The sequence below is a fragment of the Diospyros lotus genome, chromosome 12 (genome assembly GCF_014633365.1).
Source record: "Diospyros lotus cultivar Yz01 chromosome 12, ASM1463336v1, whole genome shotgun sequence".
Classification (NCBI taxonomy): domain Eukaryota; kingdom Viridiplantae; phylum Streptophyta; class Magnoliopsida; order Ericales; family Ebenaceae; genus Diospyros; species Diospyros lotus.
In genome coordinates this window covers 2,225,755-2,277,973 of record NC_068349.1, presented here as the reverse complement: position 1 = coordinate 2,277,973, position 52,219 = coordinate 2,225,755, and the positions used below count along the sequence as shown (strand labels likewise).

At 37.5% G+C, this 52,219-nt stretch overlaps 2 protein-coding genes across 4 annotated transcripts; one reads left to right on the top strand and one right to left on the bottom strand.

The window, feature by feature from the left end:
• The first annotated feature begins 365 nt into the window (after nucleotides 1-365).
• Nucleotides 366-4,641, top strand: LOC127814176 (uncharacterized). The gene is made up of 8 exons (XM_052355485.1): nucleotides 366-1,154; nucleotides 1,565-1,777; nucleotides 1,867-2,067; nucleotides 2,690-2,797; nucleotides 2,938-3,075; nucleotides 3,172-3,423; nucleotides 3,787-4,107; nucleotides 4,202-4,641. The coding sequence occupies exons 1-8, from the start codon at nucleotides 510-512 to the stop codon at nucleotides 4,367-4,369; spliced, it is 2,046 nt and encodes a 681-aa protein (XP_052211445.1). The 5' UTR covers nucleotides 366-509; the 3' UTR covers nucleotides 4,370-4,641.
• Nucleotides 4,642-4,735: 94 nt separating this feature from the next.
• On the bottom strand, nucleotides 4,736-47,813 carry LOC127814175 (uncharacterized). 3 transcript variants are annotated; one of them, XM_052355482.1, is made up of 19 exons: nucleotides 47,654-47,813; nucleotides 46,612-47,457; nucleotides 45,242-45,442; nucleotides 44,653-44,736; nucleotides 33,611-33,670; nucleotides 31,771-31,815; nucleotides 20,815-21,014; nucleotides 20,192-20,692; nucleotides 19,792-19,888; nucleotides 19,503-19,697; nucleotides 19,324-19,413; nucleotides 16,531-16,593; nucleotides 16,296-16,370; nucleotides 15,045-15,095; nucleotides 13,381-13,458; nucleotides 12,025-12,159; nucleotides 8,040-8,147; nucleotides 7,877-7,942; nucleotides 4,736-5,333 (listed from the first exon to the last, which is right to left on the bottom strand). In XM_052355482.1, exons 2-19 carry the CDS (start codon nucleotides 46,954-46,956, stop codon nucleotides 5,262-5,264), a joined length of 2,466 nt encoding a protein of 821 aa, XP_052211442.1. In that variant the 5' UTR covers nucleotides 46,957-47,457; nucleotides 47,654-47,813; the 3' UTR covers nucleotides 4,736-5,261. The 3 variants fall into 3 exon arrangements, with proteins under 3 accessions (XP_052211442.1, XP_052211443.1, XP_052211444.1); XM_052355483.1 differs by having other exon boundaries at nucleotides 4,736-5,296; nucleotides 46,612-47,793; XM_052355484.1 differs by lacking the exon at nucleotides 12,025-12,159 and having other exon boundaries at nucleotides 46,612-47,795.
• Nucleotides 47,814-52,219: the final 4,406 nt, after the last annotated feature.

The following is a 52,219-nucleotide window of genomic DNA, read 5'->3' as shown; positions in this document are numbered from 1 at the left end:
AAATACTATTTCAATTTTTAGTCTAAAAAATAACAACTTTTGATGGAGATGGACGAAAAATCAAGCATATGAATCGTAGTTGCAACACGCCTAGTTTTATGAGTAAAGCAACGAGTTGGACATGATCAATGTGATTTTTCTTAAATTCGGAATTACCCTTTTAAGAAGGAAAAATAAAATTCATATTGTGTTATTATTTTAAATTTTATAATGATGTGTATGTATAGCATAGTGTTATATATGTGTGGATCAGATTTGGGCTTCATTCTGTTATTTGGAAGCCCAATGCTTCGGCCCAAACCCAAATGAAAGATCCGAAACCCAGCTACGAAAGGCTCAATGGGCCCATTTGGCTCCTTCTTCGTTCCCGATCCGATACGACTACGAGTGCATTGCAGTGGCGGCGAATCAAGCGTATAAAAAGCCGGCGAATCAAAATCGGAGCAATTCAATCGGTGTTCGCTGGGAAATCGTAAGTCTCTGTTCAAATTCATTGACGGATTAATCAAATGGAGGACGAAGCTGAGATATACGATGGTATCAGAGCTCAGTTCCCTCTAAGTTTCGGAAAGCAGTCGAAGCCCGTGACGCCTCTCGAAGCCATCCACAACGCTACCCGCCGGGCCACGGCCACAGCCACCACTGACGGCGTCGCCTCATCTAATAGTACCGATAGCAACAAAGACTTCCCGTCTCTGTCCTCGTCCTCCAAAGTCTGGCTAGACTCCCTGAAGAATTCTAACCCTACCTCGCGCGGTCGCGGTAACCCTAACCCTAGAGTTAGTAGCTCGAGTGATATCGTTAGGGGGAAGAGCGTCCGGGATGATGACGCGATGGTTGGGCCGCCCCGGCCACCGTTGGATTCTGATTCGGTTAGTGGAGGAGAGGACGATGGACTGATGATTGGTCCTCCTCGGCCGCTGCATATAGATGATGATGATGATGAGGAGGAGGATCGTATGATTGGACCGCCGCGGCTCGCGGCTGTTAATGAAGAGGATGACGATGATGATGACCAGATGATTGGGCCGCCTCCGCCTCCACCGGATTCGAGATCAGATGATTCTGATGCGGAGGAGGGTTCGGACGGGGAAGAAGGTGGTCGATATCGGATACCTCTCAGCAATGAGATTGTCTTGAAGGGTCACACTAAGGTATGGGATTTCACTTATTCATAAGTCGTTGAAGTTATATCCCATGCAATTACAAATCTCGTTTTCAAATTTGCTCTTCGCAAATACCAAATATATAGGGAATGCTAGATTTTCGTCTGTTTTCAGTGCGAGGAGGATTATAAGAACGCATCCCAAAATGTCATGTATATATACAAACACTGCAAGATTTCTTCAATTTTCACTCATAAGAAATAGGAAATCTGAATATGTGCGTTATTATCTTGAGAAAAGAAAATTATCTTGGAAGAAATCAATGCTACATGCACAGCGTAGTTGTATAAATATGTGCTCTTAGGGTATTCCTTTTGGTTATTTGGGATAGATTTAGGCTGTGAAGCCCGTGGTTTATGGTTTACTTCCAAGAGGCTCTTAATAATTTTTTTTGGCAGGTTGTCTCAGCACTTGCTGTTGATCATTCAGGATCTAGAGTTCTCTCAGGAAGTTATGACTATTCAGTGCACATGTATGACTTTCAAGGGATGAATACTCGCTTGCAGTCTTTCAGACAGCTTGAACCATTTGAAGGTCACCAGGTTCGCAATCTCAGCTGGAGCCCAACATCAGACCGATTTTTGTGTGTGACTGGCTCAGCCCAAGCTAAGGTAATCTATACTACGGATTTAATGCAATGGTCTGCTTCAAGTGAATTGAACTTTGTGATCTTATTCAAGTTTGTATGTATGAATTTCAGATTTATGACCGGGATGGGCTTACCCTTGGCGAGTTTGTAAAGGGGGACATGTATATCCGTGACCTTAAGAATACCAAGGGCCACATATCAGGATTAACCTGTGGGGAGTGGCACCCAAAAACAAAGGAGACAATTTTGACCTCATCAGAGGATGGTTCTCTACGGATATGGGATGTAAATGACTTTAAAAGTCAAAAGCAGGTATTTTCACATTTGCTTGGCACTTCTTCTGGACTATATATGCCACGCCATATGACTGCACCTATCATCATCAATTTCAACCTGTTTTCCTGCTTGCAAGGACAACAATAACATTCTATCTCTTTCTGTAGCTTTTAAAACAAAAGAATCTTGAGGTTACGGGGGATCCTTTAATAGTTGCTGAAGTTGTAGATATAGAGTGCAACTGCAAAACCGGAGTTCAATTTCTTTTATTCTCATTGCCATTGCCATTGTTAACCTGAAACTGATTACTTGGTATCAAAAAGTTATAGAATGATGATAGAAGGAGAAAAGAAACTGATGACCTTAATTTTATGCTGAGTTAGAATCTTGTGATTTTCAAGTCCATGGTTGATCTTTATGCATTTATATCCAGAATCTTCTATGGAAAATTCATGCATTACCTATGCTTTTTGGAAGAGCTTCAGGTCATGTTGGACATGTTCTATACTTTGTTTTTTAGTAGAAGCTTAACATGAAAGACTGCAGACCGGTGCATTACAACATGGATTTTGATGCCATTATTTTTAGAAGGGGGGGGGGGGGGGGGGGGGGAGAGGTGATCACTTTAAGCTGATTGAGACAATAATATACTTAATAGGTGATCAAACCAAAACTTGCAAGGCCTGGAAGAGTTCCTGTTACCACATGTGCTTGGGATCGTGAAGGGAAAAGCATAGCAGGTGGCATTGGGGATGGTTCTATACAGGTATTTTCTCATTGTAATTGTATCTTGATTCTACTGACGGACTAGGTTGTGGTTGAAAGTCAAACAAGTTTGTGTTTTTCCAAATTTTATTCCAGTTTAGATGGTTTCTTGTTATAACTTCTATAATGTTGATCTTACAGATATGGAACCTTAAGCCTGGCTGGGGAAGTAGGCCAGACATACATGTTGAAAAAGGTCACTCAGATGATATAACTGGACTTAAGTTCTCTAGTGATGGGCAGATTCTACTATCGAGAGGCTTTGATGATTTACTAAAGGTACTAATAAAGTTTATAAGCCCTGCAGTTTTCTCTTCTTTATTTATTTATATTTGCACCTTTCACCTCACTTTCTCTTACGAGATGTACTTTCAGGTTTGGGATCTGCGCAAAGTGAAAGAGCCACTTCGTGTGTTTGAGGATCTTCCTAATCATTATGCTCAAACTAATATCGCGTTCAGTCCAGATGAGCAACTCTTCTTGACTGGAACCTCTGTTGAAAGGGATAGCACAATTGGTGGTTTGTTGTGCTTTTTTGATCGAGCAAAGCTTGAACTTGTGTCTCGGGTTGGGATTTCACCAACTTTTAGCGTTGTTCAGTGTGCATGGCACCCAAAACTAAATCAGGTAACCAATATCATTTTCTTTTTCCTAAGATACCTATCTTATCTAGTTAGCTGACCCACCTATCCGGTGGGATTAAAGCTCGGTATGTTGTTGTTTTATCCATCTTATCTAGTAAGCATTACAAGAATATAAACCAACATAAATGTATCTCTTTTAGTATTTCTATTGTCATCTTGCAATTCTATAGCTAAATCTGAAAAATTAAATTTATTGAAGTTCTTTCCTTGTTTCCCTTTACGTTTCTCCTCTCTCTATGGTCAGGGAAAAAAAAAAAAAAAAAAGAGTCAAATCAAGAAGTTGAACACATGCACATGAATTTAATGCCACAGATAGCAGCACTGAACTTGTGTCTTTATTTGCAAGGTCTTTGCAACCACTGGCGATAAAAGACAAGGAGGAACTCACATACTGTATGATCCGACACTCAGTGAGAGAGGAGCACTTGCTTGTGTTGCACGTGCTCCTAGGAAAAAGTCTGTTCATGATTATGAGGCGAAACCTGTGATTCACAACCCTCATGCACTCCCCTTATTTAGAGATCAGCCAAACCGGAAGCGCCAAAGGGAGAAAATATTGAAAGACCCAATGAAGTCCCACAAGCCTGAACTTCCTATAACGGGGCCTGGTCATGGGGGAAGAGTTGGTACAACCAAGGGAAGCTTGTTAACTCAGTACCTTATGAAGGTAACACTTACATATATTCATAGGGGTGTTTGATGCAACTAAAGCTGGTAGTGGTGGGATACGCTAATAACATTCTTGAGTGTTGTTATTGCAGCAAGGAGGCATGATCAAGGAGACATGGATGGAGGAAGATCCTAGAGAAGCTATTCTGAAATATGCCGATGTTGCAGCCAAAGACCCAAAATTCATTGCTCCTGCGTATGCACAAACACAGCCTGAACCAGTTTTCGCAAAGTCTGATTCCGAGGATGAAGAGAAGTAATCTTAACATGTTCTTGCCACCAATGTTGCCCATTCTGCAGTAACTCGTGCCACTCTTCTTTTTTATCCCCCTCTGGTGTTATTCGATGTTTTTCTATACGACTAGTTGTGGCAGATTCTTTCTTCCACTGTCTCCCCATTTGGCGGACTGCAATGGCGTTTTGGTGACTGCCTTGTGCCGCCATCGTCGTATTGTTGTAACCGAGCTGTTGATAATAGCTTCTTTTTTTTTCTACGTTTATGTATCGTTTTTATAAAGAGATTATTATCACATCTTGAGTTCTTGACTTCTTTCCGGCTATAAAAGAATAATTTAAGACTTGCATATTAAAAGAATACTTGGGGGGGAAATGAAATGGGACTGGAATAAATAATCAGAATACATGATAGCAATACACTAATAAACAGCACCCTCCAAAGTGGAAATACATTTTTACGGTAAAGGAATGGAATGCTTACAAAGGCTGCTCGCTGGTTATTCTTTCACATTGTTGTTAAATAGAGTGGTGGTATCAATCAAACCCACTAAAAGGCTGGGTTGATGATCTTTTTGTGTTGAGGGAGGTAGTAGTACAACATTGATAAATTGCTCTTTCGTGGTCGTCGTCGTCGTGGTGTTGGCAATTATATCATTATTATGTCCACTATACTACAAAATTTCATCTTTGCTGCCTCTAAGCAAAGCTGCATGCCTAGTGTCAGTGGCTGCTGCAATCGCATTGGCACGGGCGCCCAGAAACAACTTGGGCATAGTACCTGTTTTTCAACAAACTGGTACAGTGGTGAGCGATTCTTCCTTCCATCTCTGTCATTTGCGTCCAGCGAGTATCTTTCATGGCATCCCAGAGTCTCAACTCAACTCTTTGTATTGCACTTACAATGGACTTAATAGATCAGTACTCATTCTCAAAGCTTGATAGCCGGAAGTCTGACAAAACGGTGAACATCTGCGTGTCAACAAACGACTGCAAGATCCACAAAGCATGAGTGCTCTATGAGAAGAACATAACAGCCCACTTTAAAAATTAAGAAGTAACCAAAACATCATCATATCATGCTGTGTCTATTCTTCAAATAGAAGTTCCCAATTCCAAATAAAACGTTCATGCAGCAGATGCACAGTGATTTTAATATCAAGGATGCGATTCTCAGATCAGAGCTTAAAATAAGAGTTAGATAAACTGGGTGCATTATACTGTATTAATTCCTCCACATTCAGTCCCAGAGTTCTCAGGTCTGCAGCACACCCGCAATGATGTACCAAGTTTCTACTTCACTGTTGCTATTCGGACTTTCCTTGAAAAGCCGTGTTTTCACATGAGTACCCCTCCCAAAGTTTCCTTCTCAACCGCCCTTGATGCCATTTTGACTATCTACAATCTCAATCTGAGAAAGCATATGCAGGTGGTGTTGGGTTGGTGCCTTTTAGGAGCAGTAACGAGTAAGTAGACCGTATTCTTCTACATTGGCCAGTGAGGTGGGAGGTTTGGAGCTTTTTGTTTTCTGGTTTAAGCTTACATTTGGTTATGCTACCCAAAGACCTGGAGAGTTTGGTTCTGTCTACACAGGATAGCATTATTTCTACTTACTAATCTTGGTCGAGGATGCACACCCCCTTAAGGCAAATCCTATTCTGCATACTATTTGCTCATTGAAAGAACTTAGATGGATTCAAAAAAGCACAGATTATTATTAAGACCGTATCATCACTCAAAAAACTCAGGTCTCAGTCCTCTGCACTTTATGGTCACCACTGTCTCAGCATGAAATATTTTGAAAATAGAAGGATGAGGCTTAAGCTGAATAAGCCATATCATGGAACCCAATCAGCTACTGTTCTCTTCACATATCAACGTCTTAAAGAGCTAGCAAGCCCAAAACCAGTGCGTGAAATCACATATTTGAATACCCAAACAAAGTGTCAAATATTCAACTCACAGCACCTGTCAGGGTAGAGCAACCAGCATACTCTAATGATATTTTTGATCTAGGACTTCTGAAGAAAGGAAAAGGAGAGGTATTAAAAATTACTAAGTAGATCTTTTAAAATTACTTAGTAGATCTTTTATAGAAAACCAAACCAAAAAATATCCTTGATAAACTATATATTGTTTCTAACCCATCCTAAGAAATAAATAAAATCAGCTTTAATCCTTTATTTTATTTTCCTATTCTTTTACCTTCTATAAAGATGATTACAAATTGTCACTGGGAAAGAATCTCAATGGAGGCATGCCCCGCTAACAGCTATGCCAAACTTTGATTGAAGTGTTCCTTTGTGTCAGCTCCTTGATATCCAAATATATGATATCTATTAGTAGCACCCAGTCAAATCTGACCAGATTCTACAAATTGTAACATTTTGTTTAGCTCAGAAAGACAATACTGTGAATTTTTCAACAATTCAAGCGGCATTAAGCAAACAGAGAAAATATGAGACACCAAATACTCATTTTCCCTACGTCCCTCTCCTATTTCTACATCTAATACTCTTTAGCAAAAGCACAGCATTTTAGCATTATCTTGAACAAGCATCAAACCATTACCTTTTAAGGTTGTCCCATGTAAGCATCACCAACTGGCTGCCACCATCCATCATGGACACCTATCCTATGGAGTAGGGCAAATTAAATGGATTGTAGATATGTACTATACATACTTGTCTTCTTTCTCAAGTCCAGTTTGACTTTTCTCTGGTCCTTTGGATAAATTAAAACCCAGTTATAATGTAAATCTATTGCATAGTGTCCATTTCATGTTAATTATCTTGCTAATTGCCTTCACTAAATTAATGTTGTATGCAACAGCTTGTTAGTATAATATCATAATAGTGAAACCAATACATGAACCAAGCCAAATCCACTAAAATTTTACTGCATCTACCTGTATTTGTGATTCCTGGAGTCATTTTTTTCAGTACCTTTTTTACATTTTTCAAAAAGGTCTGGAAATCAAGAATATTGGAATGGAATACCCATCTAAACTTTCAAATGAACCTTTGAAAAGATTTAACTCTCTGACAAGTTGCTTTAGCGGTCAATTTAGGTTTAATGACCTTTAGTATAGATAAAGTTCATGTATGACACATTCTGCTTGTGGTATTATTTTGATTCATCAGTTCTAGACAGTCTATTTTGGAAGTAAAATAGCATATAAGCCTAAATGAAATGCACCAACCTATACGGGTTCAGATTTTTCTGGTAGACCTCTAAAGGATATTGCAATAACTTTATACACCAAAGTCTTGGCGTCTATAGCTTCACTGAAGGCAAGTTAAATATACCCATTAAATTCTAGCAGAAAAAAAAAAAAAAGATCTTTATATCATCATATCCCATTTCAATCAGGTGGAGCAGCTTTGATGTGCAGGAGAAAATAATACTTATGCTAGTCCAGGCATCAGGAGGATGGTAATAATGAAGAATAGAAATGAAGAAACCATTAAGAGAACATCAAACTTAGTGGCCTGCATAGAAGTTATAGAAAGAACAATAGAAATGCAGATTACCTTAACAAAGGGCTGATCTTTACTAGGAAAAGAATCAATAAAGGTATCCTTAAGGAGTAGAGAAACCTGTAAAGATACAAGGAGTAATTAATTTTGCAGGAAATGATAGCATCTGCAGTCTCAGATAATGGAGGAATTTAAAGTGTGACTTAGTTTGTCCAACCCTGTCATTGTTTGATTGTACACTAGTGATTGTATGCGACCTCAAATCTGAACAAAGTGACTCCAAGTAGTGCCTCATGACTGCTAAGAATTGTGCAGCAGCTTCAGCCTGCATTTTCAAGTTGATATATATTATTGTATGAGTTAAGGCTGATGGAAATATCAATCTGTAGTAAAGAATGAGATACTGAACATGTAAGGAAACAGAACTCCTGTATGTCAAATCAATAAAATTTTGATAACTTGTGATAAGAAGGTTAGAAAATTGAGATCAATTATATACAGCTAACTAAGATCAAATATTTCAGTAGATCAAGACAATACTTTCCTTCACATGCTTGAACTGAACTTTTTAAGTGTCATGAAAGACACAACTCAGATGCAAAGTTGAGAATCAGGCTAAAAGAAATTAGAATTTAGAAGCCCTATCTTTAAGGTCTTGTACTTGCCCTATTTTTCAGCCCTATTTAGAAAGTTCAGAATCTTGTACTAGTACTAACTGTCTTGTAATTTTAAGGTCTTGATTTAAGGTCTTGTACTTGTACTCAATTATTTCCGTAGAAGCCATAATTTCGTATGGCACATCAGTCAGATCTATTGGAGCTTTATGAACCCAAATACATAAAAAATATTAAATCAAAAAGTAATCAGAAATTTGCTTACTGATATTTGATTTTGATGAAAAGGATAACATAAATAAAAAATTTAAGCAAGAAATTCAAGTATTTGGAGAATTATGGATTCAAAGATGAATATTCAAGGCCTGTTTTGTAAGGCTTTCAATGATGCGGTCACTAACATTCAAGACCCAATCCAAGGCCGACCCGGCCCAAACTGGAACAGTAATTGGTTGAAACAGTAACGCTACAGGAGAACTCTATAAGTTTTTAAGATTTAGATTTTTAGGATTTTTACTTCTATTCTACTTCATATGTTTTAGGATTTTAATTTTATTTCATATTTGATTAGAATTTTATTTTTATTAGAATTCTAGTTGGATTTTATTTATAAATATTAGATGGATTTGGATTAACCAAATACTATAAATATGCCTAGAACTTAGAGTTTGTAATCAGTTTTTTCTCAATACAAATTCCGACAATTTATTTGGATTTTCTTAGCAAAATAGTCTTATTTTTGCGTCTTCTTGAAAGCCAAGATTCGGCCATTGAAATTTGTTCTTTCAAGATTTATTTTTGTGTGTTTTTTTTACACATGCACTACACGCTACTTCAGGTGGTATCAGAGTGGTTAACTAACTAATTAGATGGCCAATTTTGAAAGTATCGATAGCAACTAGCCTTGTGATGATGATCGGGAGCTGCCTGTGGTTTGGAGAGCAATCGAAGAACAACAGGAAATAACTCGTACAATGCAACAACAATTGGAGCAAATCCGCAACCAATTGGGAGTTTTACAACGAGTTAATGATAACCGGAATCGGACTAATGGCGTGAATCAAGACGACTACGTTAAACTAGGAAGACCAACCATTAATCATGTCCTTGTTAATCCTAGAAGACCAATGATGGATGATAGCGATGATGAGGATGATCTTGGTCATATGATAGCCAACCCTAGTGGTAGAGGGGTTAGGAGGAATGCGTAGCAACACAACCATTGGGGAAACGATGAGTATAAACTAAAGAATGGCTTTTCGATGAGTTTGGAGCTTGATCTTGAACATTATGTTGTCCCAGCAACCTCAACGTTTGTAAACTCAGGCCTGGTTTATGCTGCTAACATGATAGAAATTCCAAGGTTGTTGACTCATACTGGGGTATTTTCTAGTCCTGAGGGCTTAGGCATTGCTTCGCAATCCAAGGATGGTGATGTTTCTTTTGATTGGCTTGTGAATGTAAAGGGGATGGAGGCCATGGTAGCAGATCTTTCTACAGTTATTCAGGCTCTGGCATAGTTGAATCGAAGGCAATAGGAACATATTCACATTTGCGATTGCAAAAACAAGATGGTCACAGGGGTCTCTTTGTGGATAGGGGTGTTGGATCTCCCAAGCTAGTTAACTTGGGTAGTGAAATTGCTTTCGATATTAATCTGAAATTAGATTCCGAAACTAAGAATGTTGTAGCAGCTGTTGCTATAGCTGATTAAGTGTTTGAACCAAAGGAGGATTCAAGCATCAATATTTTAAGTGATGGAGAGACCGCTAGTAGTTATGGAATAAGCCTCTATTCGAAACAGTTGCAAAAGAATGCTTCTCCAGACAAGAAAAATCTACGGATGAATTGAGAAGCTGTTGATGAGTCAAAATCAAGAAAGCTGATGAGAGGAGAATGACCCGTGATAAGATTTATCAGATTAGAGAAGCGCTCAAGATGGAATGTTCAACATCCTTAATCTAACAATAATAATACAGTGGAGGCAGAGGGCAACAAACATGGCGATGGTTGGACCCATGCCAACGAAGATAGGGCTAAGAGGGGGAGGAATGTCTTTGCTCATGTTCCCTCAGCAGAAAAGTTCAAGGGTTCTGAACCAGGGACTGTTCCAGTTGTTCATGTTGTGGGTGGCCTTCGTGATACTATGCAACCTTTGATCCTTATAATGAGTCAGGGTTTGGGTATTTCCAAACATTCAATGTGGCTACTCTCTATTTGTACTTGCTAGACGTGGAGTTGTCCTACTCAGATCAAAATTCAAGGTCGAATTTTTTCTCAAGTGGAGGTGAATGATGCAATCACTAATATTCAAGACCCGATCCAAGACCGACCCGACCCAAACTGAAACAGTAACCAGTAGGAACAATAGCGCTATAGTAGAACTACATAAGTTTTTAGGATTTAGATTTTTACTTCTATTCTACTTCATATGTTTTAGGATTTTAATTCTATTTCATATTTGATTAGAGTTTTATTTTTATTAGCATTCTAGTTGGATTTTCTTTACAAATATTAGATGGATTTGGATTAGTCAAACACTATAAATATGCCTAAAACCTAGAGTTTGTAATCAATTTTTTCTCAATACAAATTTCGACAACTTATTTGGGTTTTCTTAACAAAACAGTCTTATTTTTACGTTTTCTTGAAAGTTAAACTTCGGCCATTGAAGTTTGTTCTTTCAAGGGTTTATTTTGGTGTGTTTTTTTCACACACACGTTACACGCTGCGTCATTCAATTTCAGTTTTTATTATTTTTAAAACCAAAACAGAAAATTGCATTTGGATACTCATTTTTGTTTTAAAATTTTTTTAAACAAAAAAAAAAAAGTGTTCTCACAATTTTCATTTTCTTCCCTCCCCCACCCCCCTCACTAATGACCGAAACCCCCAGCAACTGCTGGCAGCTGGCAATCACCACTGAAGGGGCTGCCGGCAACCACTACTCACTGGAGGAGTTTCCAGCATCCTTTGTGACCTCCAGTTGCTGCCTGTCGAAGGGGTGGGGGAGAAAAGAATACAAAAAATTTACGAAGAATCAAACACAAAACAGCACAAAACAAAGTTAAAATTTTCACTTTAAATGAAAATGAAAACTAAACACAAAAAATTGAAAATGAAAAATGAAAACAGAAAACCAGAAGCTCTTTCAAATGGGGCCCTTAGGTTCAAGATTTATACATCCACCAATTCATAAATGATCTTGATGACTCAAAAAGGATTTAAAAAGGATCTAATAGCTAGCATTCAGGTTTGACATATATTTAGTAGCAAACATCACTATCAAATGACATAGAACTATGTGAAGATGCCCATCAATATACATCTTCCTCTCCTCATTCTATAATTTTCTGCGAGTGTCAGATGTTTCATATAGAATTCCCTCTCCTGTGTTTATGAGGAAACATATAAATGTATATGGGATTTCTGCAATCTCCAGGGAAGATAGAACATCTAAGTGATTGAAATCAAGATTGTTGACTATGGCACTACCTTTTCATGTTTCTATTAAAATTAAACCTGTTTGCTTTCAATAAACAGATATGTGTCCAGACTTCCTGTGGTGTTAATTGGGAAGAAGAATACCTGCACTTCATTGCATCTATATACAGGATGCCTGGTAGCAACAGGGTTTTCAGAGGACAGCCTAGTATGAATTGGTCGTAGTTTGGAGATGAGCTCTTTACGCCGAGGAAGTGCAGGTAAGTGACATGTTTTTACCTACAGAAAGAGAAAGGGATATAATTACTTTTGGAAGGCATAGCAAGCTGGGTATATATTAAGAGTCTTGACATACCCGTGCCATTTTCTGTTATGCTTAAGTAAGGCAGCTTTTACAAAACAATACCCAAAAGAGGGTTGAGATTCACTCTAAGTACACTTCAATAAATTGAAATTCAGCTCCTATACCAGTTTCAACAGAGCCATGTTTCTACATGCACAAAAATTAAGGCCTCGGAAATTGCATGCATCTTTCTCATGTTTAAAGATGCCAGAGAGTAGAGTTAATGATCTAATGTAGTTCTTTAGGTTGTACAACAGGATGATGATTTTGGACAGATAGACACATTTAGACAAATGAGTTAGAACCAAATCACAGATCAAGAATACACTAAATTTCATCAACTTCGCAAAATAGTGTAACATACTGTGGTAGCACTGAGGTAGAGAAATATATACAGTAATGGTATTTTAAGCAATCATCACATGATGACAAGGGACAAGATCTCTTAGCTTATTAAAGCTAAAAAAAAAAAAATGGATATATCACTATTTCTTATGCTCTGTATCCAGGTAAGAGGAAACATATAATATCCAACTCAAACACACTGCAATAACATGATAATGATAAACAACACGAAAAAGATCATACCATTAGTTGATAAAATGAATCCTGATGTTGCATGCACTCAAAAATCAAAGCTTTACACTATTGAGATGAGACAATTGGGAAATAAATTTATAAAATTGTAGCGTTTCGTTCAAAAACAACAATAGAAAAGAGTGAGCAGATAAATCTTGAACTACAAGTAAATCACAACCCTGCACAAAGTTCCATATTGAGAATATCAGGAATTGTTAAGTATCCTGGTGCTCAAACATTCAAGGAAATAAAGTTGACCTCCATGAGAGACTAATAGCTAAATACTCTATGAACACAAAGCGAACTGAGTAGTTGATTGCCTAGCAAAATATTAGGAAAGCCTATTCAAGATGCATCTAATTGAGAACAGGATTTTGTCATCTGGCTCTATCGAACATTAATTTCATAGGACATAATATCCCTTCATGTTTTTTTGGGAGGAACTCTTTATTTTCAGCCAAAAGACAAAAAGCAAATAAATAAGACAATTATGCAGCTAAAAGCCAAATGCTTCTCCACAAAGGCCACTATAACAGAAAATGAGATTACCCAAGATGGGAGAAAAAATCCTAACAAACCTGGTTTTTAACCAAATTAACTTGAACAAAGTTAGAAGTTTTTATCTTCCAATCAGCTGGTTTATGCTGTATGCCAACCTGAAAAACAAAAATAAAACAGCCATGGTAAAAAAAAAAATTGTTGTGTTTTCAGAAGGATATTAAAAAGTGAAACAATGAATCTTGCAAATCAAAGAATTTTATCGATATACTTGTGTTTGTAGAAGACGATTAGGAGGTCATATGACTCATGTTAGTAGATGACAATTAGGATAAGTTTCTTTAAATTTGGAGCATCCACTAAAGTGGACTTTCTCGCTGCAACTGATGCTCGTGCAAGTATGCCACAGATGCTGAATATCCTTCAACACTAAGTGATATTATGGACTTCTTAGCTTTGACCTTAACCATATTTACAATGTAATGGATTTCCTCATCAGGCAGCAAAGCCATTGCAAAGCCTGGTGGAGAGCTATAACTGGAGGCAGACAGTGTGGCTTCTCCTTCATCAAGTTTCAATTCAATTATAAAGCTTAATCAACCCAAGAGTGTAGTGAAGTTAAGGATTTAGGTTAAGAGTCACCATAAATAATATTGTAACCCTACAAGGACCCCCTTTTCAAGACAACCATGTGCCACGCCAATGAGCTTTTGACCACATCATATAGTGTCTCTGTGGGAACCCTTACCGACTCACCTGTACACACAACTCACCCTTAATGGGGGCCCCGTACTTATTGAGGGGGAACAATCCTACACTACTATAATTTAAGGGTGAGTTGTGTTATATAAGCAAAGGGCTACTCGACTTCCCCATGAAGACCCCTTTCAAGACAAAATTATGCAGCAACACCCATGGGTTTTTAAGCCAAAGCAAACAATACCCCATGTCGGAGCAGCTATAATTTGACCACATCAACTAGATTCTGGTTAGATGGTTGGTGTGGTCATAGACCCTTGTATGAGATCTTTATAGACATTTTTTTGTCTCGGAGAATAATTTGATGCCATCTTTTTCAGAATATTTCATAAGCATTCTTTGTCAAACAAATCTGAGGACAACTTGGTCTAGAGGAATTCATAGGGTAGATGCCTCTTGGTTCGTTAAGTCTATGGTATTCTTAGTGATTAAGGCATGACTTTTCTTTGGGAAATCATCTAGAGATTGAGAGCTCTCACGAGTTTGTTTTTCTCATGTAGTTTTCTTCTTTCAATGCCATCCTTACAGTGGATAATCTTAGAAGGTGAGGTTAGGTGTAATCTAGTGGTGTTCTTTGTGCAAAAAAGGCAAAGATTCAACAGATCATCTACTTCTCACTCTCCTGTGGCTAAATAAATTTGGAACTTCTTTTTGTCATTTACTTGGCAATTGACATCTAGGGTTATGCAAGTTTCAATGAGAGATTTTCTATTCGTTTAGGGTTGGAGTTCTCCAAGGCTTAGACACACTTTAGACCTTCTCAATCCTCAATTTGTGATGCAGCACATTTGTGTTAGGAAGGAATAATGTTTTTTTTTGTGTGTGTGTGTGTGCGCGCGTGCATGGGGGGGGGGGGGGTGGAGCAATTCATTTCCATAAAGGTTTTATCACTGTTTCAATTGCACACAGGTCAGCCCCTTTTTTGGAAGTTCTTTTTGGTATAACATTCTTGATTTATTAAAAAAGAAAAAAGATCAAAACTTACTATGAAAGGAACAGGAGCCTCAAGAAAATCAAGCATCTTCCCTGGCAAAACCTGCAAAAAGATGTAGAAAGCTTAGTATGAAGCTATAAATATGGCCGATCGGACTGAACTATTGATAATTGATACCTCACAACAAGATCATCTGGTGAACATGTTAAACTTTGAACAGTAGAGAAATTACACAACCAAGGAACAATTATTTTCCACTAGTAAACTATGTAAAACAAAAGGAACCACCTAGCATAGGGTGAACCATTTATAAAATAGATCAACCAATCAAAACAAGTTTAACCAAATATTTGCAAACAAACTGCACAATGGTACCAGGGCTATGAGGGAATCATCTCTCAACAATGATGCCCTTTAATTATAAAAAGCTCTCAGTTCTTTTAATGTAAAATGCACCAAAATACGGAGTAGAAATTTGTGATAGGACTTGTGGAGGAGATATTGAGGTTTTCCTAACTACAATCAGATTACATCAAGGATTTATACTGAGCCCTTACCTCTTTACTCTACTAAAGGATAAATTTATTAAATACATTTAATAAGAGGTCTTTTGGTGTCTATTAGTGGAAGATAGCATTACCCTGATAGATAAGACAAAATAAGACATAAATACTACGTTCAAGTTATAGAGGAACACATATAACCCAAAGGTTTCAAGTTGAGAAGGTTAAAAACTGAATATAGAAAAATGTAACTTTAGTAAAAATATAAGTGTAGAAGATGTTGTTGCAACACTTGAAAACAAGCTATTCTATGAAAATATTGGCTCAGATGTCTTAAATTAAGCATTTAAAAAGATGGATAGATTATTAAGGATGTCTTAAACTTAGTGGTAATAAGGTTTGAGTGGCATTTATTTAAGATAAAATGTGCAAGCCACATTTAAATAGTTTAAACACGTAAGACACGGACCAATAAAAAAAAATTTGTGGCAAAAGAGGTATAGGGAGACCAAAGAAAACTTGGTGGAGAACTATTAGACATGACGCGGGATATAGTGGCCTTTCAAAAGTTTTGATCATAAACAGAAATGATTGGTGAGTGAGAATTCAAGTAACTGAAACAACCTATTGAAATTTAAGGTTTGGTATTGTTTTTGTTATTTACTATGTAATATTGTAGAAAGGTGTTAAAGTATGATGATTTATCTATAGCAAATAAGAGCAATGGCAAGGTTGAAGCACATTAATGCATCAAAGTTTTAAGACAGATGAAGTAGCAGCTGGATATTACATAACTTACTGGAAGAAATAAACTCTGCCATTCAAATGGACGAATCATAGGAATAAAAGACAAGACAACAGCTGATAGAACACCCTGCAAAAGTGAAATTTCATGATCCAAATCAAAAAACAGTTGAAGAAGGTTCTTAGTTATTTACTGTGTTTAAGAAATAGAAAATGAATAAGCATATAAGTACTCGAGAAGAGGCTAATAATGTTAAGATTGACAAAATGACTTCTGAAAATAATATTACTAGATTTGGGCACAATACTGCAACTTGTTTTTCCAGCAATACCCCAGCAATCAATAAAAGAACCTGAGTGGGAGAAATATTAATAGAGACATGGATCAGTAAAGTGCAAAATCATATTTGCAGAAATATCAACTTCATGCTGGGATTCAAGTTTTCACTCACATACGTCAACCAGTTTGTTAAGTAGGAGCATGGTGTTAAGTAACAAAGAGGAGCTGAGGCAATTTTGTTACAGAGTATTGAAGATGCACAATTCACATAACCTTAGCACAAGACCATTCACAAGGAAGTAACATCATTCAGTTAGAGCTTCAACCAGCAGTAGTTCAATTAGCCTCCTTGATAATATTTCCTTTTAGATTGTATGTTTCAAGTCTTACAAAAAAAATTTAAGAGGCTTTGAGGAGTGCAGTATATGTTTGGTTTTCCTTGGTGTCTGTAGTAATGGTCTGTTTCAGCATCTAGTAAAGGTTTGTTTTAGCATCCCACTAGATGTTTCTATTATTTTGCTCTAGTAAGTGTCCACTTGGATATTAAATGAACATGATGCAAATGCATCAATTGGCACACAGATGATGTCACCCTAACTATTTCTTGCCAAGAGAAGTAGTAAGAGATAAAAAAAAAAAAAAAAAAGTTACTTGCCAGATGACAGATGATCTCATCGACAGAGCAAAAATTAAAAGCCTATTATATATTTATTCAAGAAGGAAAGCAAATCCATCTGGATGATGGAGAAGATATACATGGGAGAAGAAAAAAAATGAGGTAATTAAACGGTATAGTTGAGTAGATTGGCATCCCCAATCAGTTTAGAAGGAACCACTTAATGCAACCATATACATGCACAAGTGATTGCTTCGGCATTCTGTTTTAATACACAATAGATTGTTAGACTATCAACAGGTATTTAGTGACTGTCCCGAGGACGTAGATTTAGTTATCATGATACCTTCCATGATAAAACTAACTATAAAGAGCAAATTATGTAACTTAGTGGCATGTACTAGCAAGATAAGAGGGAAATACTGTAATTAGAATATACTAGAGGAGGAGAGTAGTATATTAGAAAGTATGCAGTAAAGGGCTGTACTTAGTTTGTTGCTGCATTGAGCAGCTTGTACATTCCCAGAACATGTAAGCGGTTACCGCACCGGGGGGGGGGGGGAGGAGAGGGGTTAGAATCAGCTATAAATAAGAGCTGATTACACCCCACGGCATATATGAAAAATCTCTGGAAATTCCGGTTGTCCTCTCCCTCTTTCTCTCCTTCTCTCTCTGTTGTATCTTCTCTTCTCCCTAAACCTCTCTGATCTCTCTCTAATTCTCTCTTGATCCTTCTATTGATCGGGAAATTCCAGTCAGATCCTCCAGGAGCTGACACTTAGTTCTCAAAAGAATTTCAAGTGTGTAATGGGCAAACAAGCTAAAGAGTAGAGACAAGGAAGAGGCAAATAGAGAACAAAGGAGATGCCACTACATTGCATGTCTCGAGCCTTTCATTCACAAAAGAGAAGGAGAAAGAGACGGAGGAGTGAACAAAATGAAGAAAAAATAAATATAATATAAGACTTATAAAAGAGATGTACTAGACAAGAAAATGACATTGATAGGAAAAAGAAGATCAATCTTTACAAACTGTGCTTGCACCTCATTCATCTTTACTTAACATCAACGTGAATAAAAAACCTATTTAGAGGCCTTAGAAACACTGTAAACTATTAGAGACTCAAAACTGATCCTACCTGCATAATAATAGGACTGCAATTTAATCATGAAAATTTTTAAGAATATTCAAGAAATAAAACACATCTACTAAATTCCTTAACAAAATTAATGTTTTAAATCTTATCCTATTTGGGAAGACTTATAACATAAAACACGGTAGAGACAGAAGCCACAGAGTTACAGGGTCAGTTAAGCAACCTGACACAAGTCACAAGTACCAAGTGCAAGATTTATCACGAGCCAAATGCCTAGTGTGCCCACTTGGAATGAGATTATCACAGAATGAAGCTTGGGGACCTAGTGAATCATAAAAGCTAATACCCGAGCCCACTTTTCTTCCAAGGAGTTCAAAGTTGGACTAACTGTAGGAGTAGCATGCAAGGTAACCAGAGAAAAAATGACACTATTCCCCCTGGGGGTAGGGAGAATATGTCAAACAAGTTGGTGTGTAAAGAAAAATAAAACCAAGTGAAATAAAATTATACTTCAAAAACTCCATTCATGAATGAGTTTCATGCTTCCTTGATTTCTTGATAATATGCATGCTATCACTTAAGAGGGAGAATAATTTTTTTTATTTTCTTGCTTCACAATGATATCTAATGCAGGTAACTTCTCTTTTTATAAACTCAGCCAAAGCCTAGAGCCCAAGTACAAAGACAATCATAAATCTGAGAAGATCGAATTTCAGGTAGATATTGGTATTTCATGGTTTAATTTGACCCAAGACAAAAATAATATGGTTGCAGGAAGATTTCATTTACTAGTCTCATCTTGATTTTTTTTTCCTAATTACAAGATCTCAAACTAGCAAAAAGGTTGAATTCTCTAAAATCAAGCTGTTCTTATGTAGATTTTTAAAATTGAGTTGTTTTAAATGATTATTGATGTCATTCATCAATCTTCCCAAGCATCAGAGAAAGATATGCCGAACACAAATTAATCACAAGATAGGAGGTAAGACCAAACCATGTGTTACTACAGAGATCGTTCTAAAAGCAGACATTTAAACATCTTGGCTAATATGCATTCTGTGCATCTACTTTTTCAGGAAAGGAAAATTACTGTTTCAAGGGAGAGAACTCGACAAATTGTTGCAGTTGTCCATATTGAGAGAGCCAGAGCTTCCTCAGCACCAGCTAACTTCAGATTAACCTTGAAAAAGTTAACCACATCCAGGACAGATTAAAAATAAATTTACAAGAAACAAATTCTGGCAACTAATCAGAAACAAAATATTATACCTCAGCAGCTCCCGGTGACAACTGAAACTTTTGCTCTAGAAATTTTTCACTTAATCCAAGAGCAGATAGTTGAGGCCTCCCATATTCAATAGCCTGTAGGTGCTCAAGGGGCTGAAAAACTATTTCACTTCCCCAGGCAGGAATAGGCATAGCATGATAACCACAAACTATCTGCAGCATATCATTTTTATTATCCTGCCAAGGAGATCACAAAATAGAATGACTATGGTAATCAAAATAGCACAACTATTATATAAACTTGCAACCAGAGGAAGCCAAGTAAACCAACCCTAGCCCATTCCATTATTATCTCATCCCCTGCCTCTTTTTCACGGCTTAAAATGATTTCATCATCTTCATCCTCTGAACCAATGCTTCTCACTGGACTGCCAAGGTCAGAAAATATGTTTCTAAAATGCCAGTCAATATAATGAACATGGTGGAGAAGAACAACTTAAAATTGTCAATGTAATGAGTTTATTGGAGAAGAACAAATTAGCAAGCAATAAAAAGGATAACTCTGTAAGTTAAAAAGTCAACAGCATGGAAAGCAGGAAGAAACTTCAAAAGAATCAGAAGATTAAGTAAAGAAATGCACCCAATATTAGTGAAATAAACAATGTTAACTTGTGTTGACCTTACCAGCAACACAGCAGAGTAGGTTGTAAGGATATATTTAAACGCAATACCTGAATAATGACTCAGGACTTTCCAGATGATCCAACGTCCTACTTCGGCGCCGGGTATAAGGCCCGAGCTCCATAGGAGTTTGGCCATTATCATAGCTTCCATTTGTTCTATCTAAACCATCAGACCTATTTTCTGAGGCCTCAGAGGCAGAGTCATCAAAGTAATGCAGATTTTTTCTTCCATCCTTCCCTACTTCCCTTGTTTGGAAGTGATCTGGAGTCTCACTGCCGCTACCACTTTCAGGAGAGAGAGATTCCCACCTACTAGAAGATGAAGGGACTTCATCATCTAATATAATGCCTGCTGCGGCTGCAGTATGAGCTAACACGTTACCAATTGGTATTGCAGAACCCATCCAATCAGTGGAAGAGATGTCATATGGGGAGTCAATATTCCCATTCATTGGATTAAGAACCTTTTCTCCTGATGGAACATAATCAATCAGAGACATTTCACTGACAACCTGTGTTATACGATTCAAACGATCCTGTGCAATGATACTGCATCCAAGTAAATAAAATACCCACAACTGTATAAGTAAACATTGGATTTCCTATGTCCAGGAAGACTCAGAAGCAAGAGCATCATGTAATAACAGATGACACTAAAAAATTAAACTAACCTGTTCAGCATTTCATAATGCAGTTCAAAGAATGGAACTCTTGTTAGAACACAATAACAGCGAGGAGCAGCAACCAGAAAGCGACTAAACCCTCTAGATGATTGGGGAATGGGTGATGCAGCACCAAAAATAGTAGGTGCCCTCTGAACAATTTCTTGCACATGTAAACAAACACCATAGAGTGTTGCATTGCCTGCCACCTGCCCATGCATGAACATAGAATATCTTAAGCAACTTCATCACATTTCAGGCAAAAGAATATGGCTACAAACTACAACCATAATTAATGGAAATTAAAGTTCTGAAAGGGAGACTGAATTGAACAAAGTAAAACTTAGTTTTAGAGATTAACATTCTTAAGGAAATCAGGGTGAATCCGGAACAATTGAATTTCACACCCTCAAAGATACAAATTACAAACTTAAATAGAAGAAAAAAGATACAAATTACAAACTTAAATAGAAGAAAAACTCCTAAAATCTAGGAATTTAAAACACAAATACAACAACAGATAAGTAGTGATAAATTTCCTAAACTTTCTCCTATTCTTTCGGATAAGAAGAGGCTTCATCTTCTTCTAATTTTTAGGAACTGATAGCCGCATCTTTATCTGCTCTTCTTTCTTCTTTTTCGACCCCTTATCTTCTTTAATTTGTGATTATATTCTCAACACTCCCCCTCAAGTTGGCGAATAGATATCTATCATTCTCAGCTTGCCTCTAATTAGATCAGAACCTTGTTTATTCATGGCTTTAGTTAGAATATCTGCTTCTTGGATACCTGTAGGTATATATACCAAATTTACATCACCTTCTTCGATCATTTGCTTAATGAAATGTATAATATCCCAAGAGCCCAGAGAAGAGTAGTAATATCGAGAATAAGTAAAAAATGAAATAATACCAGCTGAATACCTTTTGGGCTGAATGTAGGCAAGGAACTCCCAAGTTAAGCGTGTTTGAGCTGGGGAAGCTCAAGGATGGATGACCCCCTAGGAAGTTTGCGTAGGCCTATCAGGGTAAATTATTTTGGTCCTTCTTATCGCTCGATGCAGAATGTTACAGGTGGTATCAAAGTCGACCCTTGGTGAAGGCGATCCGATGAGGGCGGGGAGTGGCGCCGGGGCTCGAGGGCCTGTACAAGGAGCGGCTTCTGGCAGGCTTCTAGGATGGCAGCCCCCAAAGGGGAGAAGATATGAGACTAGTTGTAAGGTCGCATGATGAGGACGTCATGTGTTTAAGGGGGGGGAAGGGGGAGAATGTGATACCCCAAGAGCCTAGAGAAGGGTAGTATATATCGAGAATAAGTAAAAAAGGAAATAACACCAACTGGATACCTTTTGGGCTGAATGTAGGCAAAGAACTCCCAAGTTAAGTGTACTTGAACTGGGGAAGCTCAAGAATGGGTGACCCCTAGGAAGTTTGCGTAAGCCCATCAGGGTAAGTTGTTCCAGTCCTTCCTATCGTTCGATGCGAGATGCTACAAAATGTCTATCTATCCTCGCATGTTTCATCCGATCATGCTGAACCGGATTATTTACTATACTTATAGAAGACTTGCTATCACATTATAACTTGTTATGTTCCAGCAATGCTTAGAAAGGTGATTACATAAATGTAGAATGCAAGTGGAGGAGAGAATAAAACAGAAGTTAGTTAGGCATGTGCTCTGGTTGAGCGGGAATGGTTGTAAGCGGTGTGAGGGTATAAAATCTACGCCCGCCCGCATTTTGAAGTATCTGAATATTGAATTGAAATTCATTCTTACAATATCCCTCTTAATTCTTTACTTCTCTGTCTCTTGGAATCTCTCCCGTGTCTCTATTCTTCTCCTTCCCCCTCGATATTTCTCTTATTCTATAGAATTCTACCCAGAATTCTAGGAATAACTCGATCAGATCTCTTAAGATCTGTCATAACTTTGTAGGAGTAGAATTTTCAATTTTCAGATCTTCCATCAATTTTTCCAGCCACATGATCTCACATATACCTTATGCGATGGCTCTATATTCAGGCTCAACACTACTTCTAGCCACTACGTTTTGCTTCTTGCTTCTCCATGTCACCAAGTTTCCCCATACCTTGGTACAAAAACCTGAAGTAGATTTACTATCTTCCAACGATCCTGCCCAATCAGCATCTACAAAGCATTGAATTCCTTGATCTTCATTCTTCTTGAATAAGATTCCCTTACGAGGGCTTCCTTTCAAATATCTTAGGATACGATGGACAGCATTAAGGTGTTTATTAGTGGGTGCATGCATAAATTGACTTACTACACTTACCGCATAGGTGATATCCGATCGTGTGAGAGTTAAGTAGATCAATTTTCTCACTAACCTCTGAAATCTTCCCTTATCCACAGTAGAGTTTGCTTTATTTTCCTTAGATTTCCAGTTAGGTTTCAGGGGAGTGCTAGCTGGTTTGCAGCCCAACTTACCTGTTTCCTTCAGTAAATCAAGTATATACTTCCTTTGTGAGATATAGATACCTTCCTTACTCCTTGCTATCTCCATCCCTAGGAAGTACTTCAGCTTTCCAAGATCTTTGACTTCAAATGACTGCTACAATTGGCCCTTAAGAATATTTATTTCCTGCTAATTGTCACCTGTGATAATAATATCATCAACATACATGATTATGATAGTTTTGAGCCATTTGTAGCATGTTTAGTGAATAACGTGTGATCCGAATGCCCTTGCTTATATCCTAGTAGGTTCAAGATTGAGCTAAACCTTCTAAACCATGCTCTAGGGGACTATTTTTTCCCATACAATGATATCTTCAACCTGCACACCTTTCCATTTTCTTCAAAACTAGGAGGTGCCTTCATGTACATCTCCTCCTCAAGGTCTCCATTGAGGAAGGCATTCTTTATGTCTAATTGATGCAATTCCCAATCTAAATTTGTTGCAATTGACAGTAACACACGGATATAATTAAGCTTTGCAACTAGTGCGAAAGTTTCATCATAATCAATACCGTGAGTTTAGGTAAATCCTAGGGCCACTAACCTAGCCTTATGTCTAGCAATACTTCCATTAGAATTATATTTAATTGTAAAAACCCACTTGCTACCTACCACACTTTTATTTTGAGGTAAACTCACCAATTCCCATATACCATTCTTTGCAAGAGCTTCCATCTCTTCCATCACTACATGTTTCTAAGGAGGGCTTTGAAGAGCTTCATTAATGTTTCTAGGAATCTGGACTTCATCGATTTTTGTTGTAAACATCCTGTAACTTGGAGATAATCGTGAATAGACCAAGTGATTAGAGATTGGGTGCTTAGTACATGATCTTACCCCCTTCCTCCAAGCAATAGGAACATCCAAATTCTGTAATTTTGGCTCCAAATTATCTATTTCATGTGCACCCTCTACTGTAACAGCATTTGGTAGTGACTTGTCATCCTGTTTTGGTTCAATTTCGGAATCCTCCACCGGGGTTGATGATTGGTTTTGCTGTTGCAGGGTCTTCCTGCGTGAATACACCTGAAGAGGAGGCTTAGGCAGGTGCATTTGCAAGTTTGAGGATGGTTGTTCTCCCCCTTGATTAGGTACATGATTAAGAGTACTATTTTGGATTGTCTCAGGCAAGAAAAAACCAGCACCGACACTACTACTCTCACCTTGCTTTGCACTTGGAGGCTCCCCCTGCAGTGAAGGGTGAGAGTAGTAGAATTGATTCTCGAAAAATGAGACCTCACATGACACACAAAATTTCTTAGTGCTAGGACAATAGCACTTGTAACCCTTTTGTGTGGGAAAATAACCAACGAAGACACATTTCAATGATTTTGGGTGTAATTTGGAGTGGTAATGATGTACAAAGACAGTGCAGCCAAATACTCGAGGACGCAAGGGATTGAGCATTCGAGTAAGGAGTGGATAGAAAGAAATTAGAGTACTCAACGGGGTTTTGAAGCCAAGTACCTGAGTGGGAAGTCGGTTAATTGGGTAGGAGGCAGTGAGGATGGCCTCTCCCCAATAGGAAGAGAGAACTTGGCTAGTGAGCATAAGGGTTCTAGCAGTCTCAAGCAAGTGACGATTCTTTCTCTTGGCCACCCTGTTTTGTTTAGGGGTATAGGAACATGTACTTTGATGTATGATGCCATTCTCACTTAGATAATTATCAAATTTGGCTGAAAAATATTCCCTACCATTATCCGAACGAAGGATGTGGATAGAAGTTTGAAAAATATTGAGAATCATCCGATTTTTCTTTTAACAAGAAGACCCAACACACTCAGGTATAGTCATCTATAAAAGTGAAAAACCATCGAGTGTTAGTAAGATTTGGGATTTTGGTTGGTCTCCACACATCACTATGCACAAGATAGAATCGTTTTGTTGGTTTATAGGAATGTATAGGATGAGGGGTTCTTGTTTGCTTTGATAAAATGCACTGCTCACACTGAAAAAAATCATCCCTCTTATTGACAATAAATGGGGATACAAGAGTTTCAAATATCTAAAGCTTGGATGGGCCTAATTGGTTATGCCATAACCTAATACTAGAATCTGAGACAGTGGATGAAAACAAAGAATTATGTAACCTAATCAAGGTAGAACTGCCAGCAGCCTCTTTCATGTAGTATAAACCCTCTTGTTCTTCAACATTGCCAATCATCTTCCCCGAGGTGAGATCCTAAAATATATAAGAAATCGGAATAAATATCACCTTACAGTTCTGATCCCTCGTAAGTTTACTGATTGATATGAGATTACATCTCAAGTTGGGCACAAAAAGTACTGATTTTAATCATAAACCATTTAGATAAACCGAGCCTTCTCCTTTAGCATGTGAAATTGTATCTTCTGCCATTATCACCTTGACATCTTTATCACATTGTACTGTTTATAGTCAATCAGCTTTTGTAATACTCCGGTTATGTGATTTGAGGCCCCAATATCCACAATCCAATCATCATCTACCAATTTAGATACAAAGCATTTCTGAAGATTACCTAGTTTAGAGATAGTGGTTCTCAGATTGGTCCTTTCTTCCAAATCTGAGGTTTTTGAAACCTTTGTTTGGTGGAATAACTGCCGCAATATCTCCACTTGGTCTAGGGTCAAACAAAGGACTTACCTTCTCCTTCTTCTGTATCTGTAGTATAAGCAGTCTGCTACTTCTTTTGAGTCTTTCCTCTCCAATTAACAGGCTTGCCATGCAGTTTCCAACATGTTTCTCGGGTATGGTAGGGCTTTCGGCAATGATTGCACCATTGCTTCTCCATAGAAGGATCTCCACGATTTGCTCCTTGTTTTGGTTTGGTGACAACCAAGGTTGAACCCCCCTGGATAGGAGCATCAGATGATGCTGAGATCATCTCCTAACTTCTGCAAATGCCTCCTTGATAGAGGGAAAAGGTTTTGAGCCTAAGAGTCTCCCACTAACCTCATCTAAATTAGGATTTAGTCCATAGAGGAAATCAAAGACCCGTTCTTTCTCTATCATCTTGGAATAAGTTACACCATCCCTAGTGCATTCCCAACGAACCTCATAGAATAATTCCATCTCCTACCACAAACCAGAAAGAAAATTGTAGTATTCGGTAACTGAAAGACTACCTTGGCGAGTTGTGCATATGGCCAATCTAACTTCAAAGCACTGGATCGTGTTTTCCATGTCCGAATAGAGGTTTTTTACTGCTTCCCAAACCTCATTGGTTGTCTTATAAAATAGATAGGTTCTTGCTAGCTTTGGCTCCACTGAATTAATGAGCCAAGACAGGGCAATGGAATTTTCCACATCCCATGCATTATAAGTTGCATCCTTTGGATCTGGTTGTAGGACTTCTTCGGTAAGGTATCCCACCTTTCCTCTGCCCTTCATAACTAATAAAACTAATTGCGACCATTCCTGGTAATTCATCCCATTGAGGTGATGTTGGGTGATTTGAAGGGTATGTTGATCGGAAGCCATCGATGTAATGAATGACGGCATAATCTGAGAGGTTGTAGGACAATGGGATGAACTTTTGCTAGAGTTTGAAGAACCAGTCATCGAGCTGCGGGTTTGTTGTGGAAAGAGAAGGAAAAAAAAAACGAAAAAGGAATCAATCACCAGACCAGCGACTCTGATACCATGAACAAAGTAAAACTTAAGAGTTTTAGAGATTAACACTCTAAGGAAATCAGGGTGAATCCGGAACAATTGAATTTCACACCCTCAAAAGATATAAATTACAAACTTAAATAGAAGAAAAACTCCTAAAATCTAGGAATTTAAAATACAAATACAACAACAGATAGGTAGTGATAAATTTCCTAAACTTTCTCCTATTCTTTCGGATAAGAAGAGGCTTCATCTTCTAATTTTTAGGAACTGATAGCCGCATCTTTATCTGCTCTTCTATCTTCTTTTTCGACCCTTTATCTTCTTTAATTTGTGATTATATCCTCAACATGAATTAATTTTATTCCAATACACCATGACACAAATGTAATAGATAATCATTAGCCACCTAAGAAAGGAAAATAAAACAAGAACTTCGAACAAGTAACCCTAAGTATTAGTATATATGATCTATTCTTTATAGCCTATATCTAACGAGGATTGCCAACTACTCCACCCCCTAAGACTGCAAACCATGAACAGAATGACACTGCTGGTTAAAGAACCCAACAAGTATTAGCAGAAATATTATTATTGTCACCAAGGAAATAATCCACAGAACAATTATAGAATCTTAATTTGACAAAAAAAAAATGGTAGACAACCCAAAGTTCGTTCATAATTCTCTTTACCTATTTATCTTGGCCCTCCCAATTACTAGCAATAAATATCCCCATTCATCTTAAGTTACTCAGTTTTCCTGCATCATTTTCTCCCTCCAAATTGGAACATTTCTTTATACTTTATTCTTAAATAATCTCATAAATTCCCATATACAGGGAAATTAGAGTTAGTTCCTTATACTTTTCAACTAAGACAGGGACCTGTCTGCAATACCACAGAAGAAAGCCAAGTCTCAGATCTTTTGTGCATGTATCCTGAGGATTTACTCAAATGCTAGAGATATTTCCACCAAACTAGGATTTTTTTTTTTTTAACCAACCTTCATACCGTTTGTAGACATTTGTACATATTCTGTATGCCTCAAAGTAAACCTCATATTTCAACAAGAAATGAGTATCCAGAAACAAGAAGAGAACAGTTCAAAATTTGCCTGCATTACAAAGAAAACTGACAGCTCATTTGTAACCAATTCCAGTGGAATCGGAATTCCAATGCCATAGTTTTAGTCATTCCAACATAATCAGAATTCTAACTATTTCATGTTTGGAATCGAGATGGAAATACAATGAATAAGTAATCTGACCATATTACCTTTAATAACCCAATTAACAAAAAATTAATATACAACATTAAACAATTGATTTTAATTTTTAAATGTTCTCTACAAGGTTACATACGCTTGTAGCATAGAAAAAAAAGAAGATATTAAGTATTAAAAATAAATACATAGTCATCATGTACATAACCATGATACTTTATCATTAAAAATGTTATAACTAAAATAAGATGTTACCAAAAATATTATAAATACAATTTCAACAAGTATTTGTTCACAACTTCCAACTAAGATAAGAATATTTAATATCAAAAAGATTGAGAAAGAGAACAAGAGGGAGAAGAGAAGATAAGAAATGCTATAAATATTACAAATAGAATGGAAAAGGGTATTTGTGGAAATAAAGTAAATAAATAAGTGAGACCTAATAATTCCAATTCTTTATTTGACAATTCTGACCAACTTTGATTGGAATTGTAATTCCAGATTTCAATGAATTCTTGTGTTTGGAATACAAGAAGTATAGGAATTGGAAATAAAGTAAATAAATAAGTGAGACCTAATAATTCCAATTCTTTATTTGACAATTCTGACCAACTTTGATTGGAATTGTAATTACAGATTTCAATGAATTCTTGTGTTTGGAATACGAGAAGTATAGGAATTGGAAATAAAGTAAATAAATAAGTGGGACCTAATAATTCCATTTCTTTATTTGACAATTTTGGCCAACTTTGATCAGAATTGTAATTCCAGAGTTTTGAGGATAAAATGAAATTCCAATTCCTATACTTCTTGCATTCCAAACACAAGAATTCATTGAAACTATGGGATTGGAAACCCAATTCCAGAGTTTTTGAGGTTTCCAAACAGGCTGTCATAGTTAATTCACTGCATGAATCTTCTTTCACCAACTTGTTAGCAGTAAGAACATTTCTAACTCCAACAAAAATAAAGCCAATATTGGGAGTTACAGAAAGCTAGACTGCTTTCCAGCACTCTATTGCATGACCATGCCTGAGCAACACCAGCTCTCCAAGCCCCTAAATCTAAAGAATCTTCTGCACTTTCACGCAAACAATATCCATTCACTGCAAGATGGCAAAGAACTATAACATGATCTTAACCCTCAAAAATCCGCCAAAAACAATTGTCTACACCACCCGTCACTCTTGAGCAACCGTGAGATAGGTTGGTTCAAGAGCCTCATACTCACTTCTGTTGGGAAACATTCTATAAAGTAGACTTTAATGGACCATCTCCACTGACAGAAAAAATTTCGTGTCTCCCACAGCATATTCCACCTACTTAAAAGGTCTCTTAATAAGAGCAAGTTTATCCCTTGTTCAATTAGTATTTCTATTCAATAATGAAGCTTTGTATATTCCACATCAACATAGCTAACCTTGATGTATCTGCTAATAGGTACACAATAGAAACACACTCCATCTCAGGCTAACAATTGCCAATTTTCTTTCTCCTTTTTGACCTCTACATATTTTATTGTATCTAATTTCTCTTTCTATATTTGAAAGGTTTTGCTAATATTTCAGATCAAAAATCATATAAATAACCCAAAATCAGAATCTTTTGACAGCTGAAATCATATAAATAACCCAAAAATCAGAGGTGATACCTTTATGGTGAGAGAAAAGAGAAGAAATGAATAAGCCAACACTATCAAGAGCATAAATAAGCCTTCTTAATGTCTTTTGGTAGGCCAGTTTCTTTTAAGTCTGAGAGAATGCCTGACCACTCAACATACACTTGTGGTCATTGCCATCCATATCAAAAAAATGGAAAAGAAAAAATGATTCAGAATGAAGCACAAGAATCAGATGGCAGGATTTAAAAGGTAAAAACAAGCTATTTTCAAAGAAAAAGTGTGAGGCGAAAGAGATTTGACATTAGGAGAGAAATGGATAGAAATGGCTATTCCCATTCGAAACATGACGTGAAAGGTTCTAGGAGAGTAAATGGAAAAAGTCCGAAATCAAAAAGAGTCTTGCTCGTGGAATAAAGAGGTATGAGAAGAAATCAAAACTAAGAAATCTTGCTGCAAGACTATATAAATGCCATAATGAAGAAAGCCTTAAGAGATAAATACGAATGCAATATAATGTAAAGATACAGAATTAAAAATCACTATCTAGAAGTGAAGTGGCAAAATCAGAGGTAACAATGATATCAAAAACTTGCAACTGAAGAGAGCACACATTAAATAAAAGACTTTGTTACAATTGGGAGCACTGATAGTCTATTAATTCACCTAAGAAGCCAACAAATATAACACTCTTTACACTCTCACTCACCGGCACAATCACACAATATAAACAAAAAGTAAAGAATTGTGAATAATAGAGTTAGAACAATCAAACCACATGAAAAGCACCGAGAATTTATCCTGGTTTGAACTAATAGAATCAGTCCTATATCCAGCAGTACCGAGAGCAATCCAATATGAATGAAATCAGATACAAAAGTTCCCACACTTCCTCTCACACACGAGTACACTATTCTCTCTTGAGATTACAAAGAACTTTTCTTGACACAAAGCCTTTCCTTTCAACACACAGCACTCTACTCGTTTACAACAGAGAGCTTTCTAAAAAAAAAATGAATGATATCCTAAGCGCTAACTCTAGCCCCCTATATATAGGCAATAGGACGGTTACATCAAGGGAATTAAAAATATAACAATACCTAAAATACCCTCAACTAACAGTCACCATTAAAAGCACTAAATGGTCACTACGCAAGGGATCCAACCGAGATCTCTCTATCTCTGTAAATGTAAGAACATAAAACTGAACAACAGAAAAGAAAATAACTGAATTTAAAAGATCAAACCAAACAGCATTAGGCACAGATTTATCCTGGTTCGGAATGCCTTTGGCAATCCTACATCCAGCCTTCAAACACCCACCAAGAGCAGCCTTTTATTAGGATGAAACTGATCAGTACAAAGCCCAAGCCCTCTCTCAACCCTATTGCTCAAGTACAACCCTTGTTCACTCCAAGAAAACTCAAGAACACAATACACATGCCTCACTTTCTCTAGAACAAAGAATACTCACAATAGAAACAGAGAACTTGACAAGAGAGAGAAGTAATTAGACTGCTGCCTTGCCCTCTTATTTATAGAGGAGGCAGACACACTTAGGCAACTAACTAACTTAGGGAAATTACATATTAACCCCAACAAAATGTACTAATTACACTTAACCCCTAGCTACCTAATTTCTTCAGCCAAAACTACTCTTTTATACTCCTTCCGGTTCTGCTATCTTCTAGGACAAAACTCGAGGCAAACTTCAACAATCTCTTCCTTCTAGATCCTTAATACTCGATGCAAAACATCACAGACTTCCAGAACTGTGTGAAAGCAATATCAACAAACAAGAATAACAGTAATTTCAAAAGCATGAAAAAACAGCTAATATGTGATAAGCAAATGACTGTGTCACCATCTAAATACATAACATCATTGAATAGGTAAACACATAAAGTGAAAATTAAAACCAAAAAGAAGTGTTCACAATAAAACATAATTAAAATATGATTCTCAATAGAGAAAACGCCAGATTAGTATCTAGCAAGCCAGCAGGCAGTGAGCACAATAAACAAATAAGAAAGCTTAAACAGGACTCACCTTGAGTGAAAAGATGAATGATAAATCATCTCTACTTAAGTGTTCCTGATAACAGAAGTATAAAAAAAAAAAGTTAAGATCTTGTATGGAGGAGCAAACAGTTTAAAGGATCAAAGGAAAGCTTTAAGTTTCAGTTTATCCTTATATGTTTCACCACATCAACGTAAGGAAATCACATGGGGATGATAACTAATGCAAAAGTTATCTTTGATCCCACACATTGCATTTGTTAGCAGAAACCACATCCGATCAGCCCTTACCAGCATCCAATGGAATTGATATCATATGGGATATCTGCTTCCAGCACATCCACAAGACTATAGACGAACAGAGACAATCAACTGTAAGGACCAGAGCTTGAATTGTGCCTAGACCAAGTAATGCCTACTATATGGTTGGGCGAGGAGAAAAATTGAAAGAAACTAAGGAAACCAGGGAGGAAAACCTCATTGAGGAGCCAGAAAGCAAACCCAAGCACCTCACCAACTAGAAGAGACCTTGGACAAAGGACTAGAATATCCCTAATTTTCCAGCCCCAATGGAAACAAAAACCCACCAAGGTCTTGTTGACATGAGTGGCCGTGGTTACAATACATTTCTTTGGAGGGCACAGCCAAGGCAGGCCAGGGTAGGCCTGATACTAAATATATATCTGATTACTGAGACCCAGTGCTGGGCAAAGGATGCCGGGACCCCATGTCTCAAGTCGATTCCATAGGCCTAATTGGCTGCAAAAATGCTACATTTCCTAGGAGCCAAGCACAGCCAGGGCACTACAATATACATCACTTTGTTAAGGTATTTCACCAACTTGCTGTGGAATCTAGAGTGGCTGCTCTAGTAGGGCTCTGTTTGGACCCTAGTTTTAGGTCAGATTCAATGGGGTTTAGTAGTCCAGAAAAAGGGTCCAGGTCCAAACCTTTACCTAGCATTGCATGCAGCCAAGGCAACAGAAAACGAGAAAAAATGGACAGAAATGATACAGCTGATTTAAACAGTACTGGCTCCTTAAGATATAGTTAATATCTGCTAGATCTCCACCCAAAAATCCAACAGCAAAGGGAATTTGATCAACCAATTCAATATTGGGAATCAATCTAAAGCACAGTTCCAACAAATAACCCAAGACTCCTTTACAATTTACACAGGCATGAATGTACTAATAAATACCAGATAGAGAGAGAGAGAGAGAGTTAAATAACATCCTGATAATGCTTATTTAATCCCAGCTGGAGTTAGACAGGGCACTGTAACCGTTTTGAAATCAACCAAACAGAAAAGGTAATATTGTGGGCTGGAGCTGGCCTAGACTTTTCTCTCTGAATCAAATTCTTAGCAAGTTTGAGTTCCCTGTATATATAGAGTGCAATGTATTTATTTGAAGTAGTCAAAGCATATGCTTTTTCAGCCAATCTAACAATGAAGGGGTGTGCCTGTTCCTTAGGTATCATCACTTATGCTTCCATCTTCTATTTTTTCTTACTCTTTCCTTTTTGCTAACCTTCAATTTCTCAAATTCTGAACTATCTTAAGCATACAAAGGGTAACAAGCAAACCATACAAAAAAAAATGTAACTTGCCTTAGGAACCCAAAAAATTGGAATTAGGAACTATGAGTTTAACTTTAACAGCATAAAGTAACTTTTTTCTGAAATCATGCAAAGATTTGTAGAACTCATCCATATGGTATGAAATGGTTTATCATCATAAGAATTTTCAACCATCATAAGCTTAAACTGAAAACAAAAAATTATAGCTATACACAAGCACAAATAAAGAATCAGGACCATACTACAATTATCCCAAATAAAAAAGGACTGGTTATGGATAGCTGTCATACTTGTCCATAAACAAGTTCATTTAGATCACTTAGTGATGGCGACTTCTCCAGCACTCGTGCCTGCATCAAGGTAGACACAATTTAGGGCAAACAGTATCAAAGTATAAATGCATGCCTTGTCTAACATAGATGTCTATCAGCATAACAAAACACAATAAGTTTTACTAAAGTTAGGACTTAGAAATACAAATTTAAGAGGATTGCCAAAAACAGGAAGCAAAAAATGTTCACATCTTTTTAGTTTCTATATCTTCTTTTAGTTGGGTCCAACTATTTAATATGCATCATGGAATACAACAGGCAAAATGAATATTATGAGAAAATTTGGTGAATTTTCTTACAAGCATGCTCATAAGCATGAAAGCTGTAACACAAACTCAGGTAATTGGGATGAGGATGCCAGCCACCCTTATATTTTGATTTGGAGAGGGGTGATATTCCAACATAATATGCTGGATTTGGAATACCCCTCCCCACAATCATGCTCATAAGCACAATGCTCACACAAGTCCAAGTACTTGAGGATGAGGATGACAGCCTTATGCTTTGTTATGGAGAAAGGTGGAACAGGAAAGGTGATCAATATATTTTGCACTCTTATTTAGTGGTTCAATCTTAGCATTTAAGTATTCAATGAACATGATTGCTACTCATTTTGGGCTCAATATTGTTAATATAGGTACACATCACATGCAAAGTGAATATGGAACAAAAAGAAATGATTTTGGTGCATGATAGGAGTGGAAATAAAACTTTGAAGGCATGTTCAGCTATCAACTTGAAATGAGATGGAGAAAGTGAAAGTGGAACAAGAGTGAAAAGTGAAAAACGAAGAAGAAAGAGGCCAAGGAAGAAATATAGTGGCCTACAGCGGAATGCATACCGTTGTAGGACCGCTGTAAGAATTAGTTTCTGGAGCTCACGGTCTTACAATAGAATGCATACCGCTGTAAGACCGCTTCAGAAATTGCTATCTGAAGCTCACGGGTCTGTCGCAACAAGTATACCGCGGTAGGGTTCAAAGCTTCGTGAAAAGGCCGTTTTAAGCCCGTTTCAATCCAGATCAAAGAATGATAGACTCCTTCAAGGTGCATGACTTTGATAACCTAAAGAGGACTATATAAAGACTTATTCTTAGGAGATTTGAGGAGTTTTGGATGGAAGAGAAGCGGAAGGAAGATTAAAGACTATACTCTTGGGTTGTATTTTTCTTTTCTTTCTCAAATCTTTGCTATGGATTCCAACTCTTTTCTTTTTCTTTTGATTGCAAGAATGCATTGCTAAGTGTTTATACCTAGGGTGAATGATGAAATTTCGACTTCTAATGGTTTGATTTAAAGTTACTCGGTTTGCTATTTTCTTATTCATTTGGGGTTGATTGCTTGTTATGTTCATAATGCCGTTTTGATGCTTGATCACTATTGAAACGTATTTGTGATTTGTATTGCTTTCAAGAGATTCAATATGGATTAGATATGGTAGCAAACAACATAGGGTCCTATAATAGGTAGAGATACCGTTATGCCCTATGAAATCATTTTGTGATGATCTCCGTGATTGAATGCATGTTTATATGTTCGAAGGTTGACTAGAGATAGTTAGTCTCATATATATACATAGAACTGAATGACTATCGAGAGAGGCTTTTGGTTGTAATTGGATCACGATTTTCAACCTAAGATAAGGAATAGCAAGATCCAAGTAATGACTAAATGAATCATAGAAGGCCGACGGTGGATTCACAAACCTTAGTACCTTATCCTTGTGAGTTTTTGAATCAAATAAATTGTTCTAGTTGCATTTTTTATTCGTAAATTAGGTTTCATTACAGTTGAAGTCATTATTAATGTGTGTTAGGTTAAGGTTAAATCAGTTAGAGTAAACGTCAAAAGTTAGTTCTCGTGGGTACGACACTCTATTAATCACTATATTACTTGTCACGATCCATCCATTTGTGGGATAGAATTAGGCGGTCAAAAGGTTAAGGAACATAATGACAAAGAACTGGAAGGAGAAGAGAAGTAATGGAAAGGTTGTTACTCTCCCTTCATGTGGGAGAAGAGAAGGGAGGGAGGGTAATGTAACCTCTCTTTGTTCAAATAGAGAATGGAAAGGGATGGAATGAAAAAATAATAAAAATAAAATAACAATTTCACATATGTGAATAAATACAACAATAAATTTGTAAGGACAAAAAAATTAAGAATTTAGGCTTTGTTTTGTTCGAGTGTAAAAAAATTTTGGAGACAATATTTTCCAATTTTTTGGTGTCCGATTGACAAAAAAAGATAGGAAAATATTTTACACCAAATGATGTAAAATAACTTACCAATTCAAAATCCTTAAGTTTGTTTTCCTATTTACACCAAAGCGAAGAAACTAAATTTTTCTTTCGTCAAAACATCTTTTCGTATATGTACATCTATAAATAAATACATATATACACAATATGTATACATATATACATACATGCATACACTTACATACATAATTACATACATACACATATATACATACACATGCACACAGATACAGACACATACACATGCACAAACATATACACACTTATAAATGCATCATGCATGCACATGCAAACACAAATATATATATATATACATACATACATGAATACATGCACACACAGATATGCATACATATATACACACACATATAAATATGCACGTGCACATGCATAAACATATATACATACATACATACACATACATATATTGTTATTAATGAAGCATCAAACGATGCCGTATTATGCTAAGGATTTGGAGGGCCTTGATCGGCAACCTCGGGCTGCCTATAGGCAGCCCAATGGAAGGCCACGTGGCAACCATCCAGGCATTACAGATGGCGCCTGATTATTCTCTTTCGTGTTGAGAAATATCATGCTGCACAATTTAATCTTAGCCTTCCATCTTACTTTTGCGAAGCCTTATCCCAGTCGTCCAAAGCTGCTATTTATCATGCCATCGAGATTTGGAGCGTCGGATCAATACCCCCGACAACGACGAAGAAGAGGTAAGGTTGAGGATCAGAGAGGAAAGGATGAGGAAAGGTCGAGTGGTTCGAGAGTCTTTTCTCGAGGGTGCCTTGTGGCTTCCCTCATTTTGATCTGTAAGCTCTGTACATGTTCTGTATGTATTTTCTAGTTTGAAAGTTTATGCCCTAATCTGTATTAGTGATTCTTGGGCGATTTTGGTTATCAAATCAGTGTTGTACAGAGTGGTTTTTGTGCGAGCCTTTTTTTGAGTGTAATTTCTATTTCTCGTATAGTGCAGTGAGCTCTTCTCACCAGAGCTCAACGTGGACGTAACCCTTTCGGGTGAACCACGATAAATCTCTCATGTTATTTTTCTTTCCATCGTTTTTGTTTGTGTTAGGTGGTTGTGCTTTGCTTTTCCGATTTTGTCTCTGTTGTTTGGTTTAAAGGCTTTCAATGATTCCAAAGTATGCGTATGTGTATGTTTTGATCTCCGTTTGCGCAACATATACATTCCTAATTCATACATATATATACATATATGTTTATATATACATATAACTAATTTTTGAAAAATATTTTACAATGCAAACAAACACCAGAAAATAAGATAAAAAATAATTTTGTGCAAAATTTCTTACATCCAAACAAACGGAGCCTTAATTACAATACCATATGGTTTATTACCAAGTCATAAAAAATAGATTTAATGCCTTGGTCATTTAAACATACATTAGGCATTTTAAAAAAATGTTAACTAAGCATGTAAACATACTATGCAACAATCGAAGGCCTAAAAAAAGCTATGATCTCCACATTTCATACACAAATAAGTCTATGAGATATCCCAAATATAGTGCTTGGAAAGATATCATCTTTGTAGAAGGATTACCCTCTCTATACCCCAAAGCGGGATGGAAAAGATATAGACCATGGAGGGGGTTACGGAGGTGCTTTCCTTCATCAATAAATTGATCACCCAAACGAGGGCTTAACCTCCTTCACCTTTCTTACTCCCATCCAAACATGGAGCAATGGTCTTCCAAACCCCTTAAAGTTACCGTCTACATGGAGGTTTCAATTCAAATATAAACAAAATTAGAAAGAAAAAAAAAAGTTGGGTAATGCTTAAGATAGCATGTTTTTGTTGATAGTTTTTTTAGCTTAAAAGAGCATGCTTCTTTTCCAAACAACAAAAATCCCAAAAATAAATAAAAAATAAAATGATATTTTTTTAGCATTTTTCACTATAACTAAACCAATATTATATTCTCTCATTTTTATGCAACTCTTTCCTCAAGATATAACAATCACCTTTGTCAAATTTTCTTAGGCTAGTTTTTTCCCACTGCCTTTTAGCCAACTTTCCACACATAAAAATATTGGTGCTAAACGGACCCTTAGTCTATGTTACATTGGGTCCTCAATGTTTCTTAAGTACACATGTCATTCACTTCATGCTTCAGAAAAAATAGAGAATATGTTCATTATAAATCAAGATATATGTTGAGATTATCTTGAATTCTAATTCAGTTTACCCAATCTATAATAGAGATAGGATTTCCATACTTGTTTTATCCTTTCTTTATAAATAGCTCACCGTGAATCATTATCCTCTATGTAAATTTATGTACGAAGTTGTGTGCATTACAGAATCTCAATGAAATTGTGGGATTGGTATATTGAAGTTTTGGGTTGAGTGAGGGTAAGATAGTTTATCTCTTTTGCTTCCCATCATTTGCATAATGAATTTTTACTTCATTTGTGGATATAGGCACATTGCCGAAGCACATTAAACCTATGTCTCTCTGATTTTGGTTCTACGTGGGCATTATAGAATTTATTTTATTTGTTTATCCAACATCGAGTGAATCAATCCAATATCTAACAAGTGGTATTAGAGCTGATTTCCTAATAATATAGGTTAAAGAAAGAGTTCTATATGAAACTATACACAAATCTTACTTGAATTAAAAAATATATATTGTGCTAGTCTACTAAATATACCGTTTTGTCTTGAGAAATAAAAAATATATATATTTTAAGTAGGACATTTAACCACATATTCTAACTTCATGTTCTTGTACAGCATTAGAAAAATCAACGGAAAACACATAACCTCATTTGTCATCCAATAAAGCCACTAATTCAAATTAGGGACGTTTGCCATCAAGCATGGGAACAAAGAAAAGGATATTTATTTTAACATATATCCACAAGCACACACAATGTAGTTGCCTAAAGAGATTACTTGAGTTACACCTGATCGAAGTCTTTTCTATTAACAACATATCAAGCTTTTATCCCACAATGTGAGATCGGTTCCATGAATTCTAGCTCTCCATTCATTTCTATCTATGGCCTCATAGATAGGATCTACATAAACAACTTGCTTCTTGTCACGGCTGGTGACTCGGGCTAGCTAGTTGGTTTAGAGCTAATCAGCGATAGCAGTAGTGAAGTGGGGGTAGAGAGAAAGAAAGAGAGAAATAACAAGGAAGAACAGAAGAATATAGAGAGAGAGAGAGAGAAATCTGAATTCTGTTGATATTCTCGTTAACGGATCCAAGGGTCTGAGAAGGATATATAGGCCTCTGCACATGGACATAGCCCAGAGGATTCCTTCCCTAAACGATTATAACAACCATTTTGTCCTATTCTAGCCCTTACACGTGGGCTTCTTTTGGAATATTCTCTCTAACAAACTATTACAGCTGGAAATTAAAACAATAGCAGTAACAGAATAAAAGCAAGCAATAACAGAATGCAAATGAAAGAAAATCAAGAAGAATATCGCCCGTGCGTGACAATTCCCTCCCCCTTAAATCATTTCTTGTCCCTCAAGAAATGCTAAGTAGGCTGGCAGCCGTGGGAAACTGTTGGAGAAGACTTGGTAGGTACTCCCATGTGTTGCTTTCTTGTTCTGCGTGTTGCCACTTCACCATCACCTGAATGAGGGGTACTCCTTAGCGGTAGATAACCCTTTTGTCTAGAATGGACTGAGGCTTCTTCAAAATCTCCTTCTCTTTTGGATTGGTGGGCAGCATGGGATTCACCGGCTCAGCCCCAGCTAATTTCTTCAATAAGGAGACGTGGAAGACTGGGTGAATGTGGGTTCCCTGGGAAAGTTGTAGTCGGTAGGCCACCTTCCCGACCCAAGCCATGATGGGGTAGGGACCAAAGTATTTGGGGCTCAGTTTAAACACCGGTCCTAGGGTAAAGGCTTTTAGGTGAGGAAACTTCAACCGGAGATACACTCTCTCCCACTTCGAATTCCCTCACTTCTCTTCTTGTCCGCATACTGCTTCATCCTATTTTGGGCTGAAGCTAATTCTTGCTTAAGTTGTTGCAAAACCATCCTCCTTTGCTGCATGTATTCCTCCACAGCGGTCGTCGTGGCCTGCCCTTGTAAGGCTTGTAGAATGGGAGGTTTGTACCCATAGTTGGCCTCAAAAGGAGACATTTTCAGGGCTGTGTGGTAGTTAGAATTATACCACCATTGGGCCAATGCTAACCACCGATGCCAACTCTTGGGTTGTAGAATGCACATACACCGCAGGTAGGTTTCCAAGCTTTGATTGACTCTCTTTGTCTGACCGTCCGATTGCGAGTGATATGCTGTAGACATATTAAGTTTGGCCCTTATAGACTTCATCAGTCCTTGCCAGAACTCAGTTGTGAAGATCTTATCCCTATCTGAAATGATAGTACTTGGGACTCCATGCAGCGCCACTACTCTATCCATAAAGGTCCTTGCTACCTCTTGTGTTGTAAAAGGATGAGACAGCCCTATGAAATGGGCAGATTTAGTCAGCCTATCCACTACCACCAACACACTATCCTTCCCTTCAGATTTAGGCAACCCCTCTATAAAATCCATCGAGACGCTAGTCCAAGCTTGGTCCGGTATAGGCAAGGGCTGAAGAAGACCGAGGTAGGGCACATTTTCATGTTTGCATCTCTTGCATGTGTCGCAGGCCATGATGAACTCCTTAACATCAGTCTTTAACTTGGGCCATTGGAACAACTGCTTTACCCTAAGGTAAGTATTTTGAACTCCTAAATGCCCTCCTCCCAAAGGGGATTCATGCAAGGACTGCATGATCTTCTTCTTGAGGTCCCCCTTATCACCAATAACAATCCTGCCATTAAATCTGATCAACCCTTCATGTAAAGTATAACCTTCAACCTCTGTAATTCCCAATGCTAGCCTTTCCAGTATTCCCTTAACCTGTTCATCTGCTTCATAGCTGTCAACAACTTCTTGGTACCATTATGGTACTACGGTAGTGATTGCAACCAGACTCCCCTCTTCTTGGCACCTTGAAAGGGCATCGGCAGCTACATTCTCCTTGCCCTTCCTATACTAAATTATGTAATCCAACCCCATCAATTTTGCCATTCCCTTTTTCTGCAGTTGTGTTTGCAATTTTTGCTGCAACAAATGCTTTAAACTTTCATGATTTGTCTTGATTATAAACTTCCCATTCTCTAGGTAATGCCGCCATTTTTCCACTGCCATAAGCACCGCCAAGAATTCCTTTTCATAGATGCTTAATCCCAAATGCCTTGGGCTTAATGCTTGGCTTAAAAATGCCAATGGTCTTCCTCCTTGTGACAGCACAGCCCCTATGCTCACCCCATAGGCGTCCGTCTCCAACATAAAGGGTTTAGCAAAGTCAGGCAGTCCCAAAACAGGTACCCTGCTCATCTCTATCTTCAGCTTCTCGAAGGCTTCCTCAGCCTCTTGTCCCCAGCTGAAAGTGCCTTTCTTAAGCAGGTTGGTTAGAGGTTTACTCACCACTCCATATCCTCTAACAAACCGACAATAGTAGCCGGTAAGGCCAAGGAACCCCCGCAGAGCCCTCACTGTTGTGGGTTGTGGCCAAGTTAACATGGCTTCCACCTTTTTGGGATCAATCCTAACTCCTTCTTTTGATATCAAATGGCCCAAATACTCGACCTGATCTTGCCCAAAGGAACACTTAGACCTTTTGATGAAGAGCTGATTAGATCTAAGGACTTCTAGGGTGGTTTTGAGGTGTTGTAGATGTTAGTTTAGGTTTGGGCTATAGACAAGGATATCATCGAAAAATACAAGTATGAATTTCCTTAAATAGGGTTCGAAGATTTGATTCATTAGCGCTTGAAAAGTGGCGGGTGCATTGGTGAGCCCAAATGGCATCACCAAGAATTCAAAATGCCCATGATGGGTTCTAAAAGCTGTTTAATGGATATCATCAGGTTTCATTCTTATTTGGTGGTATCCCAAACGAAGGTCCAGCTTTGAAAAAATTTTGGCATTGTGTAGCTCATCCATTAGGTCTTCTATCAAGGGTATAGGATACTTGTCTTTGATAGTTAAGGTATTTAACTGGCGGTAATCCACACAAAAACGCCAAGATCCATCTTTCTTTTTAACAAGGAGAACTGGTGAAGCGAAAGGGCTCTGGCTGGGCCTTATGAAGGATTGTTTCAGCATCTCCTTTACCATTTTCTCAATTTCTGTTTTTTGGACGGGAGAATAACGGTATGATCTGATGTTTATGGGTTCGATATTGGGTTTTAGGTGGATTGAATGGTCCAAGGCTCGGGTTGGGGGTAGAGTATCAGGTTCAGTAAATAAGTCCTTAAATTCTAATAGCAATTCATCAATAGGGGTTTGAAGGTGTACCTGGTCAAGCTCACACCGCTGGCTGCTGACAGTCAGGCATAATTCCCCATACAGTTTCTGCTCGGCCCCTTCTTCTACTGCTGCAATGGAGAACAGTTGGGCCAGTTGGTTCCACTTGCTTCTGAACACTCGATGGAGCCTCTTCCCTGTTGCCATTCTACAAGTGCCAAACTCTCTCCCTCCCGTGAGAGTCATTCTTCTTCCTTCTTTATCAAATGATACCTCCATCCTATTGAAATCAAAGCTTATGGGGCTCACTCCTTTCATCCAGTCAACCCCTAGTACCACATCACAGCCCCCTAATTGCAACAACCTCAGGTCCGCTTCAAACTTCTCTCCTTGCATCTCCCAATTAAACCCCTGGCATACTGATTCACTGATCACCCTATTCCCATTAGCCACTGTCACACTTAGGGGTTGAGTTTCTTTGGGGGAACACCTCAATCTTTTTGCAGATCCTTCATCCAGGAAGCTATGCGTTCTTCCACTGTCAATTAAGATCAACAAGTTGTCATTCTTCACCTTCCCTTCCACTTTAATGATCTTGTTATTGGTCACCCCTTTCAGCGCATGGAGTGAGATCTCACATGTGTCTCCTTCCCCGAGCTCATTGTCCCCTTCCCTTTCATCTTCTTCTTCTTTTAATTTCTCCTTCGGGTCCCCTTCTAATAACAACAACTGCCACCTGCATTGATGCCCAAGATAGTATTTATCCCCACATCTGAAACATAACCCCGGCTGCCTCCTCGGGTCATTGTATTTTCCCCCAGAGCTAGGCCCCCCTGAAATTCTAACACCTTGGCTGCCTCTACCCCAATCTCGGTTATGTACCTTCTCTCCTTGATGGGATGAGCTTCCAATGACAGCCCGGTGTTGTTGCCTCTGCTTCCTCATCAAGGCCTCGACCACCATTTCTTGTAGTCGTGCACTTTATGCCGCCTACTCCACTATTCTAGGCCGAATCATTTTAACCATAGGCCTTAGATCATCACTGAGCCCGCTCAAAAAACTAGAGACAAAATAGGCTTCTAAGAGGTGGGGGTCATTGTTGATCATCAGTGATCTCAGCTCTTCAAACCTTCTCAGGTAGGCATTCACCTCTCTTACATGTTTTAATTTGTTGAATTCTTCAATAACATCTGACATACTCTTTTCTCCAAACCTCTCGCATAACCTCCCAGTGAACTCCACCCAGGTTAGGTTATCCCTGACCCTTATCCACCCCTGGTACCAAGCGTCTACCAGGTCATCAAAGTAGGTCGAAGGTAGGGCTACCCTCCTTTCCTCAGGTACATTGTACCAATCAAACATGCGCTCACATTTTCTCACCCACCACCAGGGATTATTCCCGTCAAACACCGGAATCTCCAACCGAGGTGTTGGGAACCCCAGGTTGCTGTGGATGATTCTGTCCTTCATGTCAACCTTCCATCACATTCCTTATATCACCCTCCGGTTCCACCCCAGCTCCCTCATTTCCTGCTACTCTGTCTCTCCTATCGTCTGGTATTAATGGTTCTGTTCTAGCTCTAAGGGGAACCTCGGGGGCCAATCTCATAGCATTTTGGCGAGTGAACATAACCATAAACTGTTGGAGTTGGGCTCCCAACTCTGCTCTCATTTGCGCATTATCCTCCCGCATTTGAGACAGAGCCCCATCAAGCCTTCTCTCGAGTTCTCCTACCGAATTTTCCATTCAGCGATCCAATGCTAAGATCGCCTCATGATTGCGCTCCGATCCTCGCTCTAACTAATCTACGCGACACTGGAAGTCGGTCACCGTCGAGCCGAGTTGTTGTAGCTGCATCCCGAAGCTCTTCATGCAGGTACCTTCCGCCATGGAAGAATGCTCTATTAATCCAGACAAGACCGTAGCTCTGATACCAAATTGTCACGGCTGGTGACTAGGGCTGGCTAGCTGGTTTAGAGCTAAGAAGTGGGGGTAGAGAGAAAGAAAGAGAGAAATAGCAAGGAAGAACAGAAGAATATAGAGAGAAAGAGAGAAATCCGAATTCTGTTGATATTCTCGTTAACGGATCCAAGGGTCTGAGAAGGATATATAGGCCTCTGCACATGGACGTAGCCCAGAGGATTCCTTCCCTAAACGATTATAACAACCATTTTGTCCTATTCTAGCCCTTACACGTGGGCTTCTTTTGGAATATTCTCTCTAACAAACTATTACAGCTGGAAATTAAAACAATAGCAGTAACAGAATAAAAACAAGCAATAACAGAATGCAAATGAAAGAAAATCAGGAAGAATATCGCCCATGTGTGACACTTCTGTTTATCATGTTCATGTGAAGTACTATTCCAGCATAAGATAATTCAAAAAAAAAAAAGAAGTAATAAAAACAAAATAAGAAATCAACAGCACCTTCACACCACCAGGAAAGCAAAATGCTGCTAAATCCTTTGGACGGACAGCTAACCTCTTCCCGGGAGGATAATTGAAAAGTATCTGCCAAGTATAAAATACAAAATAATGCCAGCACCATATGAGAAGGATTGCACTGGATTCTGAGTACTTATACCTAAGAAAACCAACGAACACTTTGACAATTTACCTGAGCAATCCAGTATTTCTACTTTTGTCTCTGTAACTCTATTAAAATAGTAGAACTAATTTTTTCCTTAAAATTTTAAATCAAGCAGAACAAAAATTCATTTCTCACCACAGCATAAAGTTGATAGTTTTTGAACACAAACTAAAATTCCTTCACATATCACATTCAAAAGCTCCTCATTCTTCTTCTTTTTCTAGGTGGGGGAGGAGAAGTAAGAAACTGATGCTGAATAAACTTAGGTAAAGAAACAAATTGGAGAGGATGAATTATCATAATACCTTGCTAGTGATAGAAAGATATAAAAGCCAAATATAATCAACAGAATTGTGGTGAAAAAAGGAACGAGAGAGAGTCAATCTACACAATAAAACTACTTGTCCAATCAAGCACCTAACTAACCTGGGGTTCCAATGTTGAAGATGAAGCCTCCTGATTCTGCAGCAGTTTGAGGTCAATCATGTCATATTTTTCCATATCTAGTTCCCGTGCTTTCCTTTTGGCAAATGCAGCCTCCACTGCCTCTAGATTAGCATCTGGATGAAGGCCCGCAATGATGAAGTGTTCAAAAAGCGAGGTAGGCTCTTCATATTTTTTCTGGTTCTGGATGGCATCAACATTGAGTTACTGGGATGGAAATAAAAACTCTCTACGAATTAAAGGATGACATCCCTCTATAGAAGATTGATAATAACTATAAAGAGCCATGAAGAAATAATTGTAATTGTCAATCAGCTTTTGTCTTGACTCTTCTTACCCCAAAAAAGGGAAAAATATTAAGTTTCCACAAAATGTTCTACATGATTTCTACTTTTGAATTGGGATCAACAATTTAACATGCATTGTCAACTTCCTGCTCAATGCAAAGGAATATATTGTAAATAAAAAAAAAATTGCAACAAATTGTGATTAATAGCAAAATGGTTCTATTTCAAATTACTGACGTGTCTCTTTTTTCTGTATGGATCAACAATCTGTAAAAAATTTTGAAAAACCAGATGCAAAAACATTATGGTTGATAGAGGAAAACCCCAAAAACCACTTGATAGAAAACCCTTGGACATGATACAAAACATAATAGCCTTACAGATAATATGGCCATGGATAGATATAGTAGGAAAGGTAGAATTCACATAACCAGCATTAGCTAGTGAGTTTAAGGCTTGTGACATCGCTAGTGTTTTTGTTGTTGTATAATTTATCTAGTTTTTTTCCTACAAGGAAAGTATCTAGCAAAATCAACAAGTGCATAAGTTTATGTCAGGACCCTAGCCCTAACTGATGCTTTCTTTGGAAATAGAATTGGAAATTGAGGGAGAAATAGCAAGAATGAGGGGAAAACAGACAGAATATCAGGTAGAACAGACTGACAGAAAGTAGGGGAAAATTGGGAGAAATGGGGGAGAAAATGACAAAATTGAGGGGGAAATCAGAGAGAACAATAGGGGGAAATGAGAGACTTCAATAAATTTTTCGATATCCAGCCATAAGGGTTATGGCCGTTACATATAAGCAGCCCAATTCTATAGAGCAGTTACCATTCCTCCACTACTAGTAACTGCTCATTTAATTGTTCCACCACCTCCCCACTACTCCATTACTAAGAATAATCAGATAATAAAAGCAATAACTAACTATTTTAGCAAAATAAGTAAAAATAGAAATAAAAATAACAAGCTGGCTGTGACAGTTTACAATATAGAGCATCATAATACTGATTAATCAGTTATCATGAAAAATAGAGGAACTCTTTTAAGACAGAGGTGGCTCACCGAAGTCTTTGAATTAAATTGATACCACTGACGTTTTTGGTTAGTCAAGACTTCAGGGTTGAACGAAGAACACCGACTTCGGTTTTGCGAATGGCTACCCCATTGCAATGCCTTCTGCACCTGAGCCTTCCATCTGCCAAAACTGTTGTTACGACTGTGTTCTGCCGTCAAAACTTCACTCTGACAACGTCTATGACCTGGCCCTGATGCCTGAGAATTGGATGAGTAAACATTTTGTAATGCTTCGCCATCCATTCTAGCAGCGTCTTCAGAAATCTGCCGCAACACCTGAATTGGCGATGATGAGCATTCCTCTGATGTATCACCATCTTCTTTTGCTTCCATTTCATTATACTACCTTCCTTCAACGCTCATTTCTCCAATTAACCAATAAAGTCTTTACCAGAGCCCAATTACTTATAGGTACATAAATAAAGTCAACAACGCCAATGAGCACCAATCAATTCTTCCTGTATCAACAGAGCTGAAAGGAGTACAACGGAATAAGCGCCAAAAACACAAAACACAAATACACATTCTCAATCCTCGATGCAATTCCCCTTGCAGAAACACTGCCTCTGCGGACACCACATTTCAACTTTCTAGTTCATCAATGAACTCCACGACATCATCAACCCACACTGATCGATTCTGCTCGTGTCAACGGGACTGAAACGAGAACAAAACAGCCACCACCAAAGATCTTCAAACATCCTTCATCCCGGACTCCGCAAACGTCCAAAACAAAGAACCAGCATCCGCCATCCCTGATGCAATCAACGCGGACAAAGCACCGTATCTCCGCACAACATATTCGCCCACTTTCCCGCGCACAAATTACATACCCTGCTTCAAGAAAAAGCCCGATAATTCATATCCGACACGCATTTCGAATCAAACAGATATCAAACCATTTAACGGCAAAATATACGTCGCATTCGAGGCAAAATGTAGCGTCACAAACGAACGCAACATCGATTATGTGAATAGAAAATGAAAGATAGAAAATCGAACTAGGAGACAATTGCGTGATTCTTCGCACCGCTTTCGCTGCTAGGGTTTGCGTTGGGCGAAGGTGGAAGGAGAGTGAGTTGCGATGAGGAATTGGAGGCAATGTAAGACACGAGTCTCCCCGGCCCGGTATTGTCAAACGAGCGACCGTTCGGATGCAGCCAATATGGAAAGATACTCTTCAGGTGGGAAAGGCAGGCCGAAATGTCGAGAACCGCCCTGAACTTCTCTGGAATTCGATTTAAGTCCCCGGCTGATGTGGACTGCCAATTGTCGAGTCAAATATCAACGGCCTGCTAATACTCCCAATTTTGATAAATAATTCTTATAAATTAATATAATATATATTTATTTAATATTAATATTAAGTATAATAATATCTAAATTGATTACTGATTTTAAATATAATTATTATAATTTTATATATATCAACTCAACTTATAAAAATTTAAATTTAAGTATTTAAATAATATTTCTGTAAATTATATTACCCGTTCAAAAATAAATAATATAATCGCGTAAACCTCGGAGCAAGGCGTGCTGTTTCCTCAATACGCACGTGCCAGTGTCTTCGGCCATAACCAACTCTTTATTTTCATGCTAAATTAATTAATGGTATATAATTTATTAATTTTTGGTAATTTAGTATTGGAATTGTTTAAATTTTAATTTTTATTTGAATTAATTTTTAAAATTAGTTATTGCACTCTCTTGAATTTTGATCGCAACGTCTCTTGAATTTTAGTCATTTAAGAGGTGTTGTAGTTAATTTTAAATATTTTAAAATTTTAATGGTGAGTTTTAAAGTGTATGAAGAGCTAAGTATATATTTTATTTTTTCTATTTGCATATATTTTTTTAAAATTTTTAAATTTTTTATTATTTTAAAAACACTCATGAATTGTGCAAATTTGAGTTAATTGTATCCCTAATCTTTTTATTCTCTTTTAATTACACCTCTAAATTTATTGTTCTTAATAGATTTATCGAAATGTGTAATTGACTTAAAATTGCATAATTCAATGATATAATTGGAATAACAAAAAGGTTCACATATGAGAGAAGATCGACCACTATTAGGAAACTTCCACAGCAATGAAAGGAGATGTCGAGATGAGATCAAGAGACGCAGTCACTGGTCACAGTAAATGGTCACAAGGTCCAGTTGTCATCTTTAAAGATGGTGGAGAGAGCAATGGCACCGTTAAAAAGCAGAATCGACAACGTTTTTAAAGATGATCACCAATCATAATAAACAATAAATACAATCCCGTTGCCTATCAAGTGGTCATGTAAGGTTGTAGGAGAGAGAGATAGAGAGGAAGCAGACTTGTAGTCTAAGCCCCCATCAACTCTTAAACCGGTCTTGCATACACTTAGGTCGAGTTTAAGTGAATCGTGACTTTTAGAAAAAAGTGAAATAATTATAGTTAAATAGTGTCTATATATTAAAAATCTCATGAGTTTTTAACGTTACAAAAAATATATATTTATTTAATTAATTTCAATTTTATCACCACACCAAAATTCATCACGACCTCTTACATTTAAATATAATTGTTTATGCCTTCCCAAGATAAATAATTTTTTTAACAAAATTAAAATAAAACTATTAATTCAAATTAATTTACAAGAGCAAATATAATTGTACTCGTCGTTATTGAATGCACATGTTAACTGGATGGTCAACTTGACGATGAAGGCTGTCCAAGCAACAAGTTAGGTGGCCCTGCTTTATGCATGTTATTTGCCGCCACCTCGCTAGATCAAGACAAGCCATTTTTCTATTAATATATAATGTGAGGTCCCATGCTTATAGAGACGTCGTTATCATAAGACGCACTTCTTCCTCATCTTATTGGAGAGTTGCGGTCATCGTGGCTACTTCTTATTGAATATAGGATTTTTGATAATTTTTCAGATAATTTACATAAAAGTTATGGTTTATTTGATAAAGTGGGGGAGCCAGGAAGCTACGGTTGATGTGAGAGAGTATTCGCATCTCTTCAGATCATTTATTTCTATTTTAACACAATAATTTGAGAAGTTAGTTGAGATATTTTGATCGAGACTATATTTAATTAGGTTAAGTAAAAATAAGAAATAAATATGATATAAAATAAAAATAAATAAATAATATTTTTTTAAAAAATAAAAAACAGAAACGCATAGAAATGCGTAACTAAAAAAATAAGGGAGTTTTTGTAAATATAAAAATAATTATTTAATGTAAAAATAAACATAAATTTTATAATATATTTAAACAAATACAAACATACATTCTATTATTCATAAATTATTATTTATTAATTTAAAATAAATAATAAATTAAAAAAGTTAAAACATAACTTGATTAGAGTCGAAATTTTTTCCTGTCTATAACATTTTCATAGATGGAACACGTTTTTAATAATTTTTAATATTACGAAATAATCCCAAAATATTTTAAAAATTATAGAAAATGCCCAAAAAATATTTTTTTTTGTATTTCTTGACATTTTTGGTAAAGAAAACGTTACGAAAACGCTAAAACGTCACTTCCAAGACGTTTTCATGAATCATAGGCATTTAAAATATCTCTTGAAAACCTATGTGAGAAAGTCTCTCAATCTTTCGTAATTCCTTCTTTTATCCTTTAAACTTATTAAGATTTGTTTATTCTTAACCCTAATATTTATATAAATGGCCACTAAATGAATACATGTCATATTGAAAGTTAAGTTATATAAATAGTATAGTTATTGGCAAGTAAAAATATATGAATTTTTAGTTTGTTTATTATTTTGATACTCGTTTTTGTAATACTAAATAGTAACTTAATGGTTAAGTCATTTATGAGAAACAAAAACTCTATTCTTAGGTAGCGTTTGTTAAAATAAGTGAGATAAAATTGTATCAAAATAAAATTTGAATATTTTTTGAACTAAAATATAGAATGATTAAAATAAGTTTGAGAAATATTTCAACAATTTTATCAAATTGTTTGTTAAAACGTTTCGAAAACGTTAAAACGTCACTCCCTATGCGTTTCATGAATCATAGGCATCCAAAATATCTTTTGAAAACCTATACGATAAACTTTCTCAATCTTTCGTAGCTCATTTTTGTATCCTTTAAACTTATTTGGATTTGTTTGTTCTTAAGCCTAATATTTATACAAACGGCCGCTAATTAAATACACATCATATTAAAAGCTAAGTGTTGTTGCACGGTTACAATAATAAATTTTTAGATGGGAAACTGTCAATGGATGACTCACATGTAGCTTACTTGAGCGATAGGTGACTCACTTGGGGGATTGATGACTCTCTCCAGTGATGGGTGACGTGCGGATTATCCGAACGATGGGTGACTCTCTTGGGGTGGAGCGACAATGATGGATGAGTTCCTCGAGGGAGCGACAACGATGGACGAGTCTCTCAGGTAGGTTGAGAATGATGGATGACCTATTGGAAAGAAAATCGGTTAAGGGCGTAGGTAAGAATTCCCGCGCAGACCCTCCGATGCTTAAGTCAGGCCCTCGTAGAAGTGAAATGCTTGAAAGCAAAAGGTAAGTATGAGAGTGAGAGATTGCAAATCGAATGAGGGGAAAATACCACATATTTATAGCGATGAGATGGGCATCCATGTGTCGAGTGGCCCGATTTTCTCGGCAGGCATTTCGGAGGCAGTTTTGACTGAGTCTTGCGAGGTTATCGGCGCAAGGGTGCATAAGTGCGGGCATGGGTATACGAGTAGACAAGGGGGCGACTAAAAGCGCATGTGAGCATACGCAAATGCGCCCATTAGGCACCCCAAAAAACCTCCATTGGGGGTGTGAAGTACCCCCAAGAGAGGTCTCTCATGGGTGGGGGGTGGAACCCCCTTTTTCCTTGGCCACGCTGTTGCTTGGCAATGTGGGAAGGGAAGAAGCGCCCTCAATTTTCCTTGACTAAGCTGTTACGTGGCAGCGTGGAGGAGAGCTGGATGGGGGCCCTCTACCTGGCTACATGAATCAGTCAAGTGGGTTAATGGCCTCCTACATGGCAGTTCCTGGGGATGCCACGTGGCGTTTATTCTTCTTGGATTTACGATTATTTTGGCAGACGTAACAATTGCTCCATACTCTTTCTGTCGGGTGTCCTAGGAGGAAGAGTATTCCGCCTGCAGTACTACCCTATTTTAAGAGGTTATTTTTCTTTTTTATTCTGTAGCCATCTCTTCTTTCACGTCTCTCGTAGCTATCTTTGGCATTCTACTCCATGGGTGTCTTTATAAAAGGAGGCTTGAGCTTTTCATTTCGCCATTGTTTCAACAAGTCTTCTTCATTATTTGTAACTCTGGCATTTTCATATTTCGACTTCTCATAAGCGCTAGTGGCTTCAAGAAGATGTGGTAGAGTCTTCGCATGACGTGTTGAAGCTCATGCCCTTGTAGTGATGGTCCATGCATTCAATTCTTCATCTTCTAGGAGTATAAACATGATGTCTTCACACGTTCCTAGCTCTTAAGGTGGCGAGGGCTCGGAAAGATCTTCAAATCAACTCAAGAGTGTCCATGCCATTATTGGCTTATGTATCTACATTTTGTCGAGAGATGAATTGGCATATTGGGGAAT

Coding starts and splice junctions, on each gene's coding strand:
- LOC127814175 (XM_052355482.1), bottom strand. CDS start 46,956: ATGGAAGCAAAAGAAGATGGTGATACATCAGAGGAATGCTCATCATCG. Junction 31,816..33,610: donor ATGAACTTGTTTATGGACAA/GTATGACAGCTA, acceptor TTCTGTTATCAG/GAACACTTAAGTAGAGATGA. Junction 8,148..12,024: donor ATAGATGCAATGAAGTGCAG/GTATTCTTCTTC, acceptor TTGAAAATGCAG/GCTGAAGCTGCTGCACAATT.
- LOC127814176 (XM_052355485.1), top strand. CDS start 510: ATGGAGGACGAAGCTGAGATATACGATGGTATCAGAGCTCAGTTCCCT. Junction 3,076..3,171: donor GCTTTGATGATTTACTAAAG/GTACTAATAAAG, acceptor ATGTACTTTCAG/GTTTGGGATCTGCGCAAAGT. Junction 4,108..4,201: donor TAACTCAGTACCTTATGAAG/GTAACACTTACA, acceptor TTGTTATTGCAG/CAAGGAGGCATGATCAAGGA.